The sequence below is a fragment of the Xenopus laevis genome, chromosome 2L (genome assembly GCF_017654675.1).
Source record: "Xenopus laevis strain J_2021 chromosome 2L, Xenopus_laevis_v10.1, whole genome shotgun sequence".
NCBI lineage: Eukaryota > Metazoa > Chordata > Amphibia > Anura > Pipidae > Xenopus > Xenopus laevis.
In genome coordinates this window covers 187904236-187976324 of record NC_054373.1, presented here as the reverse complement: position 1 = coordinate 187976324, position 72089 = coordinate 187904236, and the positions used below count along the sequence as shown (strand labels likewise).

The 72089-nt window shown below is 42.6% G+C and overlaps 2 protein-coding genes across 2 annotated transcripts; both read right to left on the bottom strand.

Annotated features, from left to right (window-relative positions):
* Positions 1–17509: 17509 nt before the first annotated feature.
* On the bottom strand, positions 17510–19633 carry LOC108708806 (protein FAM181B). The gene has a single exon (XM_018247845.2). The coding sequence runs from the start codon at positions 19070–19072 to the stop codon at positions 18068–18070; it is 1005 nt and encodes a 334-aa protein (XP_018103334.1). The 5' UTR covers positions 19073–19633; the 3' UTR covers positions 17510–18067.
* Positions 19634–51720: 32087 nt separating this feature from the next.
* prcp.L (prolylcarboxypeptidase L homeolog) lies at positions 51721–70836 on the bottom strand. The gene is made up of 9 exons (XM_018247846.2): positions 70609–70836; positions 59912–60052; positions 59596–59697; positions 58441–58622; positions 57607–57764; positions 56653–56825; positions 56364–56528; positions 54979–55166; positions 51721–53758 (listed from the first exon to the last, which is right to left on the bottom strand). The coding sequence occupies exons 1-9, from the start codon at positions 70789–70791 to the stop codon at positions 53551–53553; spliced, it is 1500 nt and encodes a 499-aa protein (XP_018103335.1). The 5' UTR covers positions 70792–70836; the 3' UTR covers positions 51721–53550.
* Positions 70837–72089: the final 1253 nt, after the last annotated feature.

Sequence of the window (72089 nt, the reverse complement as noted above, 5' to 3'; positions counted from 1 at the left end):
TTATACATGGAATTGGCACTGTTTTATCTGCTGAGTGTTCTGGGGTATTATACATGGAATTGACACTGTATTTATCCTGCTGTGTGTTCTGGGGTATTATACATGGAATTGGCACTGTTTTATCTGCTGAGTGTTCTGGGGTATTATACATGGAATTGGCACTGTATTTATCCTTCTGTGTGTTCTGGGGTATTATACATGGAATTGACACTGTATTTATCCTGCTGTGTGTTCTGGGGTATTATACATGGAATTGGCACTGTATTTATCTGCTGTGTGTTCTGGGGTATAATACATGGAATTGGTCCTGTATTTATCTGCTGTGTGTTCTGGGGTATTATACATGGAATTGGCACTGTATTTATGTGCTGTGTGTTCTGGGGTATAATACATGGAATTGGCACTGTTTTATCTGCTGAGTGTTCTGGGGTATTATACATGGAATTGGCACTGTATTTATCCTTCTGTGTGTTCTGGGGTATTATACATGGAATTGGCACTGTATTTATCTGCTGTGTGTTCTGGGGTATTATACATGGAATTGGCCCTGTATTTATCCTGCTGTGTGTTCTGGGGTATTATACATGGAATTGGCACTGTATTTATCTGCTGTGTGTTCTGGGGTATTATACATGGAATTGACACTGTATTTATCTGCTGTGTGTTCTGGGGTATTATACATGGAATTGACACTGTATTTATCTGCTGTGTGTTCTGGGGTATTATACATGGAATTGGCACTGTATTTATCTGCTGTGTGTTCTGGGGTATTATACATGGAATTGACACTGTATTTATCTGCTGTGTGTTCTGGGGTATTATACATGGACTTGGCACTCTATTTATCTGCTGTGTGTTCTGGGGTATTATACATGGAATTGACACTGTATTTATCTGCTGTGTGTTCTGGGGTATTATACATGGAATTGGCACTGTATTTATCTGCTGTGTGTTCTGGGTATTATACAGGGAATTGGCCCTGTATTTATCTGCTGTGTGTTCTGGGTATTATACAGGGAATTGGCCCTGTATTTATCTGCTGTGTGTTCTGGGGTATTATACATGGAATTGGCCCTGTATTTATCTGCTGCGTGTTCTGGGGTATTATACATGGAATTGGCCCTGTATTTATCTGCTGCGTGTTCTGGGGTATTATACATGGAATTGGCCCTGTATTTATCTGCTGTGTGTTCTGGGGTATTATACATGGAATTGGCACTGTATTTATCTGCTGTGTGTTCTGGGGTATTATATATGGAATTGGCACTGTATTTATCTGCTGTGTGTTCTGGGGTATTATACATGGAATTGGCCCTGTATTTATCTGCTGTGTGTTCTGGGGTATTATACATGGAATTGGCACGGTATTTATCTTCTGTGTGTTCTGTGGAATTTAATATGCAATTGACATTATATTAATCTGTGATGTATTTTGGTTGTATTCTACATGGAGCTGTACTGACACACAAATTGGAGAAGCGTTCCATATTTTTACTTGCACACCTGAACTGGGAACTGCCACTTATAATGCTGCTGTGCAGGGCCAGAATGAGGGGTAGGCAGAGTAGGCTGGGTTGGGGTGCCAGGCATGCGCCTTCTCTGCTTCTCCACACTCTAGTCCGGTCCCCGCTCACAGCTGTAGCTTGCGTGTCAGTGCTTTTTAGCACAAGTGCACTGTTCCTTTCTGAATCTTATTTTTTCGCATACGGGCGTTCATTTTTTGATGCATGCATGCGTTCGTTTTTTTTTTCCGCACATACGTTTTTTCTGCATATGCATGCCTAGGGCCGTTATGCCTGGCAAAGCTGCCTAGGGTGCCTGGCCGTGTTGGCCCGGCGCTGCGGGTGTGTCAACCACTGTAACCTGTAGTGCTTAATATCCTCCTATTTGTGTCACTTAGATTGTAAGTTCTGTGGGTCAGGTGGCCCTATTCTCTTGTCTCTTCACTCTTTGACAATAAGCTCTTAACCTTTCACTGTCCTTTGTATTTCTTTTTGTACTTTGTATTTATAATTTCTATGAATGTATTGCTCTGCTCTACAGTGCTGCATACAAAAGTAGCACAATATAAATAAAAATATACATCCTGCCATGTATTCTGGGTTATTATACATGGAATTGGTTCTGGGACACTATAATTGAATCTGTGTATGAAATGTTTTATTATCCTGGCAACCATGTATTGCTTTGAACAGCATTAGTTCTTTAGATGGGGTCAGTGACCCCCATTTGAAAGCTGAAAAGTGTCAGAAGAAGGCAAATAACTTTTAAAAAACTATAAAAAATAATAATGAAGACCAAATGTAAAGTGGCTTAGAATTGGCCATTCTATAACATTTGTTCCAACTGCAGGTGCTTATAAATAGGTTCTTAAACTAGTAGGATCGGGTCTGCTGATCGGGTCTGCTATCATTTTAATTACGTCCCTAAGGCATAATTAGGGGTTTTAAAGTTACAGGGTGTCTAATTGCTATTGAGAGAAGTGAGGTTGGACTGGGCCAACAGGACACCAGGAAAAAACCCGATGGGCTCTGACTATCGTGGGCCCCTCCATCTCCCTGCCTGAAACTGTCACACCTGCCCTAGTCTCCAAAGAAAAAAGTTAAGTGGGTGGGGGGGTGGGAGGGATGGAGGGGGTTACAGCAGGGGTGAGGACCCAGAAGTGGCTTTGTCGTAGGGACTGGAGGAAATTGGAGGGGGACAGTAGCCCCAGTGGGCCCCAGGCCCGTGAGTCTGACCCTGGAAAGATGGGTCTCTTTATTCCCCTCTGCACTGCAGGTTTTATCTCTGGAACCGATGTAATAGAAGTCAGTCCTTGATGCTTCTTCTGTTAATCAGCTTCTGCTACATTGTTTCTAAATACAGTACCACCAAGTTTCCCAGGCCTAAAGGGGGGCCCGGCTGTGCTGCACTTTTCAAAATAGCCGCGCCCCCATTGACATCACCCAAGGCCGTGCCGCCTCTCCTGAAGTACCGATAGCCAAAGTCCCAAGCGCCCGAAATACCGAAGTTACAAAAGGAGCTGAAGTTGAAGTCCTGAAGTAGAGTCCTGTACCCGCAAACCCGCATTCTTACTCGCTTGGACCCGATACCCGACCCACAAGTACCTTATCCGCAACCCGGACCCGCGACCTGCTGACCATCAAGAATCAGGAAGTGATGTCATTGTAAACCGGAAGTGACATCATCGGAAGTAGGCATGACCAGAAAAAAGGAGTAAAAATCGCTATTGAGAAGACCTGCAGCCCGACCTGTGACCCGCAAACCCGCAGAACCGCCAACCCGTGTCTATACCCGCACCCGGAACTTCTACCCGCAACCCGCAGGGTACCGCAGGTTTTTGTGGGTAACCCGGGGTACCAGACCCGACCCGGAGAATACAAAATACGAATAACTTTAAAAGCTCTGACAATGTGTAATAAATGTATACTGGAATTTTGCCTACATTTTGATATCCCCTTATAGCTAGCCATACAATGACAGCCTGGAATATTTCTCTGGGACAGTCAGGGCTAGAGTCTTGCAGCGGGTCGGGTACCTGCAGGTAGAAGTTACGGGTGCAGGTATAGACTTGGGTCGGCGGGTTTGCAGGACATGGGTCAGGCGCGGGTCTTCTCAATAGCGATTTTTACTGCTTTTTTTCTGATCACGCCTACTTCAGATGATGTCACTTCCAGTTTATAATGACAGCACTTCCTGATTCTTGATGGTCAGCGGGTCATGGGTCTGGGTTGCGGATAAGGTAATTGTGGGTCGGGTCGAGTAGCGGGTCCAAACGGGTAAAAATGCGGATTGCGGTCCAGGTTGCGGGTCGGGTCCCAAAAAATGGATCCACTCAGGACTGTAGTCAGGCAATTAGAGATAATTAAATTCACTGTTAGGGGGTTCCTGAGTTTACTTAGGTTACAGTATACTATGTGCATATTATATTTCCTAGTGGGGCTACAGGCTGAAACATTGTGCTAGGTTAAGGGGCCTTAGGGTGTTATTTACTATGACCCCAGACACAAGTGATATAGCACTACCATTTGTGTCCGAGTTCTTGCTGGGACTAAAGAGGGAATGTCTATGTGACTCCACCCGCCTGCACTCATGATCACAGCCTTGCTTGGAATATATACTGTTATCTGGTTGCTAAGGCTTCTTTACCCTAGCAACCAGACAATACACAAGACATAAGAATGAAACATGAAAATAAGAGGGCTGAATACAGGCAGCTCTGTGCTCATAAAACACATGCAGGTCTCTGATCTCCATTTTTGGGGATAGGAAAACTCTCAAGTCTTACTTTGTTGCTAATAAGGCTGCCCAGACTTCTTGGTAGAGCACGGTTTGCATTAAAGGGGATGTAAACCTAAAAATCACACTTTCCTTATAGGGGTGGTTCACCTTAACGTTAAAGGACAAGGAAAGGCAAACAAATAAAATCCCATTTTTACTTTCTTTAATGAAAAACAAACCTATCTCCAATATACTTTAATTAAAAAATTTGTACTGTCTTTATAAGAAATCTGACTGTATGCAGTGAAATTCTCCCTTCATTGCTGATGACACTGTGGTGATGGGCCTGATCTCCGACAACTCAGAGAAGACCTACCTGGAGGAGATAAGGAACCTGGAGAACTGGTGTCAGAAGAACAACCTTCTCCTAAACGTCAGCAAGACTAAGGAGATGATTGTGGACTTTAGCACAAAACAGGTGAGGAATTACGAGCCCTTATACATCTGTGGAGTGCCAGTGGAGAGAGTTAGCAGTTTCCGGTATCTGGGTGTTCACATCACACAAGACCTGTCATGGTCCTGTCACATCGACACCCTGGCGAAGAAAGGCCGTCAACGACTCTTCTTCCTCAGAAGACTAAAAGATTTCCATCTGCCTCTGGGGGTGCTTAAGAATTTTTATACATGCACCATCGAGAGTATCCTTGCGGGTAATATCTGTACCTGGTATGGGAACAGCACTAAGCAAGACAGACGAGCTCTTCAAAGAGTGGTGCGCTCGGCTGAACGCATCATTCGCTCTGAGCTTCCTGACCTGCGGTCTATCTACACTAGGCAGTGCAAGACAAAAGCCAAGAAGATCGTGAAAGACCTCTCCCATCCTAATAATGGACTCTTCTCACTGATGAGGACAGGAAAGCACTTCCGCTCCCTTAAGGCTAACACAGAGAGAATGAGGAGGAGCTTCTTCCCTCAAGCTATTCGGTCCCTGAACCAAGTGTAAAACTATAGGACTGGACTCTCTCTTATATATATATATCTCATATATCACATCAATGCACATGCACTTTAATAACTCATTAATATCTATCTACTATGTAACTCTTTCTTTTCTTTCTACTGTAATTCTTAATTCTTTATGGTCGGACGTTATTTGACTTTGCACAGCAACAAGCATTTCACTACATGTCGTACTTTGTATGTTGTGTATGTGACAAATAAATTTGAATTTGAATTTTATTTGAATTTACTGCTGTGGATAGGAATTGTCAGACGCTCCCTAACTGCTCTGCAGGGAAACAATCATACTTATGAACAGCAGGGGGAGCCCCCGCCTTACTTCCCAGCCATGCAGAACTCAAGCAGCTTTGTTTACGACGATCTCTAAGCAGCTCAGACCACACTGAGCATGTGCAGGGTCAGGGTCAGGCAAAGATGTTTGACAAGTTACAAGATGACAGCCCCCAGTGGCCAACTTTGAAAGCATAAATCATTTGTTTGATTAGACTTGTGGTGCAGTAAGTTCATGTTTATGTTTAGTATACAAAATACAGCATTTCTAGCCTTATTCTAATTTAGACTTTCCTTGTCCTTTAACTGTTAGTATGTCATAGAATGGTCGATTCTAAGCAACTTTCTTTTGGTCGTTATTATTTATTTTTTATAGTTTTGGAATTATTTGCCTCCTTCTGCTGACTCTTTCCAGCTTTCAAATGGGGGTCGCTGACCCCATCTAAAAAGGTACAAACATATTGTTATGGCTAGCGATGCACCGAATCCACTATTTTGGATTCGGCCAAACCCCCGAATCCTTCGTGAAAGATTCAGCCGAATACCGAACCGTATCCTAATTTGCATAAGTTAATTAGGGGTGGGAAGGGGAAAACATTTTTTATTTCCTTGTTTTGTGACAAAAAGTCACACAATTCCCTCCCTGCCCCTAATTTGAATATGCAGATTTGGATTCAGATTTGGTTCGGCCTGGCAGAAGGATTCAGTCGAATCCGAATCCTGCTGAAAAATCCCGAACCAAATCCTGGATTTGGTGCATCCCTAGTTATTGCTACTTTTCATTACTTATCTTTCTATTCAGGCCTCTCCTATTCATATTCCAGTCTCTTATTCAAACCAGTGCATGGTTGCTAGGGGAATTTGGACCCTAGCAACCCAATTGCTTAAATTGTAAACGGGAGAGCTGCTGAATAAAAAGCTAAATAATTGAAAAAACACAAATAATAAAAAAAAGAAAACCAATTGCAAATTGTTTTAGAATATCTCTCTCTACATCATACTAACAGTTAATTTAAAGGTGAACAACCCATTTAATGAACAAAAGTCTAAGCATATTCCTTATATACATTCATTTCACATTTGCACTTATTTACTTGGATGATTATGATTAACTTCTAAAACAGAAGTCATCTCTCCTCCAGCCCTACACCATCTCCTCTGGCTTATGCTCACGGTTTCATTAGTCAGAACCACTAGTGCAGAGCCTATATCCCCTTTAGGGCTAGTTACAATGAGAATTTGGATTTCTGGAGATGTGTAATATTTACAATATGCAGCTTCTATGAACACAAAGATCTCTCAGCAGCGGGGATACTCAAGTAGTGACTGTTTACTGACTGTAGAGGGCAGCAGGTATATGACAATTTAATATGAAGTCACTACATAAAGGGCAACAAGAACAATGTGCAAATGATCTTTCAAATGTAAAACTGACCATTTTAGTAGCAATGTACTGATTGAACACTAGAGGTCAGTGTCAGCCATGTTTTAACTAGTTACACAGAATAGGGAAAAAAGTGCAAATGTTTAGAAAATGTCTATTTTTAAGAAGAATATTGCAATGCACAGAAGTGCAGAGCACAGGGCAACATTAATTCTATTGATACAGCCTGGTCAAAATGAAACTTGATGCCGAATAAATAAATTAAGAAACACCATATAGAATAATGAAGGATAGTATTTTCCTCAGAAAGTAGGTAATTCTACCTGCACTAATCACAATTCAGCAGGAACAGTCCCATAAAACTATGACACATAGGTATTCCCCTGTACTAAGCACAATTCAGCAGGAACAGTCCCTAAGTTTGCTCATAGTCTGTACAGAGAGATCCCATAAAACTATGGCAGCATAGGTATTCCCTGTACTAAGCACAATCCAGCAGGAACAGTCTGTAAGTTTGCTGATAGTCTGTACAGAGAGATCCCATAAAACTATGGCAGCATAGGTATTCCCTGTACTAAGCACAATTCAGCAGGAACAGTCCCTAAGTTTGCTCATAGTCTGTACAGAGAGATCCCATAAAACTATGGCAGCATAGGTATTCCCTGTACTAAGCACAATTCAGCAGGAACAGTCCCTAAGTTTGCTCATAGTCTGTACAGAGAGATCCCATAAAACTATGGCAGCATAGGTATTCCCTGTACTAAGCACAATTCAGCAGGAACAGTCCCTAAGTTTGCTCATAGTCTGTACAGAGATATCCCATAAAACTATGGCAGCATAGGTATCCTCTGTACTAAGCACAATTCAGCAGGAACAGTCCCTAAGTTTGCTCATAGTCTGTACAGAGAGATCCCATAAAACTATGGCAGCATAGGTATTCCCTGTACTAAGCACAATTCAGCAGGAACAGTCCCTAAGTTTGCTTAAGGGCAGAGACAGACGTGAAGATTTGGGGAGATTTAGATTGCCTCATGAGGAAAAATTGGGAAAACGACGTGCTGCAAGTGCCATTGTGCCGATGGTTAAGTTTCTAGCCAGCAGAATGACTTTTCAGGGAGATTAGTCGCCCAAAGAAGAAGCGATTTCTTGCAGGCGACTAAATCTCCTCGAATCTTCGCGTGTCTCTACTCTCAATGTGTTATTTTTTAACCCCAGCTACTATTTCACTCTCTTTCCTTATATATTTGCTTGTTAACTATGTCCGACAACTTTGGCAAAACTTCAAGTCATAGAGTTGTGAGGGAGATTATCTGATCAAATCACAGATTTGCTCTTTTCCATGTTCTTGAACCTTGAAAGCAAATTGTATGGAGTGTGTTTTATAAAGAATTGTGCCCACGGGTGGGATAGGAATCATGGGAATGGATTCTGATCAAGGAGAATAAGATCGATGTATCAGTTGGTATAAATAAAGAGAACTCCTGTACAATATCTGGTGTACGACAGACATTACTGCTTTACTTAAAAGCTCCCCTAATGGACAGAACAGCTTCTTCTCTATCTGAAAGCTCCTCTTCCAATCCCTGTAACCACATTATAAATGGGGTGCATAGCTGTGAACTTGTACCGTGGCAGGTTTAATTATTGTTAATCCCTTTCAGTTCTCAGGTTCCAACAACGTAGCAGAAATAATCTGTCTGGCTTCTGCTACATTGTTTCAGGAGTCAGAACCAGCAGTGCTGAGGATATAAACAGACACAGACAGACACTGCTTTCAATGGAAAGTCTTTCATTATGCAGAAAAACTGTTTTTGGGGTGGAGTTCCCCTTTCAACTCCTTTCCATCTCCTTTATTGTGGTTTGTATAGAACAGAAGCCTTTCGTATGTCAGCACTTGCCATTGTTCCGACCCGCAGATGATATTGTGCCGGTGCAGCCCCTTTGTATTGCACTGTGCCATATGGCAGGGCGACTCACGACACTTTGTAATGGCAAAATCACTGAGGCACCTGAAAGGCCAGAGGAGAATCAATGGGGAAGCAGAAGGGTCTGGAGCAAATAGCCACAATGGCTTTGTCTTGGGCAAGTCACAAGTTCAGGGAACGGGAGGGGGCTATAAAGCGCTGAAAGGAAAAGCACAAACAGGGTACTTTAAATTGCACCCCATACATCTGTGTTCCACATACAGCCCACCCCCCAAAACACATGGTACAGCCTCACAGACACAATTCGATTGGTGGGGGGGGGGGGTCTTCACATTATCTTCCCTTAAAGAGGAGGTCAACCTAAAAAATAAAACATTGCATAAAGAGAAAAAAAAAATTCCATACATTGGCCATATTGATTCCCTTAGACAGTACAGTATGAGGGTATAGCTTATTGTGTGCCCAGAACATTCTTTCTCTGTATATTTGTATTTATACATATGGGAGGAGGGAGGTGCCATATTGATTCCCTTAGACAGTACAGTATGAGGGTATAGCTTATTGTGTGCCCAGAACATTCCTTCTCTGTATATTTGTATTTATACATATGGGAGGAGGAGGTGCCATATTGATTCCCTTAGACAGTACAGTATGAGGGTATAGCTTATTGTGTGCCCAGAACATTCCTTCTCTGTATATTTGTATTTATACATATGGGAGGAGGAGTTGCCATATTGATTCCCTTAGACAGTACAGTATGAGGGTATAGCTTATTGTGTGCCCAGAACATTCCTTCTCTGTATATTTGTATTTATACATATGGGAGGAGGAGGTGCCATATTGATTCCCTTAGACAGTACAGTATGAGGGTATAGCTTATTGTGTGCCCAGAACATTCCTTCTCTGTATATTTGTATTTATACATATGGGAGGAGGAGGTGCCATATTGATTCCCTTAGACAGTACAGTATGAGGGTATAGCTTATTGTGTGCCCAGAACATTCCTTCTCTGTATATTTGTATTTATACATATGGGAGGAGGAGGTGCCATATTGATTCCCTTAGACAGTACAGTATGAGGGTATAGCTTATTGTGTGCCCAGAACATTCCTTCTCTGTATATTTGTATTATACATATGGGAGGAGGAGGTGCCATATTGATTCCCTTAGACAGTACAGTATGAGGGTATAGCTTATTGTGTGCCCAGAACATTCTTTCTCTGTATATTTGTATTTATACATATGGGAGGAGGAGGTGCCATATTGATTCCCTTAGACAGTACAGTATGAGGGTATAGCTTATTGTGTGCCCAGAACATTCCTTCTCTGTATATTTGTATTTATACATATGGGAGGAGGAGTTGCCATATTGATTCCCTTAGACAGTACAGTATGAGGGTATAGCTTATTGTGTGCCCAGAACATTCCTTCTCTGTATATTTGTATTTATACATATGGGAGGAGGAGGTGCCATATTGATTCCCTTAGACAGTACAGTATGAGGGTATAGCTTATTGTGTGCCCAGAACATTCCTTCTCTGTATATTTGTATTTATACATATGGGAGGAGGAGGTGCCATATTGATTCCCTTAGACAGTACAGTATGAGGGTATAGCTTATTGTGTGCCCAGAACATTCCTTCTCTGTATATTTGTATTTATACATATGGGAGGAGGAGGTGCCATATTGATTCCCTTAGACAGTACAGTATGAGGGTATAGCTTATTGTGTGCCCAGAACATTCCTTCTCTGTATATTTGTATTTATACATATGGGAGGAGGAGGTGCCATATTGATTCCCTTAGACAGTACAGTATGAGGGTATAGCTTATTGTGTGCCCAGAACATTCCTTCTCTGTACATTTGTATTTATACATATGGGAGGAGGAGGTGCCATATTGATTCCCTTAGACAGTACAGTATGAGGGTATAGCTTATTGTGTGCCCAGAACATTCCTTCTCTGTATATTTGTATTTATACATATGGGAGGAGGAGGTGCCATATTGATTCCCTTAGACAGTACAGTATGAGGGTATAGCTTATTGTGTGCCGAGAACATTCCTTCTCTGTATATTTGTATTTATACATATGGGAGGAGGGAGGTGCCATATTGATTCCCTTAGACAGTACAGTATGAGGGTATAGCTTATTGTGTGCCCAGAACATTCCTTCTCTGTATATTTGTATTTATACATATCCGTAGGAATCAAATCCTTGGAATTTTCTTTACATAAAGCCTTAAAATACAGGACAAAATGATAACAAAGAGAAATGATCTTCAATCCCTATATTCATGGTCCTTTTTCACATTAACAATTGGTCACCCCTTCTTTTGTTTGGTTTCTCTTGTGATTTTGGGGTCTTTGGAGATGTAACAAGAACCTGTTTTCCTTCCCCAAATCTTTCCCTCAGGATTCTCTTCATTCTCTTCATTCTTTGGGAATCATCTTCCACTTCCAGAAACACCACCCCCTCCAAATCTCCTTGCTCCCCCAATTCAGGGGCCCTTCCTTTCCTGCCCTTGATCCTCTATGGGAGGACTTTCCATCTTATTGCCCTGCCTTCTATATGTTCTTTGCCTCTGTCCCCATCATTTCTTCCTCCTCTCTCTCCTTATCAGATTCTCCTGCTCCAACTTCCCTGCTAGGTCCCCCCATCTCTGTCCCTCTGGCAGGAGGTACTTATTTGAGGTTTGATATTTTAGGGTATGTCAGTATTAAGAACCAGTTCTCTTGCTTCCTCTTTGATTTCCCCCCTACTGTCCATTCTTTCCTCTCCGTCCTGATCCTTATAGTGGGGAACCTCCTTCCTGCCTCCATGAACTTCCTGTTTTACTTTCTCCCTTCTCCATCCCCCATAACATTCCCATCTGGTCTCTTCTCCTCTTCTACCTGCTCCCTTCCCTTCCTGCTCTGTCACTTCCTCTTGTCCCAAGAGCTTCCTCTCCAGCCCAGGACAAGAAATGTTGTGCCAAACATCTGGGCATTCATGGTAAGTGTGGCCCATAGACACACACAGATTATAAACTGAATCGACAGATAGAAGCTGAATCCTCACTATTTGCCTATAACAATTGGGGAGACATTCTATTGTACTTGTAACTTGACCTGTACCCTCCAACCTGCCACCCACAAATCCTCCTCATTATAAACTCGCTGTCTGTGTAGTCACATGATTACATCATTGGGCAGTATGGACCTGTTCTGAAATGGTTGTGACCACTTTGATTTTGGGCATAGATATGGGGAATTCTGTAAGCCCCTCCCACTCTGAGATATTAATGAAGACGTATAGCCCATAGATTGTGGGCTGCTCCTCCTCCTTCCTCTTGCCCCGCCCACTTGATCATCACTACATTCCTTTAATTAAACACTTGGCCCTCAAAATACTCATTTGTCTGCACCAGCCTGATAAAGCGTGTCCTCCTGTCCCACATATTGGGGACTTTAGCTGTGAGTAATGTCCATAGGATTTTGCACAGTGACAGAATTCTACGCCTCACTGTCAGGCACAATGTCCTAGGCCTTTAAATCTAACTGCTTAAAGGACCAGTAACATAAAAAAAAATTTGTTTATACATAACGGAAAAAAACACCAAGACACAATTAACGTTAAATTTGCAAAGTCTTTAATAAGAAATAACTTACCGATACTCTTCAGAAAAGGCGACATGGCGACAATCCATCGTGTGGCGCTCGATTTCTCCTCCCTGTCTGCTATAGGAGATAGAGAGGAGAAATCGAGCGCCACACGATGGATCGTCAACATGTCGCCTTTTCTGAAGAACGCAAGCGGAGTATCGGTAAGTTATTGCTGAATAAAGACTTCACGAATTTAAAGTTCAATGTGTCTTTGTGGGGTTTTTTTCGTTATGTACAAACGAATTTTAAAAAAAAAAATTACTGGTCCTTTAACAGTCTCACAACTCCCTGCAGCCTTCCATTCCCTACACTGGGGCCTGTTTGTATAGAAGTCTTCCCAGAGTTTGATTAAACTCATTAGAGCTTATTACAACTGCAAACACGTTTGTGTGTCATTTGTGAGTAGAGACCCCATTTATTAAAGTTACTTGTGGCAAAATGTGCTCCTCATACTCAAACTTCCATATACTTGAGCTTATAGCTGTTCCCTTCCAGTTCTGAACTGAATTACATTGAGTTTAATTTTGACAGCTCAGCCCCGGATTGTTTGTGAAATGTCCCAATTTCTGTTTGATCTCCTGCACTGTTGCTAGAAAAAGATACAAAGTTTTTGGCAGAGCCTAGAAGACTCAGCACCTGCACTTAGATACAATTTAAGGTAAGCAAAGATACAATTGTAACTATTTAAGATAAACAGTAGTGATGTGCAGATCAATTCAATTCGACCCATTACCTGAAATGGCAACACTTGCAGCCGACCCTAGCCTGGCGCGCTCCTCTCTTTATATACACGTCCCATTGTGACATCACTAAAGGGGGCAGGGCCTGTACAAGTTTACAAAAAGTTGCACACAGAGCCAGAAGTGGGGCAGAAGAAGGCCAGAAGACATCATTGAGAAGTCGGCCCAATCCCTACCTGAACTGCAGGCTTCGGAGTCGGACCGACCCACTAATCACTATAAGCGGGTCTCTTGGGATACAGTTGCCACCTTCTGTCCCATGGAACTCTGGGTGATGTAAAGGGACGGAGCTGTGATGTAATGGGGTGGATAGAGCAGGGGCGGGCCATGATGTCAGGGGCAGAGCTATGACATAGTGATTGGCCCTGTCAATCATAGGAAATCCGGCCCGGTTTTCTTAATTTGGCAGGCAGTTTTGACCTGGGCAGCCTTTAAAAAAACCGGGTGGCAACCCCAAAAACATTTTGTCCATCTTTATGATTTTTAAATGTGTGGAGGTATAGAATTGGGTTATTACGCTCATCTTTGTTGCACTGCAAAGTCTCCAGAACTCGGATGGCTGCCATTGTTTTTACCTCCCTCGATGCTCCCGTGTTGATGAACATCAGAAGAAATAAGAGGGAAGGTATTAGCTGATTTGTAGGGATTTGTGGCTGAACATGACTGCAGGGAAATTGATGTGAATGCAACTGTGCTTACAGCTTTAAATAATCCTAATGACTAGTCAATCAAATTCTTTTTATATAAATTCTTCTATACAAACAGGCCCAGTATAGGGAGATGGAGGGCTGCAGGGAGTTGTGTCTCTTAAAGCTGCAGTTCACCTTTAAGTTAATTCATGGTATGTTATAAATCGGCTAATTCTAAGGAACTTTTCGATTGGCCTTCACTTTTCTTTTTTTTTATAGTTCTTGAATTATTTGCCTTCTTCTTCTGACTCTTTCCAGCTTTGAAATTGTGGGTCAGTGACCCCATTTAAAAAAAACAAATGCTCTGTAAGGCTACAAATGTATTGTTATTGTTACTTTTTATTACTCCTCTTTCTATTCAGGTCTCTCTTATTTATATTCCAGTCTCTTATTCATTAGGGATCAGGCCCGGACTGTTAATCTTTACACAAGATGCCATAGAACGTCACTATTTAGCTGGCTGGTCGGGAGCTGATTGGGCCTCTCTGTACTTGGAATGCCTGGGCCTATTTTGACTCCCAGTCCAGACCTGTTAGGGATGCACCAAATCCAATATTTTAGATTCAGCCGAACCCCCCGAATCCTTCCCAAAAGATTTGGTCGAATACCGAACCAAATCGGAATCCTAATTTGCATTTGCATATGCAAATTAGGGGTGGAAAGGGAAAAACATTTTGATTTGTGACAAAAAGTCATGCGATTTCCCTTCCCGCCCCTAATTTGCATATGTAAATTAGGATTCTGATTTGGTTCGGCAGGGCAGAAGTATTCAGCCAAATCCGAATCCTGCTGAAAAAGGCTGAATCCTGGCCAATCCCAGAACCGAATCCTGGATTTGGTGCATCCCTAGTATTTATATCAGTGCATGGTTGCTCGGATAATTTGAAGCCTAGCTTCAGATGGCTGAAATTACAACCCGGAGAGCTGCTGAATAAAAAGCTAAATAACTCAAAAAACACAAATAATAAAACATGAAAACCAATTGCAAATTGTCTCAAAATATCCCTCTCTACATCATACTAACAGTTCATTTGAATGTTAACAAACCCTTTAAGTAGTGATGGACGAATAAATTAGAATTTGCTGTGAATTTCTGCGTTTCACCACCAGCAAATAAATTTGCGAATATCCCCGTGAAAATTTGCCTGCGTCAATTCCCGATTTTCATGATTTTTTTGTGAAAATGTCCGTTTTCACGATTTTTTTGTGAAAACCTTCAAATTTCACGATTTTTGAGTGAAATCTTTCAAATTTCACGATTTTTTTTGAAAACCTTCAAATTTCACGATTTTTGAGTGAAACCTTCAAATTTCAAGATTTTTGAGTGAAAACCTTCAAATTTCAAGATTTTTGAGTGTAATCCTTCAAATTTCAAGATTTTTGAGCAAAATCCTTCAAATTTCAAGATTTTTGCGTGAAAACGTCCATTTTCCACGATTTTTTAGTGAAAACATTCCAGTTTCACGTTTTTTCCGGAACTTTCTAATTTCACGATTTTTCGTGAATTTTACGCCGTTTCGCGAAATTTCGGGAGAAATTCGCCCATCACTACCTTTAAGCAGTTATTTTGCGAATGAGAAGCAGAATTGTGACTGTGCAAAAACCTATGGACTTAAGTCACGGCTGAGATGCTTGTTGTCTTGATCTTTCACAGATATGAAGCCTAGTCTTTATAATACTGATGAGAAAATAAACGAAATAAAAAATAAATAAAAACCAAACTGCCTTTGTTTTAATACACAGTTTTATGATAATGGGACGACAGAAGCAAAACACAAACTGAATATCACAAGTGATGTCCATGAAAAACATTGTGAGATACATCGAGGCCATAAAGTCATTTACCCAACAGAACATTGGATTTCCCATTCCACTTTCTCTCCTGGGAGTCAAAAACTTAAACCATTATAAACGAAATAGTCTTGGTTCCCCTTAAGTTGTACAGATATGGGAGCTGTTATCTGGAATGCTTGGGACCTGGATAAGGGATCTTTCTGTAATTTGGATCGCTGTACCTTAAAGCTATTAAAAAAACATTGAAACATGAAATAAACCCAGTAGGAGTGTTTTGCCATCAATATGGTTCATGCAGCTTAATACAAGGTACTGTAGAGAGGAAATAAACATTTTCTTAAAAAATGCCATTATTTGCTTAAACTTGACTCTTTGGGAGATGGTCTTCCCGTAATTTGGAGCTATCTAGATACAGGTTTGGGACCTGTTATCCAGAATGCTCAGGACCTGGGGTTTTCATGATAAGGGATCTTTCTTTAATTTAGATCTTCATACCTTAAGTCTACTAGAAAATCATATAAACAATAAATAAAGCCAATAGGCTGGTTTTGCCTCCAATAAGGATTAATTATATCTTAGTTGGGATCAAGTACAAGCGACTTGTATTATTACACAGAAAAGGAAATTGGTTTTAAACATTTGGATTATTTGGATAAAATGGAGTCTATGGGAGACGGCCTTTCTGGATAACGGATCCCATACTTGTATAGTATTTTTTTTTTTTTTTAGGAATTATAAATTTAAACCCCCAGCAGTAAATTCATCAAGGGGATAAAAACCAAAAAACACAATTATCAACGAAAATAAAAACATGTATTTTACATTGTTCTTCCAATAATCGTTTTCTCTTTAACGTGGATTCTCTTTTTACACTTACTTCCCCTTTCACTTAACCCCCTATTTCTTTGTGTTATCCTAACGGCACCTCTTTAACTCATTCAAGGCTGAAATGCAATAAAAAAAATAATCAAGGGTGATGTTGAATTTGACTATTTAAAACATCTAAAAAAAAAAGGGGGAATATATTTTCTTTATGATTTATTAGTCACCTTCTGTTTATTGCATAGCAACCTGCCTGGTGCATAGAGAGTTAAAAGTAATACACAAGATTCTTCTACACTAGCGGAGCTGCCCTACTGCTTTCATATATATTTATTATCTATTTATTCCAACCTGTCAGTGGCCTAGGGATTCTGCGACTTACAGACTGGGCAGAATATCAGTCATTGCAGATTTCGAGACATAGAAAGCCACCTATGATGTATTAAATCAAAATTAAAGGAACAGAAAAGCAAAAAGGACCAATCATCATCATTTCATCATCATTTATTTATATAGCGCTGTCAAGATACGCAGTGCTTTATGTCACTTCTTAGATATAAAAATTAAGATTTAAGAGTTTTTAGATGGCAAGCCAGGGAGTGGGCATTAACGACTACAGAGAAAGGTTATTAAGTTTATAGGGTCCTACAGCACCTCTCTTCTCCTTCAATAAAAAATGTGAAACTATCCCTTTAAGGACATGTTGTTCTTAATTCACCAGGGTTTATGTTACAGGGGTTGTTCACCTTTGAGTTAACTTTTATTATATCTGGTTTTTGAGTTATTTCGTTGTTTATTCAGCAGCTCTCCAGTTTGCAATTTCAGCCATCTGGTTGCTAGGTTCCAAATTCCCCTAGCAACCATGCATTGATAGGAATAAGAGACTGGAATATGAATAGGAGAGGCCTGAATAGAAAGATGAGGAATAAAAAGTAACAATAACTATAAATGTGTAGCCTTACAGAGCATTTGTTTTTTAGATGGGGTCAGCGACCCCCAATTTGAAAGCTGGAAAGAGTCAGAAGAAGAAGGCAAATGATTAAGAATCTTTAAAAAAATAAAATAACGAAGACCAATTGAAAAGTTGATCATTCTATAACAGACTAAAAGTTAACTCAAAGGTGAACCGCCTCTTTAAAGGTTCTAAGGTTAAGAGAAGAGAAGTGCTGGTAGAACTGGGGATAACACTTACCCGGCTGCCCATATCCTTCTATAGAACTTTTGTTCTTGGACCGAGGTGCCTATTATCCAGCGTCCTGGCTGAACTACAACACTCAGATCTCCACGAAAGACCTGTTGTTCTACTTTCTAACCAGCCGTCTTCAAACTACACTTTATACTTATCTCTCAAATGTAACAAATATAGAAAAGTATTTTCTGTTCCTTTAACAGTTGATGAAAGCGCACGTCCTAAAATAAATAGGGGGACAAAGAACCCCCCACTACCACCACCCAAAACAATTGCACCCTTGTGAACAACATTAGTCTTGTAGAACTGAGGTACACACTCCACATCATCCTTATTGCACACGGCTCCTTTAAGGAGTCCTTGTTGACGTCTACATAACGGGGTAACTAATTCTGTTGCAATTCTGTGAGTTATAGTCGTAAAATATCTGCGGAAGGGAACAGTCAGAGGGGAAACAGGGGGTATATGTCGTGAGATTGGGGCAAGTGTCATCTACTGGGGAAGCCATGGCCGGATCCTGGTTATTTGGATACAGGGCACCTTGCAAGGGGGCACTTTTCAAAGTCTCATTGAAGCCGAGGTTGCAGGATCCCACGGGGCTCTTTTTAACTTGATTACATGGATTCCACATGTCGGAATAAAGGAAGCCACTTAACAAGTGATGGGGCTCATAGAGGGACTGCTCGGCTGAAACGTCCTGATGTACCCTCACCGATGCCCCTTGGATAATCTCTTGGTCTGACGTGTTGTTGTAATCAGAGTTTAGAAAGTCAAAAAACTCCAGAGTTTCTTGGTTACACTTTCCCAGGTCTCTCAAAGCCACCCCAGAATTAGAAAGAAGCCCCAAAGAAGGAGTCTCGGGCTCGGTGAAGAAAGATGGTGGCAAATTGCGGTTCCTTAAAGGTACCTTCTTACACCTTTCCCCACGGATCTCCTTGGCACTGTCAAAAAGAGCTGCCAGGCTTTTGCTTTGCATATTGGACTGCGTGCTGTCTCTCTTTGTAGGGGGCTTACAGGGGAAGCCTGAGGGGCTCATGCTGCTGTTACCGGGTGATGTAGGCGACCGTTTAGGAGATCCCTGATTTAAATTCCCGCTGCCCATCAAACCTGTGCACCTCTTAATCTGCTTCTGCAGGTACTTGCGATGGTTGACTTTCCTCTTTGACTTTACCGGTTTGTCCAAAGCCATCTTTATATTGCTGGAGGCCGTGTTGATGAAGCTGAGCAGGTCCTTGGTCGTTTCTTTGAAGTCACCACTTTCAACAGCTCCAAGGTAGTCCACTCCTTCTTGGTAACTTTTCTCATAGTCCGCAATGGATGCGGGAATGTACAAGGACATAAACTGGTGGTTCATGATTGGAGCTTGCACCGCCATCACTCTACGTTTATCTTTGTCCAACTCAAGTAGAACTCTATGTGCAATGGATTGTCTTCTTCTAGTAAACCATCACCGAGGTTGAGTTGATGAACAAGGGTATTTCAGTACTGATTCCAAGCTCCTATTTTTGCTTTAGATGTTTTGCGGTGTCATCGTTGAAGGCTTGCCCAGAACTTAAGGTTATTTCCCTAATCACAAACATGGAAAATCCAATAAATTTAGACGTTCATCATTTGAGATTGCCCCGGTGCCAAACCTATTGTAGCGATCAAGCTCCAGGAGAGAAGCAGCTTCCCCTCTTGGATATCTTTTTCCTCTTGTGATTTTAACTTGTTCTCACCAGGCTGAAAAGGGGAAGGAGTGGCTGGTTAGTGGGAGGTCTAGCAGCCCTAATAGTATCAGCTTTCACTAAATCCAAGGGGTGGGAATGATACAAGCCCGGCTGAGAATGAAAACTGAGCATTATTCCCAGTGAATGGAAGGGGAGAAAAAAAGGGGGCTTTTTCTCTATTGAAGGCTATATACTCATTTGCCTGTAAAGTGGGTGAAAGTGGAAAGAGGTTGTGAATTAGCACTTTATCCTATTAGATCAAGGACTTGTTGGCTTATTATTAAAGGCGAGGCCTTTCCGGTATTTAGATGGCTTTAGGTCTGGCAAAATATTAATCATAACCATTGAGAATGGATAAAGACTGAAGCAATGCCGGTATAATTAAGAATATTATCTTTAGATTCATAGTTATCTCATGGGAGGAAGCTGTCATGTTGTTTAGTCTGTTCCTAATAAAATAAAAGGGATAATTTTTGTACCCTGGGAGCATGGGAGCACCAAGGGTCACAAAAGTGGGACCCCTTATTCTCCTGTACAGAGCACTTGTATACCTCGGCTTGCTCATCAGAAGGAGCAGTCAAGCCCTATCCTTATAACAGGTGGTAAGGACACTACCCTAATACAGACTGTGTCTCCTGCCACTCCCTACCAGCCCCCTAAATTTGATCAGAGCCTGTACAAAGAGTTCCTATAAAACTATGGCAGCATAGGTATTCCCTGTACTAAGCACAATTCAGCAGGAACAGTCCCCTAAGTTTTCTCATAGTCTGTACAGAGAGATCCCATAAAACTATGGCAGCGTAGGTGTTCCCCTGTACTAAGCACAATTCAGCAGTATGTAAGTGTATGGGTGCCTATTAAGGAGGTACACGCTAGCTAAGGATGCTGGGAAGTAGTTGTTCCAAAGCATGGATATCTTTAAGACAATTAAACTCCTTTTTTTCTAAAGCAAGAACACTGCCCTATGCATGGAGATAAGGTGAAACAGCCCTAAAAGCACATAGTGAGGACAGAATGTGCCCCCAGCAAATGGAGGGGAATGGGTTGGCCTAAAACTTAATGCAAAGTGAGCAAATATCCGGTGAATCAAGGAAAGATCCGAGTTAGATCCTATTATTCCAAGCTGAATTAATTCAAGTAAACAGCTTAAGCAGCTCAGACACGGTTTGCTGGAGGACATTATTGCATCCTCAAAAAAATCTCCCCCAAGTTCCACACAATGCCCCCCGCAAGTAGCATAAACGGCTCATTCATTTGTGATGCGGGGGGGGGGAGCATTTGCATGCCACGGAGAAGGATTAGCAAGGCTGCATAATTGCATTTGCCATGCACGGCTGCCTGCACTGCCTCTCCCCCTGCAAAACCTGATTTATTGTAGTGGGAATTTAAAGGGAAAACACTGGGCACCTTGTGAGAAGATGCCAACAGGTTCCACAGCCCAGTACAAAGTGAGACTATGTGCCAACTGTAAGGCAGTTTCTGATTAGTGGCATCATCTAATGCATATGACACTTGGCACACATATTGAAACACTGTATGGCGGCATTGTCCCCCCTATACATCCTCAGCCCCCTGATGTTTGTCCTTCACCCCCAAAACAAACATATGAATTTGTGCCAATGGAGCAAAAAGTCTGGTGTTCCCCTTGGCAGTATAATTACCCTTCCAGTTCCCATGGGTGCAGCTGTCCTTTTAATTTCTTTAGTTGGGGGGAAGCATGTACCCCTGTACCCCAATGTAGGGCCCTGTACATGGGATATTTCCCAGGAGGGCCATGACAGTAACTATTCTATTCAGCATGGGCATGGGAGCCCTACCCCAGACATAAATTAACCATTATAAATGGGGTGTTTACTTGCCCTTTAAGTTTAACTGGCTTGCTATAGATACAGGGCACTGAGGCACAGGGCTCTTTTTCTGGGGGATTGATATCTCTAGGGCTTATTAAGGGCAATGTAACAAATTATTAGGGTTAATGTAGGCGCAATGTTTCCTAACCAATCAATGGACAGCATTTGTTGCTCTTCTGCCTGAAGCAAACATCCGATTGGCTTCTCTGGGATATTATGCATTACCCCTTACCATTTATATATATGCCTTTTGGTGCCCCTTTAAACACATCCCCCATAGGCCATGTTTTCGGCTGCCCGACATTTGTTATTTTACGACCAAAGAGCCGGTGCCAGTTCCACCCGTCGGAGGCAACGTTGGGAAAATCTTGTGCAAAAACAACGTTTTGTACCTAAATCAGTGCCACCTCCCTGGGCCCAACCTCCAATTTCCTGATGATGTCTCAATCCGATGGCGTTGCAGTTGGATTTCCTAAACATTCTTGTATCAGTGGGAATTTCTGCCCTTCCCTGACAAGTATTATAAGAAGCCTTTGACATACAGCCGTGCCGAGCCTAAAGAGGCGGCCATTCTTTTCCCACCGCTGAAAGGGGGCTTTGTGCCAGCCATTCATTAAAGTGCACCGCACAGCCCTTCCTAAACAGAGCTCAATAATGAACAGTCGATTTAACTGCAAAAGCTGCTGGAGCTGTTAAATTAAAGGGAAATAAAGTGCACTTCAGGCTCAGTCTTCCAGAAAAAATGTTGACCAAAAAAAGAGAAGAAAAAGAAAATCTTTATTGTATGTTGTAACGGTAAATAATCTTAATTATACAGTAAGACCCCTTGAAACAAACAAGGTAACAGTTCCATGCAAAAGACCGGTGTAAACCCCACAAAGGGGGATAAAGTCGTGTTGGATTTGTGTCCATGCAGTAGAGTGGCCTTTCCTATGTTGAATCACTAAATATCTACCCATGGGTGCCTGAGCCAGCGGAGCTTACAATCTAAGGTACCGATCACATTCACACACATGTTATGGTTATTCATTGTGCTGTAACAGCAGTTCAGTTGTCCTAGAAGAGCGGAATCCATTCTTAAAGTTACAAGATCTCAGGCCGAATTAAATTCAGTGAGAAAAAGTTATCTCATGGTTTATCACGGGATGTTAATATTAAATTTGGGGAGAAAAAAACTTTTCTCCGAATTCATTTCCATTTTTTTCCCATAGACTATGATAAAGTTTTCGAGTTATAGTTCCTTGAGATACGTTTGGCTGAATTGAATGGAATCTTGAAATGAATCACGTTCATGACTTTTCACGTGGTTAACCCTTTTCTCACTGAATTGAATGTGGCCCAAGATCTGGTAAATTTAAGAATGGATTCAGCTCTTCTAGTGCAGAAAGGACAACTGAGCTGTTTTCTCTTCTCCATGTGGGACCCCGGCCTGGTGAGAAAGCAAAAGAGATAAGGCGGCATCAGGTTGGGCACTAAGGTTACATTTAGTCCAGAAGTGATCCTGTAATCAAAGCTGCGCCAAGAACCGATGGCACCAATAACAAATGCCTCCCCTCAACGGCATCGCTTAACCCAACTCCCCACTAGAGATGCCAAACTTCTCCCCACCACCACTAGCTCCACAGTTCTGCCACTTGCTCCAACCTGTTCATGTTAACAAGGCACCTTCATTGTGATCAGTCTTAATAACAGTCATGAAGGCCCCCATACAGGGTCGGTACAGGGTCGGACTGGGCCGGCGGGACACAGGGAAAAAACCCAGTGGGTCCCCAGCTCTAATGGGCCCCGCAGGCTCAGATCCGCAATCTGGATTTCTTCCCGGGGCTTCTGTCTCAGGGCCCCACCTCCGGACCCAGATGGCTACCGGCTCAGGGCCTCCCTTCCAGCAACCTTTCCGCTGCTCGTGTGCGCACGTAGTTTTATGCAGCAGCCCTCAGCGTCCGGGGGGGGGGCCCAGAGACAGAAGCCCCAGTGGGCCCCCCAGTCCAACACTGCCCCCATACACGGGCTGATAAAAGCTGCCAATAGACAGAGTTGGCAGCTTATTGGCCAGTGTATGGGGCCATCCGACAGGCTTCCCAAATCGATATCTGGCCTAAAGTCAAGCAGATGTCAATCGGGCAGGGTAAAAAATCCTGTTGGATCACTGCCGCATCTGTGTGTCTATGCGACCATCTGTATCGGATCCATTATGATTAGTGATGGGCGAATTTGCGCCGTTTCGCTTCGCCGAAAAATTCGCGAATTTCACGCGAAATTCGCGAAACGGCGAAAAATTCGCGAAACGGAGCCGGCGTCTCGTTTTTGACGCCGGCGCCCGTTTTTGACGCCGGCGCCCGTTTTTCCGACGCCGGCGCCCGTTTTTGGCGCCGGCGACTTTTTTCGAAAAAATTTTTTTTTGACGCCGGCGAATTTTTACCGCGAATTTTCGCGGGCGTTTCGCGAATTTATTCGCTCGACGCGAATCGCGCAAATTCGCCGCGAATTCGCGCATGGCGAATAAATTCGCCCATCACTAATTATGATCCGATTGTTGATCAGCCCGTTATCGCCCACTTCGATGAGGTCATATTGGGGAGAGATCCGCTCGTTTGGCAACATTGATGTTTGGTGATGTTGCCAAATGAGCGGATCTCTACATCTATGGCCACCTTTAGAACAGCCCTGTTCCCTAATTATCCTCCTCGGCACTGGTGTCCCCATACTGGAACCCATAGCAGCTATTTAACAATGGTCTTTTAAGGAGAAGTAAAGCTTAGCTAAAAAGTAGGGCAGAAATGTTGTATATCATTATTTTGGTTTCTGTACCAGCCCAAGGCAACCACAGCCCTTTAGCAGTAAAGATCTGTGTCTCCAAAGATGCCCCAGTAGCTCCCCATCTTCTTTTCTGCTGATTCACTGATTCACATGCTCTGTGCTGCTGTCACTTACTGAGCTTAGGGAGCCACTCACAATATACAGTACACATAGAATAGAAATGTCACAATATAAGGCTGATTAGTAATTAATACAGATAATTACTACATGGCAGCACAGAAACCAGTGCAATTAGCATCAGAATTGAATAATCAGCAAACCTGTAGCATCAGCTTATATTACAGCCAGGGAAGGTCATTTTCTGCTGGATAATTAGTGACGAGCCCTAAGCTTAGCTTCTCAACAGCCAATCAGAGCCCACTGAGCATGTGAGTGTCACAGACACTTTCCAAGATGGTGACCCCCTGTGACAAGTTTGAAGTCCTGGATCATTGCTGCTATTGACAAGCTCAAACTTTAGCCTCGTGCAATAAGTTCACTATATAAAATAGGCCATTTTTAGCCATATTCAATTGTAGGGTTTAGTTCTCCTTTAAATAGTGTGGTACAGCAATAATATAAAAAAACAAACAAATGTCTGACCTCATTATCCATTAACAAGGCTACAGACATACGAAACATTGCTACAAAAGCCATTCACCCTTAGTTATAAGACAATGATCCCCAACCAGTAGCTCATGATCAACATGTTGTTCAAACCCCTTGGATGTTGCTCCCAGTGGCCTCAAAGCAGGTGATTATTTTTTAATTCCAGGCTTAGAGGCAAGTTTTGTAAAGTACCCAATCACAGCTCTTATTTGGCACCCCAGGAACATTGTAATGCTTGTGTTGCTCCCCAACTCTTTCTACAATTGAATGTGGTTTATGGGTAAAAAAAAGATTGGGGACCTCTGTTCTAAGAGAACCTATGATTGACTTGAAGTGTCACCAAATGTCTGAAGTTGAGCAAACGTAACCATCAATGTGTAGGCCCTCCAACCACTATTCTGTGTCCCCCAAGTTACATTGTTAGGGTTCATGTTACACTGCTCAGCAGAGAGGTACAGTCAGACATATAATTATAGGGTGGCTGGTATAATTAACATGGTCCTACTTGTGATTGGTTGATTGAACAAGCCCATGAGTTGCCCTTTACTGAAGATCCACAAGTCTTCACCAATCATCAGCCTCTTGTAATATAGGAGATTTGCACCCATAGTAACTAGTGATGGGCGAATTTATTTCCACATTTCAACGCCAGCGAAAAAATTCGCGAAATGGGCACGAATATTCACTGGCATCAGAAATTATATGACAATTAAACATTCGCCCATTGACTTTAAATGTCGGCGTCGGTCTTGACGTCCGCAAATTGCCACTGGAGTCAAAATTCCCGCTACACGAATTTTTTGTCCATTTCGCAAATTTCGCGGGAAATTCTGAATTTTACGAGAAAGCATAACGGGGACAAATTTGACTAATAGTAACCAATCAGTGATTAGCTTTTTCAGCCAGCTGCAGGTAGAACTATAAAAGCCATGGGTTACTGGCCAGGTGCAAATTTAGAAATGAGCCCCAAAACATATTGCATTAGTGATGTGCGGGCCGGACTGATACACGTGGGACTCGCGGGTCGGGCAGGTTCGGGCCAACCTTGCACGCTTCTTTGCGTCACTGTTGGCGGCTTCCAACTTCTCGGTTCGTCTTTTATAGATGTTGCGCCTGCTCGCCCTGCCCCTTTTGTGACGTCATCTGTGGGGCGGTTTGGCGCGGGTCTATAAAAGCAAACCTGGAAGCGCGGATGTGGGTGGGCGCGGCTAAGAGAGGGCGGGTTAGGGTCGGGGGCGGGTCAGAGAAATCCCCACCCACAAATCACTGCACTGCAGCGTCAAATTTGTAGTGATATTAAAATAAAAGCAACATAAATAAATTTAATAATTTTTATTATCCTAAACAGCTCAAGGGACTTCTTCCCACAGGCAACAATGACACCAGGTTCCTCTTAAAACGTATGGGAAGAAGAAATGCCTTGAAAATGAAAATCCCCTCCTGCCCATATTTCCTTTGTGCCGGCGATTCCTTTCATTTCCTCCCACTTTTCTCGAGTTAATTCCGTGGGTTATTGGTAAAGAACGTTCCCAAGATGCCAAAGCGACATTCTCATCACTACGGGGGGAACACGACCCCCCCTGCTGCTTGTCTGCCATTAGTTTACACAAGGTAAATCCCTTTCACTTCAAAACACCCATGTCATTACTTTCCCTTTGTATGCGGGTGTTTTATGCTAATTTCCTCTAGACACTCTGAGCCGCATTTGTTTTAAACAGTGGAAAAAAGGAGGAAATCTGTCCAATGCCGTCAAATTCTTTTATTCCAACTATTTAAAAAAAAATTATGAAATAATGAAAAAATAAAAAAAAGTATTCTCCAGACAGTCAACATGAAAATTTGAATTCAATCACTGAAATTCTATATTTTATTATTTCAGTGATAAGTATTTAACTTGTGTTAATGATTTTTAAACCAAAACTTTATGTATTTATTTATTTATTTTTTAAGTCAGTTTTTAAAGAGTCTGGTGCATTCTGCATTGCTATTTGTTTTCGCCTGTTAAAAAATAACAACAAACAAAAAGAATTTGCAGTGTTTTCATGATGAGGTCTCCTCGTGCCACTCAGGTTTCCAATACCCCGGCATCGCACAGGGTCGGATTTATACAGCGGGAGCCCCTAGGTCCTGTCGTTCGTTGCCCCTGTTCCTCCATTTTATTTACTCAAATTTTCATCATCGGGACCGGAGCAATGGGGATTGGTACAATGGAGATTTCAAAAACGATTGTATCTCCTGCGCATCCCCAGTGTTTCCGAACCAATGTGGGTGTAGTTGGGCAACATGCCCCCCCCTAAAATCCTGCCGCCCTAGGCCCGGGCAGTGTCGGACTGGCCCGGCGGGACACCGGGAAAAAAACAGTGGGTCCCGACTCTTAATGGGCCCCCGCTGGGCCAGTCCCCTCTGCGGATCGGAATAGGAATTCCTTGCATGTGCGCGGCACCTATTCATTCAGGAGCGCACAGCGGCACCTTCATGCAGGTGCACCGATGCCTGCGCGCTCTGCGCATCATAGTAGGGGGATGGGGGTCGGAGGGGGCTCTGGACATTAGTCCAGGTGGGCCCCCAGTCCAACCCTAGGCCCGGGCCTTGGTGGCAGGGCCAGAACTAGGGGTAGGCAGAGTAGGCACGTGCCTAGGGCACAAAGCTGGAGGGGCGCCAGGCATGTACCTTCTCTGCCTCTGCTTTCCCCTAGTCCGGTCCCTGCTCTTGCCAACGTGCGCATTTGTTTTGCAAAGCGCCCAATACACAAGTGCGCATGTTCACTATTTTTTCACGCATGCGCACTCGCGTATTGGGCACTTTGCCGGGCCAGGCTGCCTAGGGCGCCTGCCCGCTTTGGCCCGGCACTGCTTGGGGGCCTCTCCACAAATCCAGGCCTGCATTCGTATCTATCATGGTTTATCTTTCTACATCTGACATGGAGCCAATAAGGTGCCAGGAATCTTTTTTAGAAAGTCATAATATCTACTCATTTTAGCAAAAAATTGCAGTTTGGTAGCAAAAAAGATACATTTACCCATTTTGGATTAGACTGAATGTGTGTTTTCTAAATACACAGGATTTTATGGAGTTAACTTATTGTTAGGAGCTTTTTCCTTGGAAGCTAAAAAATGCAGATTTTGGATGAAGTGTGTTGCACTTGTCGCAACTGCAAAACTAATACTGCACTTGCACCAAATATATTCAAAATCTGCCTGGCGTCATTTCTGGTGTTCGGCATGAAAGCAGGGTTGGACCCAGTGGGCTGCAGGCCAGACCCACTACCTGTGTATCTCCATGACCTCCCCTCCTGACCCCAACAACCTCACATGTGCAGGGCAGGGGGGGGCGTTGGAGAAGGGTTGCACCTAGGACAAGGCACTGACGGAGAAGGTTGCTCATGGGGCAGGGGGCCTTAGGAAGAGGTTGCTCCTGGGGTGGAGGCTGTCGGAGGGGTTTTCACTTACTGTATGTCAGGGGCCGTTAGAGGGGCAGTTGCACCTGGGGACTGGGGTGTGGTGTGTGGGGCCGCGACCACCCAGTGGGTCCAAGACCCCCAGTTTGAGGCTGCGTAAAATCGATATGTGCCCTCACTTCATGCGACACAAGTCAACTGCAGCAATTGACGCAGGGCACGAGGGAACCCTGGAGCTACTGCTGGTGCGGAGGTGGGGGTAGGACTGGATTTCCACTCCATGCAATTTGCCACTAAATGTCGCATTCATTTAAATGAATCCGATGCAATTGTGTCAATTCTGGGGGGGGGGGGAAATATCCGGCATTGTGAGAAACAAACATGGCGATTGCCCTTGAAATTGGACTTTTTTAGCTGCACTAGCGATGGGCGAATAAATTCAGCAGGCGCAAATTTGCAACAAATTTTTTCGTTTCGCTGCTGGCAAACTGCATAAAAATCTGCTGCAACGAAAAAGTTTGGGCGCACGTCAGAATAGTTGTACGCATAAACAGTGTCGCACATCAAAAGTATTCAGGCGGCCATTGACTGTACTGCATTTGGCCAAAATGTATAATGTATAATAATTGTCGCCGACGTCAAAATAATTTTGACGCCCATTGACTTCATTTCGTTTTGCGAATTTTTCACAGTTTTGCAAATTTCTCTGGAAATTCAGGAATTTTTCGGAGAAACGGGACAAATTCGCCCATCACTAAGCCGCACTTGTATAAACGAGCCCTCTTTATTTTGGTCAAAAAAATACACCCCCCTCTAAGTTGCCCTTAAAAATGTGCAATTAAACTTCACAATGTAATAACCATCTAATGAGCAATATTACATTTCAAAATTAGAAATATTATTTTGTTGCATTTGCCCCACTCTCATATCTTAGTAGGAGGGAAGGAGGTCCCTGATCTGAAGAGCTTACAGTCTAAGAGGATGGATAACATACAGGCATAATTGGGGGGGGGGGTGTAGTAGTGAATGAGCCCCAATGTGTAAAACTAAATGTGAAAGAGAATAAAGTGAACACGATTTAAAGAAGAACTACACCACCACCTTTTATTTTAAGTGTTTGGCTCCCTATACAGGGCACCTCCCCGACCACATCACTAACATTGGTTAAAACTCCACTGCCCCCCATGTTGGGCTTGAAAATGAACTGTCACCCTAAAGTTCTACACTAACTTCATACCATGACCCCACTGTGTTATTCTTGTCATTTTAAATGCTGTGTAACTATACTATAGGGCACTGTATCAATAAATGATGAAACCAGGCAATACTTCCCCTTTATACTATCATTAATATATAGAAAATTGCCTTCATGGAACATTCTTTCTCTGCATCTGTAATATCTATCATTTCTATAGGCTGGTGCTGCCATACTGGTTCAGTTGGTTAGTTCATAGCACTACATCTAGTATTTGGGAATAAATAGTATTGTTCTTTAAATGTATATACAGATATGCGACCTGTTATACAGAATGCTTGGGACCTGGGGTTTTCCAGATACAGGGTCTTTCCATAATGTGGATCTTCATACCTTAAGGGAGTTATTTACCTAAGTCCAGTTGGGCGTTTTGGTGCTTTTTCGGCGTTATTCTTTTTTTAAAACTAAAATTTTTCTGGATTTATTAAAGTCAGATGCTGCAAAAAGTCCAAATCCAAAGATTTGCCATCTCAGACTGTGGTGTTTATACAAATGGCCTGCAGATGTCACCGGAGTCGGAAAAAACGGACGCCGGCGTCAAAAACGGCCGCCGGCGTAAAAAAAACGAATTCGCCCATCACTACTGTTATACTCTACTCGTCCTCGGCTACCCAAAACATAACACAGACCTATCAAGGTTGTATATGTCAATGGGAGAGGTCCCTATCCTATTTGGAAGTTTCTGTAGTCTGCGCTGGAATTAGCCTGGAAATTACGGGCTTTTTGGGTAAAAATCTATAAAATTCTCTTTTTTCGAGAAAAAAAAACAGAAAAAAATCATACAATTCGGGAAAAACATCAGGAAAAAAATCATACGATTCGGGAAAAACCTCAGAAAAAAAATCATACGATTCGGGTTTTCCTCTGATTTAATTAAATCGGGCTTACGCCAGCGAAAATAACGCTCAGCAGTTCGAAGTTGCACTAGTGTTGGCTAATTAGCATACGGCGTGCAGTTAAAGTACAATGGACGTATATGTTACAGTAAATACATTACACTACACAAGTCCAGGGAACCTTAATAAAATTATATAAAGTTGTTATATTGCCCTACACATGAGCCCAGTGTATAGTTTATGTGCCATATGTTAGGAAATGTAGGGGGGAAGGAGGTTACCCCCCAACAAAAATTTATGATCTTTTTCAGTCTATTACCCTTTAAATAGGAAAAAACTTCAGCGTTTTTTGGGACTTAGAAAAATGTTCAACTTTTTTTTAAGGGAGTCCTATCTACTATATTGCACTTTGCCTGGTCTAAGGTGGTGAAGGCAAGTCTGGCGATACAGGTAATGGTCAATAAAATCAAAAACTTCGTGAATTTGCGTAGTAACGCTCTTTCACCAGACTGAAAATTCGCTTGTCGATAGACGTACGAATTTGGCACCAGAGTCTATCTCCTTGGCGAAATTACACCAGCATTAGCCACTTCCCCCTTTAGTAAATTTCCCCCTTAGGGAGATGCTTCAGAGCTTTCTGGATAATGGGTTTCTGGATAATGAATCTCATGCCATTTATATACTTATATGTGTGTGTGTGCAGTAGTATTATAATATGAATACCTCCTATAGATCATGTAAGGGTAACAATATAATCAAGTCTTAAGGCCCCATAGACGCAAAGAAGGAATCGAGCGATCGTACATCTTACGATTTTTCGTCCAACATCAGAAAACTGATCGGGCAGGTTAAAGGGATACTGTCATGGGAAAATTTTTTTTTTCCAAAATGAATCAGTTAATAGTGCTGCTCCAGCAGAATTCTGCACTGAAATCCATTTCTCAAAAGAGCAAACAGATTTTTTTATATTCAATTTTGAAATCTGACATGGGGCTAGACATTTTGTCAATTTCCCAGCTGCCCCTGGTCATGTGACTTGTGCCTGCACTTTAGGAGAGAAATGCTTTCTGGCAGGCTGTTGCATACCTCCCAACTGTCCGTTTTTCGGAGGGACAGTCCCTCTTTTGACAGCTCAACCCGCAGTCCCTCATTTGTACTGGAAAGTCCCTCTTTTCTCTGCACTGAACAGCCAGAAAAAGAAACAATGTTTCTCACTTAATTGGCTTTTAGCAGAGAGCCCAGAACAGCTAACAGGTGCAAATAAGATACTTTGTAACAATTTTGAGACACAAAAACACAGTTTAGATAAGGAGAAATATTTTCAAACTTTCATAACCTGCCAAATTTTGTAAAACAAACATGGTAATTAGGGGGTGTGGCCACAGAAAGGGGTGTGGTGAAAAATGGCTGCGCTACGTGCGGAAAATTTTTTTTTGTCCCTCTTTTTACTTCCAAAATGTTGGGAGGTATGCTGTTGTTTTTCCTTCTCAATGTAACTGAATGTGTCTCAGTGGGACCTGGATTTTACTATTGAGTGTTGTTCTTAGATCTACCAGGCAGCTGTTATCTTGTGTTAGGGAGCTGCTATCTGGTTACCTTCCCATTGTTCTGTTGTTAGGCTGCTGGGGGTGATATCACTCCAACTTGCAGTACAGCAGTAAAGAGTGATTGAAGTTTATCAGAGCACAAGTCACATGACTTGGGACAGCTGGGAAACTGACAATATGTCTAGCCCCATGTCAGATTTCAAAATTGAATATAAAAAAATCTGCTCTTTTGAGAAATGGATTTCTTCCCATGACAGTATCCCTTTAAGAAGATTTTCTGGGTCCCAGTGCAATGTTTGTATGTTTGCAGGGCCAAGTGGGCAGCTCCCCTCAGTTTTCCTGCCAATATCGCCTGAAATGGTCTTTTTTAGTTGATGGACAAATCGTACATTTAAACGATTGTTTCGAGATAATCGTGGTCTCACGATAACGTTTGGATCTTTTAAGAATCTTTACATGTATGAGCCGCTTTAGTTAAAAGTCCCTGTACAAATGCCCTGACTCGGGACAGTTTCTTGTGCGAAGGGAAAGGGGGAATAAAAAGAACCCAAGTGCCATTGTGATGTTAATGGGGCAGAAGAAAGGGGACAGGGGAAACGATGGCTGTGATCTAATTATCGCTGGGCCAATATCTCTCCGTCAGTGAAAGAGACTCACAGGGCAGGCGGCCCCCGCCGCACAAATACTGCCCCCAAACAATAAGCAACTTGGCAACAGGAGGGAGGGGGCTCCCAGCACAAAGGACAGTTTTATGGGCATTTTTTTGTCCTGCGTTTACAAGAAAAGCCCAGCCCTGCGCTTTAAAGGGAAAGCTCAGCTTTGTGAATAGAGAGAAATAAAGTGGTTTATAGGAAGTTTGTTATAGGGGAACATGTGGGACGGGTGGGGGAACATCTTTGTATCACAGGGATCTGCATCACATTCTTTAAGGGAAATGCTCAATGGGGAGATTTAGGCACATTTTTCCCACAGAACTTTTTTTTTAAAATATTTTATATACTGCAATTCCCAAAATTGACCCATGTACTTTAAACCTTTACTTCCAACATTTTTTATATATTACAGAATTGCCCCAACCTGTGCTCCCCCTTCCCCAATAGCTGGGCACGTATCATCAGCATCATCATTATCATCATCATCATCATCATCATCATCATCATCATCATCAACCAGCTGCTGAAATCCAGCCAATAGCAACCCAGATATAGTTGCACCGGTCTATACTGTACATATTGTCACTGCTACTTGCAGCACAACAGAACAACATCATTGACTTTACACATTATGGAACATCAACACAATTGTAACGGATTGTCTTTAGAACAAAACAAACAGTTACAGGAGGCAGCTCCTCTCTCTCTCTCTCTCTCTCTCTCTCTCTCTCTCTCTCTCTCTCTCTCTCTCTCTCTCTCTCTCTCAGATAAAACACATGCGATGCTCTCACTATCTGTCACCTGAAAGGCAGGGTAACGGCACATCCATATGGATATAGTCCTTGTTATGAGCTAAGGGGTCCCAGTCTGAAGGTCAGTCAGGGGGAGATTTGGGGTGAGTGTTTATTTGTACCCTGGGTACCCCTGGAACTATAGCAGGGTGACACCCCAATGTTTCTATATATCTGTAACCTTGTTATGAGCTAAGGGGTCCCAGTCTGAAGGTCAGTCAGGGGGAGATTTGGGGTGAGTGTTTATTTGTGTCCTGGGTACCCCTGGAACTATAGCAGGGTGACACCCCAATGTTTCTATATATCTGTAACCTTGTTATGAGCTAAGGGGGCCCAGTCTGAAGGTCAGTTAGGGGGAGATTTGGGGTGAGTATTTATTTGTACCCTGGGTACCCCTGGAACTATAGCAGGGTGACACCCCAATGTTTTTATATATCTGTAACCTTGTTATGAGCTAAGGGGGCCCAGTCTGAAGGTCAGTTAGGGGGAGATTTGGGGTGAGTAATTATTTGTACACTGGGTACCCCTGGAACTATAGCAGGGTGACACCCCAATGTTTCTATATATCTGTAACCTTGTTATGAGCTAAGGGGGCCAGTCTGAAGGTCAGTTAGGGGGAGATTTGGGGTGAGTGCTTATTTGTACCCTGGGTACCCCTGGAACTATAGCAGGGTGACTGTTACCCCAATGTTTCTATATATCTGTAACCTTGTTATGAGCTAAGGGGGCCCAGTCTGAAGGTCACTTAGGGTGAGATTTGGGGTGAGTGTTTATTTGTACCCAGGGTACCCCTGGAACTATAGCAGGGTGACACCCCAATGTTTCTATATATCTGTAACCTTGTTATGAGCTAAGGGGGCCCAGTCTGAAGGTCAGTTAGGGGGAGATTTGGGGTGAGTGTTTATTTGTACCCTGGGTACCCCTGGAACTATAGCAGGGTGACACCCCAATGTTTTTATATATCTGTAACCTTGTTATGAGCTAAGGGGGCCCAGTCTGAAGGTCAGTTAGGGGGAGATTTGGGGTGAGTAATTATTTGTACACTGGGTACCCCTGGAACTATAGCAGGGTGACACCCCAATGTTTCTATATATCTGTAACCTTGTTATGAGCTAAGGGGGCCAGTCTGAAGGTCAGTTAGGGGGAGATTTGGGGTGAGTGCTTATTTGTACCCTGGGTACCCCTGGAACTATAGCAGGGTGACTGTTACCCCAATGTTTCTATATATCTGTAACCTTGTTATGAGCTAAGGGGGCCCAGTCTGAAGGTCACTTAGGGTGAGATTTGGGGTGAGTGTTTATTTGTACCCAGGGTACCCCTGGAACTATAGCAGGGTGACACCCCAATGTTTCTATATATCTGTAACCTTGTTATGAGCTAAGGGGGCCCAGTCTGAAGGTCAGTTAGGGGGAGATTTGGGGTGAGTGTTTATTTGTGCCCTGGGTACCCCTGGAACTATAGCAGGGTGACACCCCAATGTTTCTATATATCTGTAACCTTGTTATGAGCTAAGGGGGCCCAGTCTGAAGGTCAGTTAGGGGGAGATTTGGGGTGAGTGTTTATTTGTACACTGGGTACCCCTGGAACTATAGCAGGGTGACTGTTACCCCAATGTTTCTATATATCTGTAACCTTGTTATGAGCTAAGGGGCCCAGTCTGAAGGTCAGTTAGGGTGAGATTTGGGGTGAGTGCTTATTTGTGCCCTGGGTACCCCTGGAACTATAGCAGGGTGACACCCCAATGTTTCTATATATCTGTAACCTTGTTATGAGCTAAGGGGGCCCAGTCTGAAGGTCAGTTAGGGTGAGATTTGGGGTGAGTGCTTATTTGTGCCCTGGGTACCCCTGGAACTATAGCAGGGTGACACCCCAATGTTTCTATATATCTGTAACCTTGTTATGAGCTAAGGGGGCCCAGTCTGAAGGCCAGTTAGGGGGAGATTTGGGGTGAGTGTTTATTTGTACACTGGGTACCCCTGGAACTATAGCAGGGTGACTGTTACCCCAATGTTTCTATATATCTGTAACCTTGTTATGAGCTAAGGGGGCCCAGTCTGAAGGTCAGTTAGGGGGAGATTTGGGGTGAGTGATTATTTGTGATTAGGGTGAGATTTAGGGCAAATGCTCATTTGCTTCCTTGGAAGCCATCCCCTAAAGAACACTGTGGATTAGATTTATTGTGAACATTTTTGAGATGTCCTAAATATTCTAGAAATTGTAGTAGGAAGGCTTATAGAACAACATTTTCTTTTTCTGTAACCTTGAGGGAGGCAAAAGAATAAAATCCAATTTTTACTTTCTTTAATGAAAAAGAAACTCCAATAAACTTTAATTAAAAATACCGTTTTTATAAGAAACCTGACTGTATGCAGTGAAATTCTCCCTTCATTTACTGCTGTGGATAGGAATTGTCAGACAGTCCCTAACTGCTCTGCAGGGAAACAATCATACTTATGAACAGCAGGGGGAGCCCCCGCCTTACTTCCCAGCCATGCAGAACTCAAGCAGCTTTGTTTGTTTCCCTGTAGAGCAGTCGGCGACTGTGTAGAGATTTGTATTGGATTTTATTTTTGCCTTTACATCCCCTTTACTGTTTCCAACTCCAGCTGCAGGGACAAAGATCATGGCGCCAGATTTAAACAGATAAACTGGGATTCTATTTGGAGGATTATTTTGCTGCAGCCACTGGTTCTGCAGAGTTGGAGAAAGTTTATATTAAACAATACAAAAACTATAAAATCCACATTAGATTACATGACAACACAGGAGCCAGTGCAGTCTGTATATTCTGATTATTAATCAGTCTTGTGTATCGGCTTCTGGCAGATATTATTTGACTTGTGCTGTTTTGATCATTTATGACGATCCCTAAGCAGCCCAGATCACACTGAGCATGTGCACAGTCTTGGTCTTGCAAAGATGTATAACAAAGTTACAAGATGGTGACCCCCTGTGGCCAACTTTGAAAGTATAAATCATTTGTTTGATTAGACTTGTGGTGCAGTAAATTCATGTTTATGTTTAGTATACAAAATACAGCATTTCTAACCTTATTCTATTATACACTTTACTTCCCCTTTAAAACTTTCTGTACTGTGCTCTACCAAAACAAATTCTAAAAGGAAAAAAAAAACAATTAAAGCAGTCATTTTTGAATTTGGCAGAATTCTGAATTATCTACAAGTCGTTATTCAAATTTGAGTCTGAATTATCAATTCTCATTTTTGTTTTCCCTGCGTTTCACAGTGAAGTCATAGGAACACAAATGTTAAGTTCCTTGTCCTAAAATTGCTGATTTCTCCCTATTTTAACCTTGCAAAGAAGAAACTTCTGTTTTGAACATGCCTGGAAAGTTGTGCAATTTATTTACAAAGTTCAAAAATACATTTAAAAATATAAAAGAATGGTAAAATATAAATATATTAAGGGGCCGATTCAGTAACTTAAAGTGAAGGATTCGAAGTAAAAAAACGTCGAATTTCGAAGTGTTTTTTGGGCTACTTCGGCCATCGAATGGGCTACTTCGACCTTCGCCTTCGACTACGACTTTGAATCGAAGGATTCAAACTAAAAATCCTTCGACTATTCGACTATTCGATAGTCGAAGTACTGTCTCTTTAAGAAAAAACTTCGACCCCCTAGTTCGCCATCTAAAAGCTCCCGAACGCAATGTTAGCCTATGGGGAAGGTCCCCATAGGCTTTCCTAAGTTTTTATGATCGAAGGATATTCCTTCGATCGTTGGATATAAATCCTTCGAATCGTTCGATTCGAAGGATTTAATCGTTCGATTTGAAGGATTTAATTGTTCGATCGAAGGATTATTCCTTTGATCGTACGATCGCATTATTTGCGCTAAAATCCTTCGACTTCGATATTCTACGCCGAAGGATTTTAATTCCCAGTCGAATATCGAGGGTTAATTAACCCTCGATATTCGACCCTTGGTGAATCGGCCCCTAATGATTTGTACAAACAATGGACACTAATGGATTATTTGCCATGGTCAGTTAGAAGAACTTGAGAGACCCTATGTATCATTTCCCAAAATAAAGGGAACATGATTTTATCAATTTAATATTTTTTTAAATAAATCTTAAATCGAATATTTTCACAACAGTCTTTAGTCTTATCTTCAACTTGTTTGCACCCGACAGGTTCTCGCACAGGTTCTCTGTTTCCGTGTGTGGTCTGATTTCTCATTTCTTGGAGCAGACAGTTCCGAGCTTGAAGGTCATTCAGGTCATCACAATGCAACAAGGACATCTGATTGATGAGTTGGTGTCAGAGGAAAGAAAGGGGAACTTAATTAATGACTTCTGCTCGGTTTAAGGGAAAGTTTCCCTTGCTCACTTCCCTCTCACAGAAGAGAACACCCCTGTAATCCCAACTTTTCCAAAGAACATAAAGGGGACTTCAAAGCTACACATGGTTGGGTTTTATGTCTTGGGCTGGTTCACCGAGTCTCTCCCTTCTTTGTTTACAGGGGCATCTAGGCTTGATTCCAAGACTGCAAAATAAAGGCCTCATTGTTTAGTGGAAATGGAAATTTTTACGAGAAACTTTTTTTTTTCTCTTGCTGCCGGGGTAATTAACTGTTTTAGTACTCGCCACAGAGCTGAAAAAGCCAGACTTCTATATTTTCTTCCAGGACATCACTTAATAATAGTTTGAAAAATACTTTTATATCGGCAAAAGAAATTCTTTGAAAAAACATTTAGGGGGATATTTACTAAACACCAGCCAGGCTTTTTTGGGAGAACCTCAATTTTTCAGTTTTTTTTTTCAAACTCAACTTTTTCAAGATTTATTTAAGTCCGATGCAGCAGAATCCGAAAATCCACCATCTCAGACCTGCCCAGGTTGTGCCTAAATCAATGGCAGAGGCAAAATCCTATTTTGAAGTTTTTTGTGGTCTGTGCTGGTATAAGCCCAAAAATCCAAGCTTTTTGGGCTTTTTGGGCAAAAATCCAAAAAATTTGGGCTTTTTGGGAAAAAGTCAGAAAAAATCGAGCGATTCGGGAAAAAACAATGTTTCTATGTTTATTTGTGCCCTGGGTACCCCTGGAACTATAGCAGGGTGACACCCCAATGTTTCTATATATCTGTAACCTTGTTATGAGCTAAGGGGGCCCAGTCTGAAGGTCAGTTAGGGGGAGATTTGGGGTGAGTGCTTATTTGTACCCTGGGTACCCCTGGAACTATAGCAGGGTGACACCCCAATGTTTCTATATATCTGTAACCTTGTTATGAGCTAAGGGGGCCCAGTCTGAAGGTCAGTTAGGGGGAGATTTGGGGTGAGTGATTATTTGTACCCTGGGTACCCCTGGAACTATAGCAGGGTGACTGTTACCCCAATGTTTCTATATATCTGTAACCTTGTTATGAGCTAAGGGGGCCCAGTCTGAAGGTCAGTTAGGGGGAGATTTGGGGTGAGTGTTTATTTGTACCCTGGGTACCCCTGGAACTATAGCAGGGTGACACCCCAATGTCTCTATATATCTGTAACCTTGTTATGAGCTAAGGGGGCCCAGTCTGAAGGCCAGTTAGGGGGAGATTTGGGGTGATTGCTTATTTGTACCCTGGGTACCCCTGGAACTATAGCAGGGTGACACCCCAATGTTTCTATATATCTGTAACCTTGTTATGAGCTAAGGGGGCCCAGTCTGAAGGTCAGTTAGGGGGAGATTTGGGGTGAGTGTTTATTTGTACCCTGGGTACCCCTGGAACTATAGCAGGGTGACACCCCAATGTCTCTATATATCTGTAACCTTGTTATGAGCTAAGGGGGCCCAGTCTGAAGGTCAGTTAGGGGGAGATTTGGGGTGAGTGTTTATTTGTACCCTGGGTACCCCTGGAACTATAGCAGGGTGACACCCCAATGTTTCTATATATCTGTAACCTTGTTATGAACTAAGGGAGCCCAGTCTGAAGGTCAGTTAGGGGGAGATTTGGGGTGAGTGTTTATTTGTGCCCTGGGTACCCCTGGAACTATAGCAGGGTGACACCCCAATGTTTCTATATATCTGTAACCTTGTTATGAGCTAAGGGGGCCCAGTCTGAAGGTCAGTTAGGGGGAGATTTGGGGTGAGTGCTTATTTGTACCCTGGGTACCCCTGGAACTATAGCAGGGTGACACCCCAATGTTTCTATATATCTGTAACCTTGTTATGAGCTAAGGGGGCCCAGTCTGAAGGTCAGTTAGGGGGAGATTTGGGGTGAGTGTTTATTTGTACCCTGGGTACCCCTGGAACTATAGCAGGGTGACTGTTACCCCAATGTTTCTATATATCTGTAACCTTGTTATGAACTAAGGGAGCCCAGTCTGAAGGTCAGTTAGGGGGAGATTTGGGGTGAGCGTTTATTTGTACCCTGGGTACCCCTGGAACTATAGCAGGGTGACACCCCAATGTTTCTATATATCTGTAACCTTGTTATGAGCTAAGGGGGCCCAGTCTGAAGGTCAGTTAGGGGGAGATTTGGGGTGAGTGTTTATTTGTACCCTGGGTACCCCTGGAACTATAGCAGGGTGACACCCCAATGTTTCTATATATCTGTAACCTTGTTATGAGCTAAGGGGGCCCAGTCTGAAGGTCAGTTAGGGGGAGATTTGGGGTGAGTGTTTATTTGTACCCTGGGTACCCCTGGAACTATAGCAGGGTGACACCCCAATGTTTCTATATATCTGTAACCTTGTTATGAGCTAAGGGGGCCCAGTCTGAAGGTCAGTTAGGGGGAGATTTGGGGTGAGTGTTTATTTGTACCCTGGGTACCCCTGGAACTATAGCAGGGTGACACCCCAATGTTTCTATATATCTGTAACCTTGTTATGAGCTAAGGGGGCCCAGTCTGAAGGTCAGTTAGGGGGAGATTTGGGGTGAGTGTTTATTTGTACCCTGGGTACCCCTGGAACTATAGCAGGGTGACACCCCAATGTTTCTATATATCTGTAACCTTGTTATGAGCTAAGGGGGCCCAGTCTGAAGGTCAGTTAGGGGGAGATTTGGGGTGAGTGCTTATTTGTACCCTGGGTACCCCTGGAACTATAGCAGGGTGACACCCCAATGTTTCTATATATCTGTAACCTTGTTATGAGCTAAGGGGGCCCAGTCTGAAGGTCAGTTAGGGAGAGATTTGGGGTGAGTGTTTATTTGTACCCTGGGTACCCCTGGAACTATAGCAGGGTGACACCCCAATGTTTCTATATATCTGTAACCTTGTTATGAGCTAAGGGGGCCCAGTCTGAAGGCCAGTTAGGGAGAGATTTGGGGTGAGTGTTTATTTGTACCCTGGGTACCCCTGGAACTATAGCAGGGTGACACCCCAATGTTTCTATATATCTGTAACCTTGTTATGAGCTAAGGGGGCCCAGTCTGAAGGTCAGTTAGGGAGAGATTTGGGGTGAGTGTTTATTTGTACCCTGGGTACCCCTGGAACTATAGCAGGGTGACACCCCAATGTTTCTATATATCTGTAACCTTGTTATGAGCTAAGGGGGCCCAGTCTGAAGGTCAGTTAGGGGGAGATTTGGGGTGAGTGTTTATTTGTACCCTGGGTACCCCTGGAACTATAGCAGGGTGACACCCCAATGTTTCTATATATCTGTAACCTTGTTATGAGCTAAGGCGGCCCAGTCTGAAGGTCAGTTAGGGGGAGATTTGGGGTGAGTGCTTATTTGTACCCTGGGTACCCCTGGAACTATAGCAGGGTGACACCCCAATGTTTCTATATATCTGTAACCTTGTTATGAGCTAAGGGGGCCCAGTCTGAAGGTCAGTTAGGGAGAGATTTGGGGTGAGTGTTTATTTGTACCCTGGGTACCCCTGGAACTATAGCAGGGTGACACCCCAATGTTTCTATATATCTGTAACCTTGTTATGAGCTAAGGGGGCCCAGTCTGAAGGCCAGTTAGGGAGAGATTTGGGGTGAGTGTTTATTTGTACCCTGGGTACCCCTGGAACTATAGCAGGGTGACTGTTACCCCAATGTTTCTATATATCTGTAACCTTGTTATGAGCTAAGGGGGCCCAGTCTGAAGGTCAGTTAGGGGGAGATTTGGGGTGAGTGATTATTTGTACCCTGGGTACCCCTGGAACTATAGCAGGGTGACACCCCAATGTTTCTATATATCTGTAACCTTGTTAGGAACTAAGGCGACCCAGTCTGAAGGTCAGTTTGGGTGACTGGGCAATGGCACACGGGAACATTTGTTTCCATGGTTAAATCTGCACTACCGCGGGCAACAAATCTCCCCTAAAAAATGCCATCCCCTTCACTAACACTAGAATTACCTCAAGTAAGTTACAGTACTTAGTTTGAATGTATTTGTATTTTATCAATGTATTTATCCCTATTTGTTGGGTTAGTATATTGTTTTGCTGTACAGTGCTGCACCATATCAATAAAGATATAAATAAATACATAATCACTCTGCTGCACATAGAATATCTGATTGGTTGCTATTGTTACTGGACTGAATCGCTATGATCCAATGTAACTAAATAAGTACAACTAGAACCAAGGAACAAGCGACATGACCAGAAACGAGTCCCATAAAGAAGAAGGTGTCACCTACAAGGCACCTACTTTGGCAACTTTGCCTTTCCTTGGGAGAAGTGACACTGGATGAGGCAATTCTTTGTTGCTTGTGGGCAATAAACTTGGCTCTTAGATTTACCGCACTGAACTGTTGGAACTGACCACACACATAGCAATCAGGTCAGCCAATCACCAGTGCTGCAGGGGGCCCATGCACAGGGCCAAAATGGCTACAAATGTTATCATTCAGGCCAATAAACTTAGTTTGTTACAATTTACACCAATCAATGTGACATGGAGACTCTTTTTTCAATGGCCTCCCCTGATGTTCTCCATATGTATGAATGTTTGGGCCATGGCTTGTGCTTTTAAGCATATAGTAGACAAGCCCCAGTAAGAACAAAAAGCAGGAATCATAACAAGGAGGCACCCGTTTAAACTAGAGGATTCAAGAAAAGTGATTGGTCAATAGTGAAGAAAACCATCTAGAGGCCTGTGGTCAAAGAGATGTGAGGACTTGCCAAGCAGTAGATCGTTAGCTCTAATGGTTGAAGTTCTCTCCTGGGAATGTGGAAAGTGAACGTCTGATGGTAGAGGGTCAAGTAGTGAAATGAAAGAAAAGATTGAACACAGTTTACTTGAGTAGTTTGGAAGTACAGGGAGGAGGAGCAGAACAGAGGTCCTTGGAGAGGATTATTGGTTCAAAGTGACTTTATTTACAACAACATTGAATAAGGGGTGAAATGTTGGTTGGGGGGGACAAAGGATGTGGGGAATAGGGTCACCGGCAATGAGAATAGGAAGAGAAAAATGGTGTTTGGTTTATTAGTTCTGCACATAGAAAGCAAGGGGGGGGGATTATTAAAACTGAGGTTGACCACATTAACAAACAGCCAAAATTAAAAATTAGGGAACAATCGCAACATACTTCTCCTTGACCCATGTATTTTGCATAAAAAAGCATAGTTTTGATAAATTCAGGCATTTTGGCTCATTTTGGAATATTTATAAAGAATTTCGCCAAACCTTTGCTCTCCGCTAAATTCCTGGCAATATCCCTTTTTCTCCATGGGGGACTGGAGAATTGTGTTGGGCAAGCTATCCAGTTTTAATAAAAATCATCAATGTTCTCTATAATTAATGGGATTTCAGTTACATTTTGGCATTTCAATCTCATGCCTGCCAAGTATCCTGATTTAGGTGGGACAGTCCTGATTTGGAAAGGGAATAAGGGTTGTGAGATTGTGAGAGTATCTTTGCATAACTAACTGGGGTTAGGGCTGATTGGAGTTGTGGCCTATTTGTCCTTGTTAACTGTTCCTCTCTAATTAAAGAGAAAGATCATAGACAAGGGTTCCTTGGCCCGGTTTGTTCCAAAGCGGTGACCCCCAACCAGTGGCTCACAAGTAGCATGTTGCTCCCCAACCCCTTGGATGTTGCTCCCAGTGGCCTCAAAGCAGGGGCTTATTTTTGAATTCCAGACTTGAAGGCAAGTTTTGGTTGTATAAAAACCAGTTGTACTGCCAAACAGAGTCTCCTGTAGGCTGCCAGTCCACATAGGGGCTACCAATAGCCAATCACACCCCTTATTTTGCTCCCCAACTCTTTTTACATTTGAATGTGGCTGATGGGTAAAAAAGATTGGGGACTCCTGAGGGTCAAACCAGGGCCAGGAGGCATCAGTAGCATAAAATGTGGCCATATTTGGAGGTGGTGGTGACTTGGAAAGGCCACACATTTTGCAATAACTAACTGCCGTCAGGGCTTATTGGAGTTGTGGATTAAAATGTTGCTATTAACTGTTCCTCTCTAATTAAAACTATAGAGAGTTATAGAGAGATTGCCAAGGATTCCGTAGCCTTTAGTTCTAAGGGGTCACACCAGGGCTAGGAGGCATCAGTAGCATAAAATGTGATCATATTTGGAGGTGGTGGTGACTGGGGAAAGTAAACACATTTTGCAATTCTAATAAAGTCTGGAATCCACAAGAATTAAGAAGAAGGGGACGGCCTCGAAAAACATGGAGAAGATCAGTGGAAGAAGAAATTATAAATATGGGAAAAACATGGAATGAGATCAAGGGAATAGCAACGAATAGATCTGAATAGAGAGTCTTCACGGATGCCCTATACTCCACTGGGAGTCAAAGGAACAGATGAATATAAAGTCTTAGTGGAACCATCTTGCCCTACAAGCCCCACTCGTTTTGCTCCAATATGTCGTCTCTTTCTACTGCATCTACTCCACATGCCTTCTGCAGTACCACAAGGTGTAAGGCCTGGAGAAGAAACCCTCTTTAGGCACCGGGAGGCCCATTTCTCAAAAGTCCAATTTCGAATTCATGTGAATTATTTCTTACTCTAAGAAATTCGAATGTACTCAAAATTCGAATGGGAGGTTATTTAAGAAAAAATTTGAACATCTAAAACTCTAACGAATATGATCGACTCGAAAAAAAACTTGAATGTCAGGAAGGCTATTAACATCTTCAAATGGGTCACTGGACCTCTGCCGTTGACTTCTACATGAACTCGGAAGGTTTTAGGTGGCGAATAATCAAATTCAAAATTGTTCCAAGGGTCAAGTTTTGATAAATCTCAAATTCAAATCGAGTTTGGATTATTCCCAATTCGAATTTGAGAGTTTTGACCAGAAATACAATTAGAAAATTTGAATTCAAATTTACTATTCGACCCTTAATAAATCTGCCCCCTAAAGTCAATTTTCAGACATCAAGACATTTTCTACCTCTGAGAGCCACCCCATTAATGACCCATTACAATCCTGATCTGCCCGGTTACAGCCCAAGCCCCACCCCAAACAGGGAGACGTCCAGAAAAGCCACACGGGTTGATATTTGTGCATTTAAGGGTATGTGCCCACGTTAATCTAAGTCTTCCCATGTGAAAGACTTCAATCAATTTAAGAGGCAGTTCACAATAAAATGAACTTTGTGTATGTTTTAGAATGGCCAGTTCTAAGCAACTTTTCAATTGGACTTCATTTTTTCTTTTTCTATAGTTTTTTAATTATTGGCCTTCAGACTGTTCCCATCTCTCAAATGACCCCGTCTTAAAACAAATGCTCTGTAAGGCTACAAATATATTGCTATTTTTTTATTCAGGCCTCTTTTATTCACAGTCCAGCCTCTTATTCAAATCAGTGCATGGTTGCTACGGTAATTTGGACCCTAGCAACCAGGTGGCTGAAATTGCAAACTGGAGAGCTGCTGTATAAAAGGCTAAATAACTCAAAAACCACAAATAATAAAAAATAAAAAAACCATTGCAAATTATTCAGAATATCCTTCTCTAACTCGTACTAAAAAAATATTTTTAGGTAAACAACCCTTTAATGCCCACAAAACCCGCCCTCGTATATTTTTTGTGTTTTCTTTTTCTTTATATTTTTTCAGATTTCCGCAATGAGGCTTTGCAACTGCTTTGAGGTTGGAAGTGACTTTTAATGACGGCAAGTTGGGAAGGAGCCTGAGAATGTCAAGTCGGCTGAACGGTTTCTAAAAACCAAACGCCGTTTACTACGCGGAGCTGATTTGCATTTGGAGCAGACGCTTGGGCGAAGCTGATAAAACCCGGCTCTGTTTTTCTCTGAAATCTGGGAAATATCATCACAAACACCTGTGTGTTACAACAAAGGCAACACAATGCGGCTGCTGATCCTTTCCCAATGCTTCTCACTGATAATCGACCCACATTGTTCTCTCTCTGCTTCTCGTCACATAATCACTGATTGTCTAACTGGCAGCGGCAAAAAGACACATTTTTGGATGTTTCCCATCAAATGAAACATGTTTAATGCAAGCTTTTGAATCTGATGTTGCGGAATAATTAAATCAAGGGTATTTGGTTTCTTTCTATAAATGTAAGTGCCTGCAATGAAAAAAAAATCAAAGTTTTGTAATTTTAGCCCAATTTCATCTTTATCAGCTGTTGTCTCTTTGCCCCTGTTAAAGGGGAAGTAAAGTGTAAAATAGGCTAGAAATTGTGTATTTTGGATACTAAACATAAACATGAACTTACTGCACCACAAGTCTAATCAAACAAATGATTTATGCTTTCAAAGTTGGCCACAGGGGGTCACCATCTTGTAACTTTGTTATACATCTTTGCAAGACCAAGACTGTGCACATGCTCAGTGTGATCTGGGCTGCTTAGGGATCGTCATAAATGATCAAAACAGCACAAGTCAATTAATATCTGCCAGAAGCCGATACAACAAGACTGATTAATAATCAGAATATACAGACTGCACTGGGTCCCATGTTGTCATGTAATCTAATGTGGATTTTATAGTTTTTGTATTGTTTAATACAAACTTTCTCCAACTCTGCAGAACCAGTGGCTGCAGCAAAATAATCCTCCAAATAGAATCCCAGTTTATCTGTTTAAATCTGGCTCCATGATCTTTGTCCCTGCAGCTGGAGTTGGAAACAGTAAAGGGGATGTAAAGGCAAAAATAAAATCCAATACAAATCTCTACACAGTCGCTGACTGCTCTACAGGGAAACAAACAAAGCTGCTTGAGTTCTGCATGGCTGGGAAGTAAGACGGGGGCTCCCCCTGCTGTTCATAAGTATGATTGTTTCCCTGCTCAGCAGTTAGGGACCGTCTGACAATTCCTATCCACAGCAGTAAATGAAGGGAGAATTTCACTGCATACAGTCAGGTTTCTTATAAAAACGGTACACATTTTTTAATTAAAGTATATTGGAGATCGATTTCTTTTTCATTAAAGAAAGTAAAAATTAGATTTTATTTTTTAGCTATTACATGCCCTTTAAACTAGGAAAGTAGAAAATCTAACTGGTGATCAGCTACATAGAATAGAATTAGGATGCACGCTGCATGGCTGAACAGAAACAAGTGTAGCCTTCAGCTGTGGCATCCACGCAAAGATCCAACTCATTTGTTGAGGTTTCATAAGTTGCCCATTTGGCCACCCACGTGGAGCGCTAAATTGGGCTCATTCTTTCAGGATCACTGGGCCAATAAGCCAATAATAATGGGGCCTATTCAGACCTGTTGGAAAAGGGCGACGCCAGCAGGTTGATTCAGACTGTACCCAATGCTCCTTCCTAACTTGCTTCCTCTCATTTTCTTACTGTAAAGAAGGGGGGCAAAGTTTGCCTATAGCAGCCAACCAGATGTTTGCGTTTTACCATGTTACCTGCTGGCAGTGTTGGACTGGAGGGGTCCATGAGGGCCAGAGCCCACCAGGTTTGCTCCTGGTGTCCCACTGCTCCATTCTGACTGCTGGTTGCTATGGGTTACTAGACTAGCTGACTAGTGATGGGCGAATTAATTCACCAGGCACTTATTTACACCAAATTTCCGTGTTTCGCAGCCGGCAAATAGATTCGCAAAAATGCAGAGAGAATTCGCCGGGGAAAAATCCGCCGTACTAAAAAAAATTTTGGGCGCACGGCAGAATAGTCGCACACATAAACATTGTCGTGCATCAAAATTATCCGGATGCCCATTGACTTTAATGCATTTGGCCAAAACAGGCGCACGTATAACAATTGTCGCGGGTGTCGAAATTGACGCATGTCAAAATAATTTTGACGCCCATTGACTTCAATGCATTTCGCAAACTTTTCGCCATTTTGTGAATTTTGCAGGAAATTCGCGAATTTTTCAGCAAAGCATAACGGAAAAAGTTGGCCCATCACTACAGCTGATTAGTTGCTTTGGGTTTCCTTTTGTTACATTATTCACATGGGTGTTTTATTACAGGGATGGTTCAATTTTACGTTAACTTTTAGTATGTAAAAGAATAGCTAATTGTAAGCAACTTTTCAATTGGTCTTCATCATTTATTTTTGATAGTTTTTTAATTTTTTGCCTTCTTCTTCTGACTCTTTCCAGCTTTGAAATGGGGGTCACTGACCCCATCTAAAAAACAAGTGCTCTGTAAGGCTACAAATGTATTGTTATTGCTACTTTTTATTCCTCATCTTTCTATTCAGGCCTCTCCTATTCATATTCCAGTCTCTTATTCAAATCAGTGCATGGTTGCTAGGGGAATTTGGACTCTAGCAACCAGACGGCTGAAATTACAAACTGGAGAGCTGCTGAATAAAAAGCTAAATAAGTCAAAAACCACAAATAATAAAAAATGAAAACCAATTACAAATTGTCTTTTTCAGTTATTACAGTTTTGCTAATGAAGGTGAATTGTCCTTTAGGGTCAGGCCACACGAGCAGATTTGGGGAGATTGGTCGCCCCAGTGACAATCTCCCAGAACTGCCTTCCCCCAGCCCTCCGCCGGCTAAAATTAAAATCGCCTGGCACACATGGCGCTTCATTTTCCAAAGTTGCCGGAAGTTTCCTCGTGAGGCGACTTCGGAAAACGAAGTGTCGCGTGTCCCTTCCCCCAGGCGATTTTCATTTTAGCCGTCGGAGGTCAGTGGGAAGGCAGTTCTGGGAGATTGTCACCCTGAAGAAAAGGAGATTTGTCGCTGGGGCGACCAATCTCCCTGAATTTGCTTGTGTGGCCTGACCCTAAAGGACAATTCACCTTCATTAGCAAAACTGTAGTAACTGGGAAAAAAAAACGAAATGTGTTCAAACTTTTATTAATTGCCAAATTTTGTAAAAACATGCTGCAAGTCTTACTTTTCCCAAGGGACCTCCTTATCTAAATTGTTACAATTACTCATTTGCTTATCTCAAAATTACTAAAATTACTAAAGTATCTTATCTGCACCTGGTGGCTGTTCTGGGCTCTCTGCCAAAAGCCAATTAAGTTAGAAACGTTGTTTCTTTTTCTGGCTGTTCAGTGCAGAGAAAATAGGGACTTTCAATACAAACAACTGCGGGTTGAGCTGTCAAAAGCGGGACTGTCCCTCTGAAATCGGGATAGTTGGGAGGTATGCACATAACTGAGCTTTAATATTTCCATTTTAGAGCTTCTTCTCCACAGAGGTAGCAGGAGCAGTGATGGGCAAATTTCTCCTGTTTCGCCGAAAAATTAGTGAATTTTCTGCAAAATACACAAAAAGGCGAAAAAAATGGGTGGAAAAATCATGAAAGTCGAAATCGACGCCCGCATCCAATTTTGGACACACGTCTGAAAAGTTGCTTATGTCAATTTTGACGCTGGTGCTAAAGTCAATACGTCTGAATAGTGTTGACGTGTGGCTATTTTGACGCAAGTGACTTTTCGGACAGGGCAATTTTTTTGCGGGATTCGCTGGCTGCGAAATGCGGAAATTCGCTGCAAATTTGTGACAGGCGTGACTAAGCAGGAGGAGAACAAATGCTGGGGGGTTGGTATATAAGAGGGATGACTGTAATATTTATATATATACTGGACCCACTGTGTCATTAAATGGGGGAGAAAGTTCTTTGTCAGGAAATGTTGGGGTAACCATGTCGTATATTGCTGGGGTCCCCGCGTCATACATTGCTCCGCCTACAGTGAAAGAGCAGACGTTTTTCAATAAAATCGTCCGGAATTGAATGCAAATGAAGTCTGGCAGTGAAGGGGTTATGGAGCCTCCATTCATGTACAAGTGATGTCACTGGATTTATCCAAACGCTCATTTTTATAATGACGATTCGCAATTTGGGGAAGAACACGGAGTGAAACCTCCTCGTACCCCTAATTGTGAATATTAGTGTTTAATTATCAGCCGGCAGCTCTTTGCAGCCCTTCTCTTCACACCACAGTCCCGCTGTTTGTTGATGGATTTAATATTATTATCAGCAGGTTCCCTCTATAACTCAGGATCTTGCACTTTATTGCCGTGGCCCCTGCTGGTGCCTGAGACTTTATTAGATATTTCTATAGAAATAAAAGTAGCGGCTCAGGATTTGCCACTGCACAAGGTCAGTTTATATGTTGCCTTTACACAGGGGAATCATTGATTTTGTGGAGCCCTTGTAACCTATAGCAACCACTCAGCAGCAGATGCCCCAAATACACTATTCTGGATTCAGCCCAATCCCCGAGCGCTTTGTGAAAGATTCGGCCGAATACCGAACTGAATCTGAATTCTAATTTGCATATGCGAAAGCAAAAGCTGGGGGAAAAAATGTATTTACTTGTTTTGTGATGAAAAGTCCCCTAATTGGCATATGTCAATTTGCATATTTACATCCCTGCCACTAATTAGAATATACACATTTGCATATGTAAATTAGGATTCGTATTCAGTTCGGCCAGGATTCGGCTGAATTCGAATTCGGGAGAAAATGGCAGAATCCTGGCCGAATGCCAAACCGAATTCAGCGCATCTCTAGTTAATTGTAAGAAGTAAATGTTATTGCAGTGACATAAACCCCTATAACTAGAGACCCCAGGCTGGGGCCACCCCCTCTGGATCCCCTGTATGTGCAGTGGGGAAATTGCTCTAGAGCAAAGGGCAGGACAAGGGATCTAAATGATGTTGGACTTCTACTTTATATGAGATTGAGAAGCATCTAACTGCCCCCTTATTTCTTATAAAGCTACGTCTGACCCAGCTTTCTACTTGCTGGTGTTTTACATTCAGCTAAAAACCTTGTCGGCACACAAAGGGTTAACGTTAGGCATTAATGTAACACAATGATCAATGGAGACTTCCATCAGTCCCTAATACACAGGGTGGTGTAACAGAGGCCTCTAGTGGCTGCTCACAGGAACAGCAAGTTCCCATCAATCCCACAGTCGTTACATTGGGGATATTTGTCTTGTATTAGATTGAGTTTACTTTATGCAATTAAATACAATTAGATGTATTGTTACTTTTCTTTTTGGTCACTCTATATTCTGCTTTATTATTATTATTAAATACACTTATATCTGCCACTAGACTAACAACAAACAGCAGAGAAAACATTTTCCCTTTTCATTAAAGTGGACCTGTCACCCAGACACAAAAAAAGCTGAATAATAAAAGTCCTTTTCAAATTAAACATGAAATCCAATTTCTATTTTTTATTAAAGCATTCATAGCTGTTGTAAGCTCATTTATAAATCTCAGCTGTCAATCAAATATTGTCTGCCCCTCCTCTATGCCATGGGCAATTACTTTCACTTTCCATTCAGCACTTCCTACATGTCACTGCTCTCCCCACATTCCCCCCAATCTCTTCACCATTTAATTGTGTAACCAGGACATGGGGATGGACATCAGGTCCCCCATTCTGATGCACAAACAAGATTCTGAGATGATACAAGACTTAATAACAGTGTCCACACAATGGCTCCTGCCTGCTTGTTATAATTATGAATTCCCAGACTGGTGAAAACAAGATTCAAATAATTTATACAGTGTAATTAAAGTTCATTTTACTTGACTAATGTGATAAAATAGGATTTTGAATAATTTTTTTTGGGTGACGGGTCCCCTTTAAGGAGAATAACAAACCAGAATTCTTATAAGATCACTCTAGAAAATGGATTTGGAGCATTCCATTAACCCCAGACATGCTGGTAAGATCACTCTAGAAAATGGATTTGGAGCATTCCATTAACCCCAGACATGCTGGTAAGATCACTCTAGAAAATGGATTTGGAGCATTCCATTAACCCCAGACATGCTGGTAAGATCACTCTAGAAAAATGGATTTGGAGCATTCTATTAACCCCAGATATGCTGGTAAGATCACAGTAGAAAATGGATTTGGAGCATTCCATTAACCCCAGACATGCTGGTAAGAGCACTGTAGAAAATGGCTTCCCAGCTTTGCATTAACCACTGACATGCCAGTAAGACCACTATAGAAAATACATTTAGTTGCCTGCCATGAAACATCTGTAAGATTACAGTAAAAAATGTATTAAAAATTGCATTAATCCTCATACATTCTGGTAAGATTCAGAGCATTGTATTAACCCCAGCCATGCCATTAAGTTCATTGTAGAAAGTGGATTCAGCCCATTACATTAACCCCTGACATGCCAGCAATGGATTCAGACGCTTGCAGATCAGTCCCCACTTTCTTTAAATAGTTGTTATTTAATTTTACAGCAGAATTATAGTTTCACCCTTCACAAGTGGTTGTAATAAAAAACAAAAAAACAAGGGGATCACTGGGTTTTTAAATCAGAATTTATTATATGAAAACATATAAAATGTAATGTGTCAATTATTAATCAGTCACATTTTTCTCTATTTCAAAAGAAAAAAAAAGTCAACAAAGTTCTCGGGGTGGGGATGATGCTTAAACTGCAACAAGCCGAGTGCAGCCCATTACACACATCACAATTGTGTAGAACCCCGTACGGAGGTTCCAGATTAATTTTGCCTTCAAATTCCATGTTTTAGTATGTAATAGACAGTAGAACTTTAAGATAATGTACCATAAATCTTAAGTTTTATATATTTTTGTGTTGCTTTATTTTTATGAGAGCAGCACCGCTGCCTTTATAATTTGCACTTATTAACCTGTTGCTACGGCCCCACTCACCCTAGCAACCTGTATGGAAAAACTGGAAAATAAACAGCAGAGGTGCTGAACAGAAAAACTAGTAGAATAAATGAAAAGGGACAAAAATCTAGTGCCACAATTACTTATCTGGTTGCCGGGGTCACTGACTCTCCCAGCTACAATGAATTTTACTTGGTCTCGGTATGTTACATTTTTTACTCACTGCATATTTGAAACTTGGTGCCCCCCAATCTGACTACCGCTTGGCTTCTCTTTATCACAGAGGGGTGGGAATGTAGAAAGAGAGGCCAGTAAATATCCGCACAATATCAGCGCAAGTCCCACACAGAAGGATCCAGTCCCCTGTCGGTTTATATTTTATACATTAATTTACAACCACAATTAGATAAAGACAGAAGACATTGCAGCTTTACACATTTTACTGTTAAAAACCAGTGGCTCTCGGTAAACTACAACTCTCAAATCCCATTGGCTGTGCAATAAAAAAAGGTGCAACGTTTAATGCATTTCTAGTATCAGCCAATCAGATGCTTGCTTTTAAGCCTGCAAACGAGCGCTGATTGGTTAAGACCACTGGTACAGCTAAAGTGAGCTCTGGAATCCTGTGCTGGGGGTTAAATAAATAAATGTTATTCTAAACAGAATATAAAGTTCCCTCTGAAAGCCCATTATCTTGGTGATACAGCCCCCTACCAGCTGGAAGAGACACTTGATTTCCTTAAAACATGTAGGGGATTATTTATCAAAATCCGAATTCCAAAAACCTGAAAAATGCTATTTTTTTTTTTATATATATAAAATCTGAATTTTTAGTGGAAAAAAAAAGTCTGAATCAAGGTGGACATATCAGGGAGAGATCCGCTGGTTTGGCGACATCACTAAACGAGCGGATCTCTCGTGTATGGCCATCTTTAACCCGAAAATCCCACTATTTCAGACTATTCAGGAAATCAATCGGGTTTCCCCCCCCGAACCAATTAATTTGTGCTTTTTTAATAATAAATAAGGTCAAATCGTGGATTCTGGTTTGGTCGGAATTTTTTAATTGAAATACTCAGATAATTCTGGTTTTGATAAATACGCCATCCCTGGCTCACCTAAACAGTTAATAACAATTATTACGCCAAATTAAACCTGAGTTTCCTCTTTATAACTGTAGCCCTGGTAAAAGTACTTGGGTTGGTTTGAGTGAAGGATGAATTAGTTAAAGGGCACCTAACCCTTCTGAAAATGATTTAAACTTACCAAGAGTGCTCCTCTGAGCAGTGGTTTCTAAGTTATTAGCAGTTTTGGACCGCTAGTTTCTGGATTTCAGCTGAACAGTTGATGCTGAATAACATGAGTATGTCCTGCTTTGGGTATTTGAAAAAGACGACACACTACTAATCATTAACAGCACAGGGATTATTATCCATAGGCAGCCAATGATGCTTCAGACTAACTGCTGTTCACATGGATTATCAGCAGCACCTTTAGTCTCTCCCATTTCTTGCCTGTTCAATCCATTTCTTCATATATTCCACTTCCAGTCCTCGGGCCAGAAGCACCGACTTGGGGTCACAGTCATTGTTTGAGCGCAAATCCAAGTGGTGAGCCCCTTCCGGAATCAAAATGGCAACTAAGGAGTCACTCAGGCTCTCCTTTACTCCTCCAGCCGACCAAGGATCCAAACCACCATTACTGCAAAGGAAAAACATTATCAGTCCAGAATACTAATTAAAGGTTTATTTAATTTACTATGAGATCAACCTCCTGAATTATCATTGGTACAGGGGAATATTGGCATCTCTCTGTACAGACTATGAGCAAACTTAGGGGCTGTTCCTGCTGAATTGTGCTTAGTACAGGGAATACCTATGCTGCCATAGTTTTATGGGATCTCTCTGTACAGACTATGAGCAAACTTATGGGACTGTTCCTGCTGAATTGTGCTTAGTACAGGGGAATACCTATGCTGCCATAGTTTTATGGGATCTCTCTGTACAGACTATGAGCAAACTTAGGGACTGTTCCTGCTGAATTGTGCTTAGTACAGGGAATACCTATGCTGCCATAGTTTTATGGGATCTCTCTGTACAGACTATGAGCAAACTTAGGGACTGTTCCTGCTGAATTGTGCTTAGTACAGGGAATACCTATGCTGCCATAGTTTTATGGGATCTCTCTGTACAGACTATGAGCAAACTTATGGGACTGTTCCTGCTGAATTGTGCTTAGTACAGGGAATACCTATGCTGCCATAGTTTTATGGGATCTCTCTGTACAGACTATGAGCAAACTTAGGGACTGTTCCTGCTGAATTGTGCTTAGTACAGGGAATACCTATGCTGCCATAGTTTTATGGGATCTCTCTGTACAGACTATGAGCAAACTTAGGGACTGTTCCTGCTGAATTGTGCTTAGTACAGGGAATACCTATGCTGCCATAGTTTTATGGGATCTCTCTGTACAGACTATGAGCAAACTTAGGGACTGTTCCTGCTGAATTGTGCTTAGTACAGGGAATACCTATGCTGCCATAGTTTTATGGGATCTCTCTGTACAGACTATGAGCAAACTTAGGGACTGTTCCTGCTGAATTGTGCTTAGTACAGGGAATACCTATGCTGCCATAGTTTTATGGGATCTCTCTGTACAGACTATGAGCAAACTTAGGAACTGTTCCTGCTGATATATGAGGGGAGCCTCGGATTCATAGAAGATAACAAAGTAAACTGGACCATATAACTGCACTATTAACTTGGCCTGCCGGCATAAGAACAAAGGGGTAAATAGGAGACATAGGAGACACTAGAGCATGTAAGGAATTTATAAAAATAAAAGTACAAAAATAATCATATTTTAACAAAGGCATTAAGATATATGTGTCAGTCAGTAGTGAGTGGCCACTCGTCTCATACCTGAATATGATGTTGCTGTGGGAGCTGATGTTCTTCCCACCGTACACAGTTGTAATCCATGAGCCCCGAGGTCTGACTCCCCACTGCTTGTTACACTCCTCAGAATAAGCCTGAAAATCCCACGACTGAGGCTCAAACATGTCAGTCACCCCATCAGAGCAGAACGGCATCACCATCTCTGTGCAAGCCTGGGGCACATATAAACCTGATTACTAGTCTGTACTGTACAGCCAATGAGCTAGAATCTCAGCTGCCATAAAGCAGGACAGGACTGCTGCTTACAATGGGGATCAGATAGGATCTGTGCAGCCACTGGGACAGAATGTTCTGTTATACAGATAGCTAGAATCTCAGCTGCCATAAAGCAGGACAGGACTGCTGCTTACAATGGGGATCAGATAGGATCTGTGCAGCCACTGGGACAGAATGCTCTGTTATACAGATAGCTAGAATCTCAGCTGCCATAAAGCAGGACAGGACTGCTGCTTACAATGGGGATCAGATAGGATCTGTGCAGCCACTGGGACAGAATGTTCTGTTATACAGATAGCTAGAATCTCAGCTGCCATAAAGCAGGACAGGACTGCTGCTTACAATGAGGATCAGATAGGATCTGTGCAGCCACTGGGACAGAATGTTCTGTTATACAGATAGCTAGAATCTCAGCTGCCATAAAGCAGGACAGGACTGCTGCTTACAATGGGGATCAGATAGGATTTGTGCAGCCACTGGGACAGAATGTTCATTTATACAGATAGCTAGAATCTCAGCTGCCATAAAGCAGGACAGGACTGCTGCTTACAATGGGGATCAGATAGGATCTGTGCAGCCACTGGGACAGAATGCTCTGTTATACAGATAGCTAGAATGTCAGCCATACAGTCATCCCATATGGGTCCCTAGACATAAAGCAAACTAGTCACCCATTATTATATTACCCATGAGTTCCTGATATCTTCTGAAATCTCACTTGTTTTAAAGATTAAAATGGGTCTTTGGGTCTGAATTTCCTTATTTTTTTAATAGGGACACAGCAAATTTAGGATTTTGCCAAACTGCAGCACTGTGTTGTCAGATAGAATCTCTGAAATGTCTTCTGATTCTTAGCCACTAGATGGCAATCAAGAACAATAGGCCGTGGCCCTGTACAAATACTAATACAGTGTAAGGTGCTCCCTTTTCATGAAGGATAAAAGCTTTGCAGCATTTTGTACATCATTACATATGAACAATCTTTAATATTCCATGAATTTGTGGGTGAGTGTTGGCTGGTAGCCCCCCAAAATCCGAGCCACTACTGCCCTCCGATTACTCTCCAGCATTGCCAATGTTTCCCACACAGAGCCATAGATAAGACTGACTTGCACTTAATCACTAGCCATTACCTGGTAACTCCAGCCCAGGTCCCCGAGGCTCCCGGAGGCAGTCTGAGACGTATTAAGGCACTGGGTGTCGCCGGTATAATTGTAATAAACATTCACAGCCTGGAATATGTCCTGCAGCAGATCTTTGTCTCCACTCTTGGGGTTCTTCAGGAATTTGCAAACTACCTGCATGCAAGTAATAGGAAAACAGCAAAGCCAATGAGGGTCCTTCCAGGCCTGTAGCTTGTGGAGTCAGTGAGAATTAAAGGGTAGGTTTAGCTTTCTAAATAGTTGTGTTATTTCCCCTTACCTGAATAGGCCAAGCAGGCAGAGGCTCCAGAAAGCTGGCGGGATAAGGATAATCCACCATGGCCAAGCTCACCCACGTCTCACTCAGCCAACCCTTGAAGCCCACAACATCCTCCTTGTTCTTTAGGGGGCAGCACAAGTGAAAAGCTTTGGAGAGCCACTGCAGCCCATCACCTAATGCACACAGGAGAGGCAGAAATATGAATGGACTCTAAAGCCTCAGGTCCGGAGGTTTCCATCAGAGTGCTCTAGGCCCACCTTTTGCTTGTGTTGCAGACTCCCTACACCTCCTCCTGTAAGTTGCCATCAGAGTAGTCTAGTCCCACCCACTATTTGAGTTACAGGCTTCCTGTCCAACCCCCCTGTAAGCTTCCATCAGAGTATTCTAGTCCCACCCACTGTTTGAGTTACAGGCTTCTTGTCCAACCCCCTGTAAGCTTCCATCAGAGTATTCTAGTCCCACCCACTGTTTGAGTTACAGGCTTCCTGTCCAACCCCCCTGTAAGCTTCCATCAGAGTATTCTAGTCCCACCCACTGTTTGAGTTACAGGCTTCTTGTCCAACCCCCTGTAAGCTTCCATCAGAGTAGTCTAGTCCCACCCACTGTTTGAGTTACAGGTTTCCTGTCCCACCCTACTGTAAACTTTAATCAGAGTATTCTAGTCCCACCCACTGTTTGAGTTACAGACTTCCTGTCCCACCCCCTGTAAGCTTCCATCAGAGTATATTCTAGTCCCACCCACTGTTTGAGTTACAGACTTCCTGTCCAACCCCCTGTAAGCTTCCATCAGAGGAGTCTAGTCCCACCCACTGTTTGAGTTACAGGCTTCTTGTCCAATCCTCTGTAAGCTTCCATCAGAGTATTCTAGTCCCACCCACTGTTTGGGTCTGTGACTATGAAATTCTCATACTAATCCTTAACAACAGTGCCTGCTTTTCCTGACTTATCACTTACTTGTTTCAGCCATACGGTTAATGGCCTCCCAAGAGTTCCGGACACTTTCTGAGCATCCAGGCCCGCTCTTCTTGAAGTCATTTGTTACAATTTGATAATATTCATTGCAGGGAACTAAATCCTCAAACTGCCAGATAGGGGCAGATGATGCAACGGCCCTGAAGAAGAGAAAGAAAAGTCGAGTTAAGCTCCAATGAGGACTCCATGCACCGTGGCTAACCTAAACTTTATATACTTTAAGGGCATTGGAACTTGGGAGGGCTCAAAAAAACAAAATCCAAATCAAATGGGGGTGTATACAAGGGAAGTCTCAGTCACAGCCCATCTGAGCCCATTTCTAGAACAGTGATCTCCAAGCTGAGGGGATGGCACAAGTAAAGGGGTACCAGAGCCAGGGGTGTGGGTTGGACACTACCTGATGACAATTACATTGAAATTTAAGATAAACTGCCTATTTTGTTTCCTAGAGAATAAGCTTGAAGACAATTTAGGATGAGATTTGGGGGTCCCAAAGTCTTGCAACCACTGACCTAGAGGGCTGACCAGGGGGAACTGCTTGGCTTGGAGATCATTTGAAGAGATATGGGAGTTGGTTGGGTCAACAAAGAAAAATGTTGGATAATTTTTTTTGGAGCACTGGACTGCTAAGCCTGCAGGTTTCTAGCCTTATTGACATGTCAAGGGAAGAGCAAGCAGCGTGGCTAATCGATTGCTCAGGGCTGGGTGTCATTAGTCACGGCACTTAACTCCCGTTCACTTTCACAGCTGTGCTCTGGCCCTGGGAAAAAAAAGTGATTATTTCTGCTAAACAAGCTCCAAGTCCCATCTACTTACCCCACAACCACGTCTGGGTACTTCATTCTAAACCAGGCAGCCAGCATCCCACCGTAGGACCCGCCCAAGGCAATGACCGGACTATCCTGAGCTCCTTCCGTGGTGGCTTTAAAGTATCTCAGTAGAACAGCGAAATCGGCCAAGGCCTGCTCAGATGTCAAATAATTCAAGTGTTTGGGATCCTAAAAAAAGTAGGGTGAAAATTAACTTAGCAATAAGGGTGAAGAATTAATTAATAAGCAGCAAAGCCATAAGGTTGTCCTGTTGCCTTGGGAGACCATTGGATTTGCACCACATGTTTAAAGGACATGTAAAGGCAAAAAAATAAAATCCAATTTTTACTTTCTTTAATGAAAAAGAATCCTATCTCCAACATACTTTAATTCAAAAATGTGTACCGTTTTTATAAGGAACCTGACTGTATGCAGTGAGTCTCCCTTCATTTACTGCTGTGGATAGGAATTGTCAGACGGTCCCTAACTGCTCTGCAGGGAAACAATCATACTTATGAACAGCAGGGGGAGCCCCCGCCTTACTTCCCAGCCATGCAGAACTCAAGCAGCTTTGTTTGTTTCCCTGTAGAGCAGTCGGCGACTGTGTAGAGATTTGTATTGGATTTTATTTTTGCCTTTACATCCCCTTTACTGTTTCCAACTCCAGCTGCAGGGACAAAGATCATGGAGCCAGATTTAAACAGATAAACTGGGATTCTATTTGGAGGATTATTTTGCTGCAGCCACTGGTTCTGCAGAGTTGGAGAAAGTTTGTATTAAACAATACAAAAACTATAAAATCCACATTAGATTACATGACAACACAGGACCCAGTGCAGTCTGTATATTCTGATTATTAATCAGTCTTGTGTATTGGCTTCTGGCAGATATTATTTGACTTGTGCTGTTTTGATCATTTATGACGATCCCTAAGCAGCCCAGATCACACTGAGCATGTGCACAGTCTTGGTCTTGCAAAGATGTATAACAAAGTTACAAGATGGTGACCCCCTGTGGATTCTGGTGCAGTAAGTTCATGTTTATGTTTCGTAAACAAAATACAGCATTTCTAGCCTTATTCTATTTTAGACTTTACTTCCCCGTTAAAGTTAATTGAAATGTTGACCTCCCATTGAGAGTGATGCCGGGTAAAGCTACTTACACTGAATGCCAAATCTCCAAAGGGCATGGATTCTCCATAATAGCGATGTTCGGCAAACACCAACATGGCTCCCATCTCCTTAGCCACATCCCACATGAACCCCTAGATGGAAATAACAGACAGTCATACAGCTGCTCATTAACATGTCACCTTTATTAATGGTTAGTTTAATTAAGAAGAAAGATTATTTTGGTGGGTTTTTGGGTAGAGTTTCAACCTCAAGGAGCTACCAGTGGGAGGCCCATAACGTCAATAAAACAGACCCACCCAAATCAAACACAAGCCCATTGGTTGCACTGCCCCACCCTGTACTCACTGTATTATTACAGAACCAAGTAATGTCTCCTTCGTTGCCAGTATAGAACAATATGGGGCCCCCAGGTTTCTTCCAGTGAGCAGCCGACACTAAGTAGCGCTGCTTGAAGGTGGCGTCCTCAAAAAAACCAAAGTGGTCCACCTGTAGAAACATGGAGGTTGTTGCAGTTATAAAATCTTGTTCATTTTTGGTAAAAATAATCTACCATTGCTTGATTTAGATAACCAGGGCTAATCGGCATAACTCCATGTAACCATAATGCAATGGGAAGGTTTTTTCATGTGCTATTACATCTGGCTGTACAATTCTGTAGAAAAGGATTAACATATATCTATTTTGGGTACCCCCTAATTTCTCATTGGAACCCCCAGTCTGAGGTTTCTACCAAAGTATGAGGTTCCTGTTCGTAATTGAGTTTGTTGGTCTGTCAATAATTCTGTGTCCCTTTCAGTCCCGCTCTTCATGAGATATCCTTATCATTTGCTCTCCTCTATATCCCATTTTAGGGGGATTTCATATTGTTCAGCAGAAACATTTTTAATCCTTAAATTTCCTGGTCTTTATTTTGAAATTTGGTTAAAATTCAGGGATTAGAACAAATTCAATGGCAGCCACTAAAATATCATGAAAGCATAAAAAGGAATAAGAGGCATTTAATCCCCTTGTTTTCTTTATTGCTTCTTCTCCCACCTCCTTTACAAGTAACGAGACCCTCAATAAGTTCTGCCCAATTTATTTGTCCTTTGAGTTTGGCACACCCGCTGTAAAGGATCATTTAAGCAGCTAATGGATTTATCGCTTCTCTTAAGGTGTGACACCAGGGTTCCGAGGGTAATTAAAGCAGGGCTAACAAGAGACATCTGGGAAACTCGTTGGGAAGGATATTATTCCAAAACAAGGGTGTTGGCGAGGCCTCGCTGCAAGGAAACCAGTGAAGGACAACGGAACCTCTAAATGTGCACAACCCCCTCCCCCCCCATACTCATCCTGTCTCATCAGTTTCCTTATTTTGCAGAGATAAAAGGAAAGAAGGATTTCTTGGCCTCACCCACAAGGTGCCACCTCATTGTTTTCAAGGTCAATCCCAGCCCTCCTCAAACCCTTTGGCCAACAAGGACAATCAATGCAACATGTACTTGGGTCCTGAACTATTACACTGCACAGTTGCTGAGGGACATTTTTTGGTTCAAGTTCTCCTTGAAGGTCCAACCTTTGACAAGGAGGAGGAAGGCATGTCTAGAAGCAGTGGTGTAACTAGATTTTACTGGTCCCCCCAACATATCTGAGGTTGTCCTGCTTTACCAGTATATATTGAAATTGCTCATTAAGTAGGGTCTCATGGGGCCCCTATACCTTCAGGGCCCCCCTGCAGCTGCAGGGTCTGCTTCCTCTGTAGTTATGCCCCAGTCTAGAAGTTGACCTGTTTTTCCAATATATATTAAATTGTATATAAATGGGGCCCCTATACCTCCTGGGCCCCCCTGCAGGTGCAGGATCTGCTTTTTTTTTTTTTTTTTATAGTTACGTCTCTGGATACAGGAAAACAGAGGTGCATTAGCCATAGGCCTATGAATACCACTTATAGCAAATGAGCGTTTGAAGGCACCAAATCCACTATTTTGGATTCGGCCAAACCTTGAATCCTTTGCGAAAGATTCTGTCGAATATTGAACCCCAATCCTAATTTGCATAGGGGAGGAAAGGGGAAAACATTTTTACATCCTTGTTTTGTGACAAAAAGTCAAGCAATTTCCCTTCCAGCCCCTAATTTGTATATGCAAATTAGGATTCGGTTCGGTATTCAGCCGAATCTAAATCCTGCTGAAAAAAATCCTGGCCAAATCCCAAACCAAATCCTGGATGCGGTGCATCCCTACTCCAAACATCTCTCTACTTGACCTTCAAGCTGAGCTTTCAGGGGTATCTAGGGGAGCAAAGAAGCAATCTCCCCAATTTGTAAGTGCTCTTCATGTTTAAAGTATATGTCCTGAAGCTTTCATCTGTAGCCAACCAGTTACAGCTAGTGATGTGCGGGTGAATAAAAATACAATCCACGCCCAACCCTAAACCAATCCTTCCCAACATGAACCCTACCCAACCCAGTGTGGAAGCTCTATATATAGACCCATATCCAATCCGCCCATCTCTGACATCACAAAAGGAGATGGGCAGGAGCATGGCTATAAATCAGACCATAATCCGGCAGTTGGGTAAGGAAAGCCTGAGCCCACTTGTGACCCAGCAAGTCAGTCTGAACCCGTCCAATCCACAGGTCCTGCGGGTGTCAGACCAGCCTGCACATCACTAGCTCCAACCTCAAGCTTCTAGCTCAGGAATTGTTATGTAAGCTATGGGTCAGGACCCAAAAATGCCCATGCCTTGCAGAAGAGAACCCCTGAAGACAGTGTCGGACTGGCCCGGGAAATAACCCGGTGGGCCCCGACCCTCGTGGGCCCCCGCCGGACCAGACCCCCTCTCCCTTCGATATTCGAAGTCGATGGATTTAACCCTCGATATTTGACCCTATGTAAATCTGCCCCAGAACCTGCTATTGCAAATTAACATATTAGAAGTGTAAAACTGCTAATATTATAAATACGAAAGGAAATAAGTGAAGTAGGGATGCACCGAATCCAGGATTCGGTTCGGGATTCGTAATTTTTCAGCAGGATTCGGATTCGGCCGAATCCTTCTGCCCAGCCGAACCGAATCCGAATCCTAATTTGCATATGCAAATTAGGGGCGGGAGGGAAATTGCATGACTTTTTGTCAGAAAACAAGGAAGTAAAAATTTTTTTCCCCTTACCACCCCTAATTTGCATATGCAAATTAGGGTTCGGATTCGGTTCGGTATTTGGCCGAATCTTTCACGAAGGATTCGGGGGTTCGGCCGTATCCAAAAAAGTGGATTCGGTGCATCCCTAAAGTGAAGATGTTTTGTTCCTCTTTAAAGGGGTGGTTCACCTTTAAGTTAACTTTAAGTAGGTTATAGAATGGCCAATTCTAAGCAACTATTCAATTGTTCTTCATTATTTATTTTTTGTTTATAGTTTTTTATTTTATTATTTGCCTTCTTCTTCTGACTTCTTCAGCTTTCAAATGGGGGTCACTGACCTCATATAAAAAACAAATGCTCTGTAAGGCTACAAATGTATTGTTATTGTTACTTTTTATTCCTCATCTTTCTATTCAGTCCTCTCCTATTCATATTCCAGTCTCTTATTTAAATCAATGCATGGTTGCTAGGGGAATTAGGTCCTTAGCAACCAGATGGCTGAAACTGCAAACTGGAGAGCTGCTGAATAAAAAGCTAAACAACTCAAAAACCCCAAATAATAAAACATGAAAACCAATTGCAAATTGTCTCACAATATCCCTCTCTACATCATACTAACAGTTCATTTAAAGGTGAACTACGCCTTTAAGCTAATGTCAAGCAGTACAAATTATGTATGGGGGGGTATCAGTGAGATGAAAACTGGGGACCATAGGCCTCATGGAAAATAAATAAATGCCTCGCCCCACCTCCATGGAACAACAAGCAGAATCCTCTTCTCAATAACAGCAACTTGGAGCAAAACCCCAAAGGAAAACGTGTGTCACCTTTCCAGAAAGCAGATGGACAACTAATCAAGGGGGACGAGCTCCAGATGGACAAACAAACTCATCCTCTGTTGTTCCGACTGCAGAAGAAAAATAAAATAAAATCCTCCAGAGCCTTCTTTGTTTCATCCACAAATACAACATGAGCACCAACAAATAAAACCTCTCCACTGATGATGGACTCGTTATCATTAAAGGGATTCCCTAATGATTTTCATGGTGCAATTTTTATTCCTAAATTAAACTGTTTACACTGCAAATAATTCACCCTCTAAATAATTTCTTTAAGTTGTAATATTGGTGTGTAGGTGCATCTCAGGTCATTTTTAGTGATGGGCGAATTTATTCGTCAGGGGCGAAATTCGCAGCGAATTTGCAAGTTTCGCCACTGGTGAATACATTCGCAAATTTGTTGTGAAAATTCGATGACGTCAAAAAAATTTTTTGACACCGGCGCCCGTTCCGAAGCCGGCGACAATTAAACGGACGCCCATTGACTTTAATGTGCGTCAATTGTCGCCGGCGTCAAAAATCCCATTTCGCGGGAAAATCACGAATTTCGTGGCCAAGTGAAACGGGACAAATTTGCCCATCACTAGTCATTTTGCGTGGTCATGTGATTTCAGAAAGAGCCAGCACTTTAGGATGGAACTGCTTTCTGGCAGGCTGTTGTTTCTCCTACTCAATGTAACTGAATGTGTCTCAGTGGGACCTGGATTTTACTATTGAGTGTTGTTCTTAGATCTACCAGGCAGCTGTTATCTTGTGTTAGGGAGCTGCTATCTGGTTACCTTCCCATTGTTCTGTTGTTAGGCCGCTTGGGGGGGAGGGAGGGGGTGATATAACTCCAACTTGCAGTAACGGCAGAGAAACAGATTTGCGGAGATTAGTCTCCTGGCGACAAAACTCCTCTTCTTCGGGCGACTAATCTCCCCATTCTAGCCTTCCCGCCGGCTACAATGTAAATTGGCGGCAGGATGGCACTGGGAGCGATTCGTTTTCCGAAGTCATCCAAAGTTGCCTCACGAGGAAACTTCAGGCGACTTTGGAAAACGAAGCGCTCCGAGTGCAATCCCGCCGGTGATTTACATTCTAGCCGGCGGGAAGGCAGTTCGGGAAGATAAGTCGCCCAGAAGAAGAGGAGATTTGTCGCTGGGTGACTAATCTCCCCCAAATCTGAGCGTGTGTCTCTGCTCTAAAGAGTGACTGAAGTTTATCAGAGCACAAGTCACATGACTGGGGGCACCTGGGAAACGGAGAATATGTCTAGCCCCATGTCCGATTTCAAAATGAAATATAAAAAAAATCTGTTTGCTCTTTTGGAAAAGTGATTTCAGTGCAGAATTCTGCTGGAGCAGCACTATTAACTGATGATAGTGTCCCTATAAGCCCCAAGCTACACGGGCGATACTGATCCATTTCTTTGGATCACTAGAGAGACATTCTCCCTGACCCAGATCAGACCAGATTTCCTGGACCCAAAGGTGATTCTGTTTTGCTTTACATCCCATATACGTCTCTCTACCCCTAGTTCCTGCCCTGTCTCAGCCCAATTTGGCCACCCATGCCTTGGGCAAAACCAGGCGGATCTTATCAGCCCATAGGGGCCTATGGAGACTTATTGGACCAGTATACGTTAATTCGCCAATTCGGGCCTCAACCAATTTTTTTACACTTCCCCTAGATATTTGGCTGTTTGTCTACCAAATTTATGTGCCAATATGATGTTGACTTGGTCGGGCTGTATTGAGTCGGTAACTTTTATCAGCCTATTAATGTCCAGCGTCATTTTAAGTGTTTTGGATTAAATTCTGTAATTTCACGGTTATCTGGTTGCCAGGGCCGAATTACCCTAGCAACCAGAAACCTGTTTGGGATCCAGAATGGAAGATGAATAACGAAGGGTCTGAACAGAAAGATAAGCAGTAAGTGAAGACTTACAGTCAGTCTGTAATTATAACTTCGTTGGGGTCAGCGACCCCAACAAACAGATAGTTCTAATAATTTGGAAACTATGAAAAACATAAAACATGAAGATTGTTTTGCACAGGGTCCCCCCCAATGTGTAACGAAAGCAGCTATTCCATTACAGGGTTAATATGACAGCAGCTTTGAAGGCTCATTAAGAGAGTGGAGGAAACTGACAGTTTGGTAGAGAGGAAATGAGGCAGGTTTCCTGCTCGGGACTGAAAGTTACAAATGTGCAGAGCGGGTGTGAGAGAGAGAGAATTAATATATCATTTCACTGGCCGCCCCAAACAACTACTTCCTTATATTACTCAATTGCCAAGCAAACTCCATTGTCTTCATCAAGCCCATTGTTTCCATTGCACTGTTCTGCTCTTCATTAGGAGCCAGCCAAATCCATTAGCCTCCTGCCAAATCCATTAGCCTCATTAGAGCCACAGTTTCACTGCTCACGGGAACAAACAGCCTCAGTGTGTGGCGAAACGCTGCTCCGCGCCGCTGGCGCCATTGGCTCACATTTCTGCTGGAAATCAACGGCTTAAAGGGGAGGTTCACCTTTCAGTTGCCTTTTAATATGTTATATAATAGCCGATTCTAAGCACCTTTTCAATTGGTCTTCATTATTTATTTTTACCAGTTTTTGCATTATTTGCCTTCTTCTGACTCCTTCCATCTTTCAAATGGAGGTCACTGACCTCATCTAAAAATCAAATGCTCAGTAAGGCTACAAATGTATTATTGTTGCTACTTTTTATTCCTCATCTTTCTATTCAGGCCTCTCCTATTCATATTCCAGTCTCTTATTCAAATCAATGTATGGTTGCTAGGGGATTTTGGACCCTAGCAACCAGATGGCTGAAATTACAAACTGGAGAGCTGCTGAATAAAAAGCTAAATAACTCAAAAACCACAAATAATAAAACATTTAAATCAATTGCAAATTGTCTCAGAATATCCCTCTTTACATAATACTAAAAGTTAACATAAAGGTGAACAAACCCTTTAATGGTGACTTAGGGGATTTCATGAGAATGGGAAATTTAGGAGCAGAACTGGGTTAATTTCTACTTTGCTATAGAAGCTGTAGATACAGGGTCCAATACCCAACTGATTAATAGTTGGTTTGATGAACAAGTTTGTACATTGCCCCCCCCATCCCTAGAGGTGCAGGGGGGTTAGTGTTGCCTTTAAGCCTTAATTTAAATCCCCCCTACTCCATTCTGAGGTTATTTCTGCTGATATCAAGTTACTAAAGGGAAACTTTAGGAGGACGTGAGGTTGAACTCTGCCCAGCACCGTTCTGCTCCATTTCCCATTCACATTCCGCTCCATGCATGGCTGGCCGTAGGGTCATTTGCTTTAAAATCTTGGGTTGGGCCCCGACCAATGGGGCGGCACCAATTGCTGCTTATCATTTTCCTAGAGATTTCATTATAGATATCAGTTCTTGTACCAGTGGAGCTTACAATCCAAGGTTCCTCTCCCATTTGGGCAGTTCCGAAGAGTACTGGGAGGTTCTCTGGTCTCCACTTGCTTTGCATATTCACAGTAATTAGGTTGGATAATAAATACAGACCAACTGCAAAATGACAGGATATCAGTAGAGCCTGATGAAACTGCCTCCAAAGGTTCCACGCATGGTCTAGAATTCAAGAAAAATGGTGCCATAGTAAAAAAATAAAAAAAAATAAACTTTGATTTGTTCTTTTTTTGGCCTATATCAACCAAGATAAAAAGAGAAAGAATATTGGCCACACTTCCTTGTAGATTAAAATAAGACATTAAACAGCACAGGTGGCTGCCGTGGAGTGGGCACTTAACGCTTTTGGGGAACACCCCTTAATAATAGGCTATATCAACCAAGACCAACCAGCCAAGAAGTGTCCATGCTCTGAACCAGTGAGCTGATATGGGATAGAGAGAGTGAATGGCTTTGAGATTGGAACAAGAGCCGCAGTTATTCCAGACATGTGACAATACCATAAAGCACCTACACAAGTAACACAACTCATCCAAAATAGCTACAGTGATAGACACCAGCGGCTGTGCAAGATCCTCGTGATTCTCTTACGACTATCGGTGACATTCTTGCACTTTTACACAAGATGGAAGGGTAACCGTAAGGCTCATTAGAGGAAGGATCTCATAGAAACATTGAGTTAGTTCCAGGGGTACCCAGGGCACAAATAATCACTCACCCCAAATATCCCCCTAACTGACCTTCAGACTGGGCCCCCTTAGCTCATAACAAGGTTACAGATATATAGAAACATTGGGGTGTCACCCTGCTATAGTTCCAGGGGTACCCAGGGTACAAATAAACACTCACCCCAAATCTCCCCCTAACTGACCTTCAGACTGGGCCCCCTTAGCTCATAACAAGGTTACAGATATATAGAAACATTGGGGTGTCACCCTGCTATAGTTCTAGGGGTACCCAGGGTACAAATAAACACTAACCCCAAATCTCCCCCTAACTGACCTTCAGACTGGCCCCCCTTAGCTCATAACAAGGTTACAGATATATAGAAACATTGGGGTGTCACCCTGCTATAGTTCCAGGGGTACCCAGGGCACAAATAAACACTCACCCCAAATCTCCCTCTAACTGACCTTCAGACTGGGCCCCCTTAGCTCATAACAAGGTTACAGATATATAGAAACATTGGGGTGTCACCCTGCTATAGTTCCAGGGGTACCCAGGGTACAAATAAGCACTCACCCCAAATCTCCCCCTAACTGACCTTCAGACTGGGCCCCCTTAGCTCATAACAAGGTTACAGATATATAGAAACATTGGGGTGTCACCCTGCTATAGTTCCAGGGGTACCCAGGGTACAAATAAGCACTCACCCCAAATCTCCCCCTAACTGACCTTCAGACTGGGCCCCCTTAGCTCATAACAAGGTTACAGATATATAGAAACATTGGGGTGTCACCCTGCTATAGTTCCAGGGGTACCCAGGGTACAAATAAACACTCACCCCAAACCTCCCCCTAACTGGCTTCTGCTACATTGTTTCATGAGACAGACCAAGAGAGCAGAAAGGGACAGACACAGTCAATAGGAATTACATTTAGACATATTGAGGCTGGGGGAGAGCTGCAGTCAGATCTCAGGTTACTGTATCCTCCCCCTGGCAGATTTATTAAATACAGATGATAAGTGGGGAACACTCAGAGCAGCGCTAACAATGGATTGTGCTACAGGGGAGTGACCCCCCAACATCATGTGACTGCTGAGCCAGGACACAGACATGAGCGAGGAACTTGTCAGCAGATATTCACTCAGCACAGAATTCAGCTGCTAAAAACAACTTGCGAAATCCAGGAAGTAGGAGCTTCCCTTTAATGTGCACTGGGTGCCAATCACTAAGGACCCTAGGGTGCTGCATGTCAGCATGGGGTGTGGTGTTTATAATAGGGGTGACAGTGGCACTTAGTAAAGACCTATAGAGATTTGCTGTACGTCAGCCTGGGGGAACAGGGCATGTACTTGGGTGGTACTAGTTAACAAGCAGACAGGGGTAACTAACACCCGCCTAAAGTGTAAGAGATCAGGGCCAGCCTGCTGTAAAGTTATTAAACATTCACATAATGACCCATATGCCAGCCTGTAGGGCTTCAGACTAGAGGGCAACCTGCAGTACAAAGGGTAACACAAGCATTGGACCAATCAGAGGTGGAGGTGTTAGAGCTCAGTGTAGTAGCCCTCACAGTGATACTGAGCTGTAGGAAGTGCATGGGGTGTAGGGGTTCAGACCTGCTGACACTGACTATGCTAATCTGGGGGTACTGAGGTCACCTGTACCTGAGTGATACTACCTGCAAAGGGTGCTGAATAGTGATGGGCCAATTTCTCCCGGCCAATCGGAAAGATCACAAAAAATCATGAAAGTCGAACGTTTTCAGGAAAAAATCTAGCAATTCGAAAATTTTCACGAAAAATCTACAGATTCAAACATTTTCACAAAAAAATAGAGCAATTTAAAGTTTTCACTAAAATCGAGCAATTTGAACGTTATCTCTAAAATTGAGCAATTCAAAGTTGTCACGAAAAAATCTAGCAATTCACACGTTTTCACGAAAAAATTGTGAAAATTGGAAATTGACGCTGGCGAATTTTCACCGGCAAATTTTCATGGGAGATTTGCGAATCTATTCGTCGGCAGTGATACGCAGAAATTTGCCGCAAATTCGTGCCAGGTGAATTTATTCGCCCATCACTAATGCTGAGAGCTGTTTGGTGGCGCAAGTAATGGGGCGGGGCTAATTCACCAGATGGGGGTGCTGGTAGTGTAGAGGGTGCTGCCTGTACAGTAGTCCATTATAGGGTGCGACTTACCTAGTGGGGGTGCTATGTATGTGCCTGGGGGGGGGGGGAAGGCAGGAATGAGCTGGGTAAGTGGGGTGCTGCTATATATAGTGAATATAGTGAATAAAGTACCCCCTATTGACCATATAAAAGCACGAGGCCGAAGGTCATGGAACTCCGAGGTAACTTCTAATATTCTCATATTTTGCAACAGGGGGTACATTATTTATTATAATACACACGTTTCAGTGAGTCATGTGACAGAAATTACATCAGAACTCGCCGTTTATAACTGATGACATCAGAACTCACCGTTTATAACTGATGACATCACAACTCACCATTTATAAGGATATAATTTACATGATATTTATGGCTTTTGTGTATTACATAGTGAATAAAGTGCCCCCTCTTGTAAAATATAAGGATATTATAAGTTACCGAGGAGTTTCATGACCATATAAAAGTACGAGGCTGAAGGCCGAGTGTTTTTATACAGGTCATGAAACTCCGAGGTAACTTCTAATATCCTCATATTTTGCAACTGGGGGAACTTTTATTTATATTTATTATAATACACAAATTTCAGTGGGTCATGTGACAGAAATGACATCAGAACTCACCATTTATAAGGATATAATTTACAAGATATTCATGGCTCTTGTGTATTATATATAAATATATGACAGTTGGTGGGTGCAGGTGAGGTGGGGGTGTATGTGTTTGGATGGGAGCTGGTGATTGGGATGTAGTGGGTGGGGCAGAGGGTGCTGCTGTAGGTTGGGTGCAGGGGAGGGTGCTGCTGATTTACCTGTTGGGTGAAGTAGTAGGTCTGGTAGTTGGGTCCCGGGGTGCTGCTGCCATACTGCTGCCCTGAGCCCACCTGCCGGGACAGACTGAAGGAATGAGCAGCCAAGATCATGAGCAGCAGCTTCCAGACAAGGAAGAGACCGCCAGACACAGGAGAGACCCCTAGAGATGCCATCTGACCCATCTGTGCTCACTGAGATCAGGGAATCCCTGCGCTAACTGCCAGATAGGAGAACTGGGGCGGAGCCAGCAATGGGAGGGAACCTTGGCCCTTCCCCTTTAACCTGTTCCTTTCCAGTCAGCTTGGGCTTTGCAGGAGAATGACAGAACCAATAAGTGTTTGCTGCTGTTCATTCTGGGAGATGTAGGTCAGCCAGTGAGTCCCAAGCCTGTAGGCCCCTCGAGACTAGAACTGGGAGTTACAGTTCTGCCAGTGAGCTGAAAAAATACCCAACAGCCAACACGTTAAAGAGGAAGTCCAGCTTTACATCAAACTGTAGTATGTAGTAGATGCATCTCGTCGTTTCTATTGGTCTTCATTTTTTTTCTAGGTTATTCTTGATTACATTTTAGAGAAGAAAACTGACTAATTCACTTTTATTCTTATAATTGCTTATCTTTTATCCTACTATCCACCTTCTGTTTTCATTAAAAAAGAATGTGGCCTGGTTGCTAGAGTAATTAACCCCTAGCAACCACATAATAGTTTAAAGGGTTGGTTCACCTTTAAGGTAACTTTTAGTATGGCCAACTCTAAGCAATTTTTCAATTGGTCTTCATTATTTATTTTTTATAGTTATTTGCCTTCTTCTTCTGACTCTTTGCAGCTTTCAAATGGGGGGTCACTGACCCCATCTAAAAAAACAAATGCTCTGTAAGGCTACAAATGTATTGTGATTTTTACTTTTTATTCCTCATCTTTCTATTCAGGCCTCTCCTATTTATATTCCAGTCTCTTATTCATAGCAATGCATGGTTGCTAGGGGAATTTAGCTCCTAGCAACCAGATGGCTGAAACTGCTGAAACTGGAGAGCTGCTGAATAAATAACTCAAAAACCACAAATAATAAAAAAAAAAACAATTGCAAATTGTCTCAGAATATCCCTCTCTACATCAACAACAATAGTTGTTGTTCTCAAAGGTGAACTACAGCTATTCGCCTGGAAGCTTCTCTCTGAGTTCTGCTGTCAACACTCTAATTGCACATTGTTTCCATCGGTCACTGATCTCCCCCTTGTTTTCATCAACTTTACAGAAGAATTTAATGGATATTGATAAGCAGAAGTCAATTATTAAAGGGGAACTCCACTCCCCTGTTTTTTGCATATTGCAAGGAAATTGAATCTGAGCCACTTCCCATTATACAAAAGCCGAATGGGTTTGTTTCTAGTCTCTGCACTGCTGGTTCTGATGCCTGAAACAATGTTTCAGCTAATTAACAGACCTGAGTGGGAACTGGCACCTGTTACATGGTTTGCAGG

What these genes read in the sequence shown, in the direction of transcription:
- prcp.L (XM_018247846.2), bottom strand. Translation starts at nt 70,791, where the DNA reads ATGGGTCAGATGGCATCTCTAGGGGTCTCTCCTGTGTCTGGCGGTCTC. An exon ending in CTTGGTTCTGTAATAATACA is followed by an intron (nt 59,698 to 59,911) that starts GTGAGTACAGGG and finishes ATTTCCATCTAG; the next exon opens with GGGTTCATGTGGGATGTGGC. An exon ending in TTGGAGATTTGGCATTCAGT is followed by an intron (nt 58,623 to 59,595) that starts GTAAGTAGCTTT and finishes TACTTTTTTTAG; the next exon opens with GATCCCAAACACTTGAATTA.
- LOC108708806 (XM_018247845.2), bottom strand. Translation starts at nt 19,072, where the DNA reads ATGGCGGTGCAAGCTCCAATCATGAACCACCAGTTTATGTCCTTGTAC.